At 46.5% G+C, this 55,000-nt stretch overlaps 1 protein-coding gene across 1 annotated transcript; it reads left to right on the forward strand.

Moving 5' to 3' along the window:
- The first annotated feature begins 31,207 nt into the window (after positions 1–31,207).
- Positions 31,208–42,605, forward strand: ube2f (ubiquitin-conjugating enzyme E2F (putative)). Its single transcript, XM_063010645.1, has 10 exons — positions 31,208–31,425; positions 32,688–32,858; positions 33,448–33,477; positions 34,966–35,031; positions 35,531–35,598; positions 37,017–37,087; positions 37,885–37,942; positions 38,510–38,542; positions 38,842–38,904; positions 42,022–42,605. Exons 2-10 carry the CDS (start codon positions 32,741–32,743, stop codon positions 42,070–42,072), a joined length of 558 nt encoding a protein of 185 aa, XP_062866715.1. The 5' UTR covers positions 31,208–31,425; positions 32,688–32,740; the 3' UTR covers positions 42,073–42,605.
- The last annotated feature ends 12,395 nt before the right edge of the window (positions 42,606–55,000 follow it).

Genomic DNA, 55,000 nt, shown 5'->3' on the forward strand with positions numbered 1-55,000 from the left:
AGCACACAGATTTCCCTGAGATGGATTCCTGCTCTGTTCCCAGTGTGACCCGATATTGATTTTATTCATCTACTGTAGATGTCGAAATTAGGAGGCGAAGGTACAAAACCAGCTCCTATTTGTAATTGAATGCTTAGGGCACGTTCCAAAAAAATGGGACAGGCCGGGAAGTCTGTGAGAGGATTAAAAACAGCCGGTTTGGTGCAGCCGACCGACCAGGCGCCTGCGCAGACGTTTACATTTCCGGCATTTAGCAGGCGACTTTATCCAGAGCGACTTAGAGCAATTGAGGGTTAAGGGCCTCACTCAAGAGTGGTGGGACTTGAACCAGCGACCTTTTGATTACTAGTACCTTAAGCGCTAGGCTACAGCTGCGCAGACGCAACTGTGTGTGTGTGTGTGTGTGAGGTGGGAGGGACGGTGGAAGCAATTCCTCATGGATGGGTACTTGAGTCCCGGTGACCTAGATTTGGACACGGTCCACGCTGCGAGCACTCTGGATTCCTTCCACCCTCCCAAAACATGCGAAAGGTGGATTGACCACTGTAAATAGTGACAGGCACCCTGTCCCACTGTCTTCTCGGGGTAGCACAGGACCCGCCGCGACCCTGACCACAATGGGGTCAGTCGAGATGCAGAAATGAAGAAATGAGCGAATGAACGAATGAGCTGGACAGGCGGGTGAATTCCGCACCTCTGATTATTCAGTAAACGCTCTACACATCCAACATTCGTGTCGTTTAGTGGACGCTTTCATACAAAGTGACCTCCGATTATGACTGTTGAGGGTTAGGGGCCTCGCTCAGGGGCCCAACGGTGAGAATTAGCAGTGGTGGGACCTTCTGATTACTTCTGATACCTTCTGATTACAAATCCAGCACCAGGATTGCTGAAGTTGCACACGCCTCCTCAGACACATACACTATCTTGTTGAAAAGGACCCACTGCGACCCTGACCACGACGGGGTCAGTCGAGATGCGGAAATGAAGGAATGACGGGATGAATTTCTCTCACTCTGGATGCGAACTGGACGAGCAGGTGATTATTCAGTCTCCTTCCTTCACCTTCTCACAAAGGTGAGAATGGTGTGTGTGTGTATGGGGGGGAGGGGCAGCGTTCATGTGTACAGCTGTTGCTTCAGTTAGCCATTAGCGGTGCGGTTATGCATCGGCCGATCGATTCACTGCTGCTAATGTAGACGTGAAGTACAGCGGCGCTACTGTAGCTATAAAGTACCGCCGTTTTACCTTACTGTACAATACGGTACAGCTACAGTAACACCGCTGTACGTCTCAGCTACAGTAACACCGCTGTAATTCTCAGCTACAGTAACACCGCTGTACCTCTCAGCTACAGTAACACCGCTGTACTTCTCAGCTACAGTAACACCGCTGTACTTCTCAGCTACAGTAACACCGCTGTACTTCTCAGCTACAGTAACACCGCTGTACTTCTCAGCTACAGTAACACCGCTGTACTTCTCAGCTACAGTAACACCGCTGTACGTCTCAGCTACAGTAACACCGCTGTACTTCTCAGCTACAGTAACACCGCTGTACTTCTCAGCTACAGTAACACCGCTGTACCTCTCAGCTACAGTAACACCGCTGTACTTCTCAGCTACAGTAACACCGCTGTACTTCTCAGCTACAGTAACACCACTGTACCTCTCAGCTACAGTAACACCGCTGTATTTCTCAGCTACAGTAACACCGCTGTACCTCACAGCTACAGTAACACCGCTGTACTTCTCAGCTACAGTAACACCGCTGTACCTCTCAGCTACAGTAACACCGCTGTACTTCTCAGCTACAGTAACACCGCTGTACTTCTCAGCTACAGTAACACCGCTGTACGTCTCAGCTACAGTAACACCGCTGTACTTCTCAGCTACAGTAACACCGCTGTACTTCTCAGCTACAGTAACACCGCTGTACTTCTCAGCTACAGTAACACCGCTGTACTTCTCAGCTACAGTAACACCGCTGTACTTCTCAGCTACAGTAACACCGCTGTACTTCTCAGCTACAGTAACACCGCTGTACCTCTCAGCTACAGTAACACCGCTGTACCTCACAGCTACAGTAACACCGCTGTACCTCTCAGCTACAGTAACACCGCTGTACCTCTCAGCTACAGTAACACCGCTGTACTTCTCAGCTACAGTAACACCGCTGTACTTCTCAGCTACAGTAACACCGCTGTACCTCTCAGCTACAGTAACACCGCTGTACTTCTCAGCTACAGTAACACCGCTGTACTTCTCAGCTACAGTAACACCGCTGTACCTCACAGCTACAGTAACACCGCTGTACCTCACAGCTACAGTAACACCGCTGTACTTCTCAGCTACATAACACCGCTACATAACACCACTGTACCGCTGCACCGCTGTACACCGCTGTACCTCTCAGCTACAGTAACACCGCTGTACTTCTCAGCTACAGTAACACCGCTGTACTTCACAGCTACAGTAACACCGCTGTACTTCTCAGTAGAGAGGATTCTAATGTGACATGGAACTCATAAGGCAGATTATTTAGACGCTCTATTAAGACAGAGATTACTAAGCTAACACAGTTAGCCTCAGGTCGCTCAGGTCGCTGGCATGCCGGCTAAAGTCTCCCTCCGTGTACCGAAAACGCTTAAACTGTCCCTGACGCCCCAATTTACAAATAAACTGGGATTGCCCTCGGCGCTGAGGTGGCGTCGGATGCTCCCTCGTTATTCAGTCAGATCATCACTCAGAATTACAGCGCCTGAGTAGGAGCATTTTAATTAGGGCTGGCTCGATACCACTTTTTTATGTCCGATACCGATACTGCAGATTGAATATCTGCCGATACCGATACCAATTCGATACCGTAATTTCTCCTCTCAAACAACTAAGCAGTAATAATACACGTCTCAATGCACCATGGGTAAACTAGCTATCTAAATAACAACGCTCAGACTGTGGAACAAATATTCTGAAGGAATAAATACAGAAGCTACAAGATCACACTTCTACACAACTGCTGTTTATATTTTCACTTTTACACACAGAACATTTAGCAGCATTTTTATCTTGTCTAACAAAAGTGTCCACAATTGGAAGATGTGGATGTCAATCAAACGCGATGGACCAATCAGAATTAACGCAGAGTTGAGATTTTTATCGTTAAAGTTCTGTCACGCTTTTAGCTTATTAAAAACCTGCTGGATTAGGAAGAGGAAAATGGGAAACTGTGTCGTTTGTTTTATTTCATAACACTAATGGATTCATCGTTGCGGATGTGAGAGATCTCCAAGCCAGGACAAGACCGATTTATCCAAGTCCGATTTATCATTTATAAAGTGATTTATAAAAGGGTTTTTATTGTGTATAAACAGTGTTTGGATGTGGCAGTAGTAGATGATTGGTATTGTGTATAAACAGTGTTTAGATGTGGCAGTAGTAGATGATTGTTTTTGTGTATAAACAGTGTTTAGATGTGGCAGTAGTAGATGATTGTTATTGTGTTTAAACAGTGTTTAGATGTGGTAGTATCCGATCCAGTGATTTGGGCCGATATCGGACCGATACCGACACTGAGTATCGAATCGGTGCCAGCCCTATTTTTAAGGGAGCTAAGAATTTAGACACGCCCTCTTCTCGGGAGTGTAGGATGATGGGAAATGTGTCTGTGTAGAGAGAGAGAGCTAGAACCTTAGACAGAAAATGATCCAGATAACTCTGTTTTGTGAGTAAATTATTTTGGTGTGTATTTTCGTGTGTGTATTTTTCAGGTGTGTATTTTTACCCCCCGGCTCCAGGAGAGGCACGGTGATGTTCTCTTTGTGCTGTCGGGACGAGCCAGCAGATCTTCTTTTCCTCCATCTTCTCTCTGATAAGCTACATAAACTCCTCACACCATTAAAAGATGCCGCTGGTCGATACAATCTCTCGTTCCATATTGCTCTGCCCTTAAGCGTGGGGGTGGAATCATGCCTCGTAAAACCTGGAGGTAAGAACGTTCTTGTGCATGTGTGTCTTCAGGATGGGTTCTCCGTGGTTCTTCGTGGTCCTGCTGTGGCCCCGTGCTGGTCCTGCCTCCAGGTTCTGCTGTGGCCCCTCAGTGGTCCTGCCTTCAGGTTCTGCTGTGGCCCCGTGGTGGTCCTGCCTTCAGGTTCTGCTGTGGCCCTGTGGTGGTCCTGCCTTCAGGTTCTGCTGTGGTCCCTCAGTTGTCCTGCCTTCAGGTTCTGCTGTGGCCCCGTGGTGGTCCTGCCTCCAGGTTCTGCTCTGCTTGAATGATACGAGACGGCTTGAGGTTTTGTGGGTCTTTTACACATCAGCTTACATTTAAATTTGTGTCATTTATTGGTCGCTTTTATCCAAAGTGACCCTTAATTATAAGGGTTAAGGGCCTTTCTCAGGGGCCCAACAGTGACAACTTGAACTGGCAACCTTCTGATTACAAGTCCAGCACCTTAATTGCAAAGGTCGCTGAAGTTGCCTTTTGTTTGTGACCTTGACCGCTTTTACTCTTCTGGAAAAGACTGGAAAGGATTTGCTCAAGATTTTGGAGTCTGTCTGTGGGAATTTGGATATATCCAACTCCTCTGTCCTCTGGGTTATTGCTGCTGAAACAGTGACTCCTGCTGTGCTGGCATGAGTAGTGGAGGAACACGTAGAGCGTAGCATGACTCTCCATGTACGCTTTTCGACCAACGTGGAACAGCAGAATATTTCACTGAACGGTCTGAGTTGGAATCTCTGCTCTGCTGTCGATCGGCTGGGCGCCCCCTAGGGCCTGCAGCAGACAAAAATCAGCCGCTAGTCTTCTGGGTGGGAAAAGACTGGGGTCTTCGATGCTGTGTAAGGACCTTGGTTAGTAGCCCGAGGCACCTGTACAGAAGTGGAAATCAGCGCATGACTCTCCGTGCGCAAGACTCTCACGCACCGATCCACCGAAGTACTGGTGAATAAGAAGGGGTCGCGATGGAGGGAGGGCGTGTCAGGAGAATATACCCTGCTTGTATACATCAGGCTCTCCAGCAGAGAAAGAGGAACCGGCTACGACTAAACTGGAAGACAAAAGAGAAAATGCAATTTTTGTGACGCTGTCGGCTGAGAGGATCGATACGAACCCCGGGGGGTTGAGGACGTCCTCCACTCAGCTCTATCGGTCAGCAAATGGCTCTAAAAAAATATTTATTCTCTATAAAAGACCGAATTTGCGCCGGATTCTTTCCACCGCATTAAGTGTTATAGCGTCCCCATCACCCCGCCGCCACGGAAACGTACGCCTCGTATCCTCCGCCGCAATCAGGAACCCTCCAGACGCCGCCGGAGCCGCCGGCCGCGCTCGGCTCATTCTGTCTGTGTTTTTTACGGTTCTTTCGGTGATAAACGAGCCGGAGGGATTCGATCCGCTGTAATTGAGGAAGCCTCTCAGCTGTCAGCCGGGAAAACACACACACACGCACACACGCGGTAAATCCACCTTCCGTCCTTGACTCCGTAAACCTGTCTCCGCTTCCCTTCGGCCGCCGCCCGTCCGGCTCGGCGCGTTCGGTCGTTCCGTGGATTTATCGGGTTCCTCCTGACGCCCTGAGCAAACACCGGCGCACTCTCGGCCGCTCACTCCGTCGTGAGGAGGTCTCGGGTTCCCCAGGCACGATGTCAAATAAAAGATGACGAAGAGCGGCGGCCGGTGGGGTGTGGACACGGTTCGAACCGTCATTTTTACTCAAATAAAGATTCATCCCTGTTTTCCGGGCTTATCTGTTTCAACACTGGACTAGTAATCAATCGAAAGGTTGCTGGCTTAAGAACCAAATCTGCCAGGTCACCACTGTTGGACCCTTGAGCAAGGACTGCTAACATCAAGGATTTCTAAAATCAGAAGTGCTGTCTGTATATTTTTGACCCGGAAGATTTTCACCACGTTTGTTTTGTGGGTGTCGGGGAACCCGCTCTATATGGTCGTCGGCTCTGTGTCTCACTGCTGTACGAATTTTTTGTAAAATTGTAAGTTTTTTTAAAAATTAAGTTTGTTTTAATTGTTTTTTTTAACGTTTTTTTAAAAAGTTTTTTATGGGCGTCGGTTCTGCATCTCGCTGCTGTACGAATAAAAAAATCTATTTCATGAACCTCAGACCTCATCTTATCAGCTCAGACGTTTGATGCTCTTTTTCTTTCTTTCTTCACTCAGGAACACCCACTCAGACGTGATGAAGACCTGCGGGAGCTCATTAGGGGTACAGAGTCGCCCCCTCGTCCCCCCTGTGCACGGCCACGCTCGTACCGAGGGTTCGGTTACCACGGTGAGCAGAGACGTGCTAAACAGTGACGCCTCCGTCCCGGCGGTTTTAAATCATGGCAGACCGTTTCAGATCTGAGCATCCTGATGAATCTGCTCTCGGTGGGAGGTGAGACCACTGTTCCACGTGCTCGCACTGATGAGCGCAGTCAAACTAACCCTATTAATGTGGACACCAGGACGTCACCAGCTGTGGTCAATCCTGATGAGTAATGAGGAATCAGGGGGCACAAAGGTAACGAAACTCCGGACTTATCCAAGGTGCCGCCGGTGTGATTCTGACCCCAAAGATTTTCAGGAAACCCAGAAACTTAAAAAAAAAAAAACTTTAAAAAACTTTAAAAGAAAACTAAAAAAAAAAAAAAAAAAAACTTCAAAAAACTAAGATTTTTTTTTTTCAAATGTAAAAGAAAAAAAACCTTAAAAAACAAACAAAAAAATAAAAAACGTAAAAAAAACGTAAAAAAGTAAAAAAACTCAAGATGTTCTAATCGCTCACAAACACAAAACAAACAAAAATCAAACTAAATAAATAAAAACAAAGGTCGCAGAAACGTTTCAATCTGAACAGTGACATACAGTTAGAGCCATGGTATGTGTGTTTTGTTTGTTTATTTGTTTGTTTATTTGTTTTGTTTGCTTGTTTATTTTGTTTGTTTTATGTTTTGTTTGTTTTGTTTATTTTTTGTTTTGTTTGTTTTGTTTCCATGATTCTATTTCTACTCTTCACATTAAAAGACAGACTAAGAAGAACAAAGCCTGAGACGTTTGATGCTCTTCTTTCTTTTCTCTTTCTTGACTCAGGAACACCCACTCAGACGTGCTGAAGACCTGCGGGAGCTCATTAGGGTTACAGCGGCGCCCCCTCGTTCCCCCGGCGCCCGGCCGCGCTCGCACCGAGGGTTCGGTTTCCACGGTGACGTGTGATCACAGGGGTGCGGGTGAGTGGGTTCAGTAGGTGGATTAGCAGGTGCAGGAGCAGGTGGGTTCAGGAGCTCAGCGGATCGTTATCAGAGATCTTCACGCCAACATGAGCAGAAGAGCCGAGTGAGGAACGTGTGAGGAACAGAGTGAGGAACTCCAGCTGAGAACCACCGAGCTACAGCACAGAGCCGGGAGCACCGCTGACATTCTGTAACAAGAAAGAGCCTTCCCTAAACTGTTTATCATTCCCGTTATATAACTGATTTATTTCACCTGTTAGTGATTGTCGTGGCTGAAACACGTGAATATAATAATTAGAAGGTTTTGATATGCAGCATTTCTGCCTGTTCCAGTGACGGTCATTCGTCCAGACTGAATCCCGCGGTGTGACCGGAGCGTTTACCCATCCTGAGCGTCTCCGTGGTAACCCGAACACGCCCGGTTCCTCCGGAGACGAGGCGTCCACAGACCCCCGTTTCTCTCCCGTATAGAGTCCGTTAGAACTCCGGCACGTGTGCAGATCTGCAGCCGCGCAGCTTCTATCGCTGCATCATTAGCCACGACGAAACGGCTGCGGCGCGTCAGCACTTTCTAATTAGCTGACGAGCAAACGAGCGAGCGCATTTGTCTCATGAATTAAACATGAGCGGAATGTTTGCTGTACGTCGGACGCATGTGCGCCGGAATAATTGAATAATTAGCGAACACGAACCCCGCCGCCCCGCCACGCCCCGCTCCCTCGCAGGAAAGCGCATTATTAAAAGCTGAACGTAATCAGTACGTACGGAACATCTCGCCCAGATCAGATCTGTTTCCTCCGGCTTCCGCTCAGACGTGCGTACTCAGCGCTAGCTAATGAGAAAGCTAATGAGATAGCTAATTAGCTTACATGTTAGCTTGTGTGCGCGATTATTTTAATAACGACTATGATTGAGTCGTTATTGAGGTTTTTTTCTCCCTCGCGCAGCATCGACCGGAGGCTCCGCGACTGAATTGGAACGTCGACGGCAAACCGGGGCTTAAAAATGCTGAACGGGCACAAATTCCTGCAGACACGGGGCTTCCAAAATCCTCTCGAAAGCCTCCCTGAAAGACTTGAACGGCTATGAGAAGAATGAACACTGGCTGAGATCTGGGTTCAAACCTTGCATAAGCTTACTGTCCATAAAAAAACGTGCAGAAGGTGGATTGGCAGCTCCGAGGGGAGAGTGAGACAGCATGTGGGTGAGTCTGTTATCACCAAGTAGCCAGTGTTCCACCTCAACCCTACTCAGGATGACATACAAGCATGGGTGGTGCATAGCAACATGGGCCTCAGGGATCTGGGTTCGATCCTTGCCTCCAGTCACTGTTTTGTTTTTCATGTCTCTGTGTGAGTTTACCAAAAAAGATGCCAGCAGGTGGATTGGCTGCTCTGTGGTGTGATTAATGAATGAGTGAATGATGGAGTGGCACCATGCCAGGGTGATTTCGAATTGGGATTCGAACACACCACTATATGGTCAAAAGTGAATACAAGAGGAGCCCGGGTAGCACCAGCGCTCAGCTCTGCTACCGGTTGGCTGGGCGCCCCCTAGCGGGCACTGTTGGTCTACTGGTTGGGAAAAGACGGGACTAAAAGTGGGCGGGGTCTTCGATGCCGTGTAAGGACCCAGGAACGTGGAGATCAGCGTGTGACTCTTCCTGTGCGAGACCGACCTCACGTACCGATCCACCAAAGTACAAGCGAGGGAGGGAGGGCGTGTCCGGAGAATATACCCTCCGTACGCCATCGGGGTCTCCAGCAGAGGAAGAGGAACTGGATATGACTAAACTGGGAGAAAGGTGTTTAGTTGCAACCACCCCTCAGTGCTTTTCTCCAGAGGTCTCATCTCCACTCCGCCGGGGGGTCTCGCCGGGGTCTCTTTAATAAACCCATCGACCTCTCACCCCTGCCCCGCCCTGCCCCGCCCCCCCCCGGTTCCCGGCTCTATTTTGTGTCTTATCTCGTCCTCTCCGGCTCGCCGTCGCCGCCGGCCGAACCCGGCGTGATGCCACCAATATTCCAGAGCTCTGGTTTGCTCTTTGTCTGTTTAATTCCCAGGAGCCTTTGCTGACTCGCTCCTAAATTGGCTCCCTGCCCCTCCCACAGGGACCCAGTGACAGGTGACGGGCACTTTCGGGACCGACCGAGCACCCACCCCCGCCCCGGCCCCCCGCGGCAGAAGCGTTTACCGTGATCTGGTGCCTCGGCTGCATTCGGACTGTGACTGCAGGCGCCTTGTGCTGTCAGGAGAATCGTCCGGAGCCTCCTTCTGTCTTCATTAAAAACGTCGTTGGCGTTTTTTTTTCGGAAGGCGCTTCGTGTTCAGCTCACGGACGGATGACACACTACGACGCTCCCTCCACCATGCTTTACAGCTCACATGAGATTTTGATGATGCATGAGCATTTTTTCTTCTCATATTAGACACGTGAGCACAGAATTCGGTGAGTTTAGGACGATCCTGGAGGTTTTGAGCTCGCACCCCTTTGTTTTAAGATACTCCGTGTTCACCCCTACGAGTTCTTCATGTTGTGCTCTGTGTGTGATCTTTGCGGAATGCTCGTGTCTAGGCAAAACAGCATCAGCACCAAATGTCATTTTCTTCATTTGTGGTCAGTTTGGTTTATTATAAATGAACTAAAACACACTGTGTTTCTAAACGCTTTTGTACACTAGAGCCAAAAGTATGTGGACGCCAGTCACGATGATTAAAATCAGGGCAGCAGTTTGGGGAAGGGCCTATCCTGGTCCATACAGTCAGGGTTTCGATCTGGGGAGTTTGCTTTGCTTTCGGAGGAACTTCGGTGGCCTGGTACGGTAGATAGATCCCTGACCGCTATCCATTTGACACCTTTGGGGAAGAATTGGAATGTAGACTGTGAGCTGAGCCTTCTCATTCAACTTTAGTACCCAACCAGACAAATGCTCTATAACTAAATGGACACAAATTCCCACAGAAACACTGGTCAACACTTTGACCATGTATCGTAGCTTACAGTGGAAGAGGCGACTGTGAGGAGGCGTTTCCAGCCTAGAGGTGCACAAACTTTTTCCCACACCCATCAGAGCTGGGAGAGAGGCAGGGTTAATGCACGGGGTCAGGCTGAGGGCCTCACTCAAGGGCCCCGCGCTGACAGCTTGTCACTAACAGGATGTGAACTCACAGCCTTGTGATCAATAGAGCAGAACCTTTAACCTCTGAGCCTCCGTGGTCCGTGTTCTAACGATCCTCCGGCGCTCCGGCTGTCAACCAATCACGTCGCCTCATTTTCACCAGAAAAACACAAGCATGGGTGGTGCAGAGCAGCATGAGCCTCGGGGATCTGGGTTTGATCCTTCAGTCGCTGAATGAATGAATAAGTGTATGAGTGAACAAATGAATGAATAAATGAGTAAATATGAATTAATGAATAAATAAATAAATAAATAAATTAATTAATTAATAAATTAATAAATTAATAAATTAATAAATTAATAAATTAATAAATTAATAAATAAGTGTATGAATGAATAAATGAATGAATAAATGAATTAATAAATGTATGAATAAGTGAATGAATGAAAAAGTGAATAAATGAATAAATGAATAAATAAGTGAATGAATGAATAAATAAATGAATAAATGAATGTATGGATGTATGAATAAATGTATGAATAAGATAATGAATGAATGAATACATGGATGAGTAAATTAATGAATTAGTAAATTATTAAATAAAGTAATTACTTAATGAATGAATGAATAAATGAATAAATGACTGAAGGGGTTTCCTGCCTCACAGCTACTAATTTAAATTGGGTCCCAGACCTACTGCAGACCTCAGTAATGAAGTAGCTGAATAAATATATGAATGAATGAATGAATAAGTGGATGAATGAATGAGTGAATGAATGAATAAGTGGATGAATGAATGAGTGAATGAATGAATAAGTGGATGAATGAATGAGTGAATGAATGAATAAGTGGATGAATGAATGAATAAGTGGATGAATGAATGAGTGAATGAATGAATAAGTGGATGAATGAATGAGTGAATGAATGAATAAGTGGATGAATGAATGAATAAGTGAATGAATGAGTGAATGAATGAATAAGTGGATGAATGAATGAATAAGTGAATGAATGAGTGAATGAATGAATAAGTGGATGAATGAATGAATAAGTGGATGAATGAATGAGTGAATGAATAAGTGGATGAATGAATGAATAAGTGAATGAATGAGTGAATGAATGAATAAGTGGATGAATGAATGAATAAGTGGATGAATGAATGAATAAGTGGATGAATGAGTGAATGAATGAATAAGTGGATGAATGAGTGAATGAATGAATAAGTGGATGAATGAATGAATAAGTGAATGAATGAATGAGCCTCTTTAATATAGTTACACAGTTTGACCATGAGCTTGTTAGACGTGGGCATTAATATGAAGAGGTCCTTATGATTCTGGAAAGGCTTTTTACAGGATTTCGGAGTGCGTCTGTGGGGATTTATACCCGTTCAGTTTAAAGCAGCATTTGTGAGGTCAGGAACATAAAACCAACGTTCCAGTCGAGGTCAGGGCCGCTGGAGTCTCGGTTTCGATCGCAGCTTCTCTCTCGGTGCAGCTCGGGCCCTGTTCTGACCCCCTGTTAGCGTGAAACCCATAACAGATGCATGATGGGAGGCATCTCCCTCGGCGTCCCCCCGGGATCAGGTCTGGACGTCCGTCTTTCTGAACAAATTGGCCGGTTTGCTCGGCCTGATGAATATTTGATAAGACGAGCGGCCGCTAAGGTTTGCTTATCTAATTTGGCCAGTTGGCGAAGCTCATGTCCTTCAGCGCCCCTCCCGGGAGACGCCGCCGAGAAAGGGGGTCAGGACAGCTGCAGTCCCTACCAGCCCCCCCCCCCCCCAATCGTCCATCGTCCATCACAGCTGGACGTCCGGAGCCGAGCGGTCAGCACCTGGACTACTGGCACCTCTGTCAGGGAGAATCATTAGTGTCTGATTAGCTTCATTCTGGATTCATGGATGAATCCATCATGGGGAGAAGCAAACAGCCGAGAGCCGCAAATCCACCTTCTGCACGTGGCTGGGAGATAAGGGACCACACAAAAGAACCTGCTGACCTCCTCACATTTATGGCATTTAGCAGACGCCTTTATCCAAACCGACTTACAGTACTATGACAGTGTACTATCTAAGCCATTCAAGGTTAAGGGCCTTGCTCAAGGGCCCAACAGTTACAACCTGGCAGAGGTGGGTTTGAACCGGCAACCTTCTGATTACTAGTCCAGTACCTTAACCACAGACTGTCACCTGGTCCGCAGCACTACGTCAATAACAGATGCTCTTAAAAAGATGCTCTGCGGTTAAGGTACTAGACTAATAATCAAAAGGTCACTGGTTCAAGCCCCACTTCTCCCAGGTTGTCACTGTTGGGCCCCTGAGCAAGGCCCTTAACCTTCAATTGCTTAGACAGTATACTGTCACAGTACTGTAAGTCACTTTAAATAGAAGTGTCCGCAAAATGCTGTGAATGTAAATGATTCCAGTGAACGAATTTGGGGTGAATTGGGATGCAGACTGCGTCTGCCCGGGTGTCCACGTACTTTTGGCCACATAGTGTATCGGGATGCCGCTTCTAATGTTTTTTATCAGTTGCTAACAGATGTAATAAATCACTTATATAAAGGAAGTCAAATGCTTCCAAGTTTGCAGCAACAGTTTAGGGAAGGTCCTTTACTGTTCCGACGTCAACACCGCCATGAAGGGGCACAAATTCCCACAGACGTACTCCAAAGTCTTGTGAGAAGCTTCTCAGAGGAGCGGCTGCTGTTCGAACTGAAACGATCCTAGAAATGTAGCTCTGTTTTAATCCGATGAGCGCACGATCGGGCGTCCACATACTTTTGGACACATAGTGTATCTGGACGCCTCTTCTAATGTTTTTAACAGTTGCTAAATCACTTATATAACAGAAGTTAAATGCTTCCAAGTTTGCACCGACAGTTCAACAGCTCTGGGATGAATCGGAACACAGACATCAGTGCCCGGCCATGAAGGGGCACAAATTCCCACAGACGTACTTCTCAGAGGAGCGGCTGCTGTTCTAGCTGAAACGATCCTATAAATGAAGCCCTATTATAATCAGAAGAGCTTATGATCAGGTGTCCACATACTTTTGGACACATAGTGTATCGGGACGCCTCTTCTAATTCTAACTCAAGTTTGGAGCAACAGTTTAGGGAAGGTCCTTCACTGTTCCAACATCAACACGGCCATGAAGAGGCACAAATTCCCACAGACGTACTCCAAAGTCTTGTGAGAAGCTTCTCAGAGGAGCGGCTGCTGTTCGAGCTGAAACGATCCTATAAATGTAGCTCTGTTTTAATCCGAAGAGCGCACAATCGGGCGTCCAGATACTTTTGGCAATACTTTCGGCGACTTGTCGTATTTTTGTAGACGCCCCTCCGTCGGCGTAATGCCTGTGTTCCAGCGATTCAGCCCCAGAATCTGTCCTCGTACCCGAGTGAAGAATTATTGGGCCGCCGAGGACGCGGCGGATATTAGACCGAGGCTACGATATTACCTCTGCAGCGACGGCTAATAATACGCCGGCCTCCGGATCGATCGCGCCGGCCCGGATTCAGGACGCGCTCCCTCTATAAAGGGATCGGCGGCGCATCGCGGTTCCTCCTCTCTCGTTTTGTTTTTTATGGACGCCGAAGAAAAACGAGCGGCCGGCGTCCGGGCGCGGCCGGCTCCCTCAGCACCCTCCGGGGAGCCGTGCTTCTGTATCATTTTTCGCCGGGGTTTATGGACGCCCCCGTGCAGGCTGTGTCTCTTCATTAGAGAGGCGCTCTCCACTCCCCTACACCCCCGCCCCGCCCGGGCCGTAATTCAGCTCGGCTTTGTGCTGAGTGGGCACCGAGGGACGAGGAGGCCGGAGAGAAGAGAAGCTGGAGAAGATCTGAGAGATCTACAAACACGCTCGATTAGGTTCCTGTCTGTTCCACTGCGACCGCGTCCCATCACCTACGATCCAAACCGATCGGATTCGGAGGGGCAGAGGGGCGGAGGTGGAGGCTAGGGGGGTATAAAAGTGGGGGTATCTTGCTTGCATGGTAGCCCAAGTTTTTCAGGAACCATTTAGAGCTGATTTGGTTCTGGTGGCACCAAAGACGACCGACCGACCGAGTTCTGGTGGGGGTCAAAAATTTGGGATCAAAATCTGAGCCAGCTCTGGATCCAGAACCGGTTCCGTTCAGGCTTCTTAAAACCTTGGTGTGCACCTTTATTTTGGAACCAAGGATGCATCAACAAAGGACATTGCAGCTACGTTCTCCTTCCTCTACAGCTCGACACGCCCATAGACGCACATGATGTTTTCTGGTTCCATCTGGGAACTAAGGTTCTCAATTTGAAACCTGTTTACTTTTGGTAAGAGTGCGCCAATTCGTGCAAAATTAGGTGCACAAACTGGAGCAGAACCCCTTCCACGTTGGTTGAAAGGGTCAGTAGTGACTCCTGCTACCAGGCTTCCTTGGTGGCACAGAGACTCCCTCTCTAACCCAGAGCCAACTAGTCTGGTGTCTCCAAAGACAAAAGACTCGCCCCACACGTCCCAGTTGAAGATTTGGGTCTTGGTGTTGGAACCGGCCTGGTCTGACTCTCGAGTAAAGCCTTGTTAATGGACCTCCCTTTCCAAAACCATGGTAGCACAAGCTCTTCAGGAACCATTCAGGGCTGATTTGGTTCTGGTGGCACCAAAGATGAACAACCGAGTTCTGACGGGGGTCAAAAATTTGGGATCAAAATCTCAGCCAGCTCGGGATCTGGAACCGGTTCTGTTTAAGCTTCTTAGAACCTTGGTGTGCACCTTTTTTGGAACCAAGGATGCGTCAACAAAGGGCATTGTAGCTATGTTCTCATTCTCGATACGCCCACTGATGGCGTCACGGTTCTTGTCGAGAAACATTTTTTTCTAAATCTATCTGGGATCTAAAGTTCTCAATTTGGAACCTGTTCAAAATTAGGTGCACAACCTGGAGCAGAACCCCTTCCACGTTGGTCAAAATGGTCAGGAGTGACTCCTGCTACCAGGCTCCATCAGAAACGGCCGATTGTGCCCGGTGGCACAGAGACTCCTGTCCTAATCAAGTGCCAGCTAGTCTGGTGCCTCCAAAGACAAAATTCAGGTCTTGGTGGTGGAACTGTTGAGTAAAGCCTCATATGTCCTCCATACAGGTTCCTCGCCTGCAGGCGCTCTTGTGGCCCCCCGCTGTGGGGGTCGAGAGGTGTGGAAGGAGACGTGATTAAATTGGGGGAGGGTGTAAGGTGGATGGGGGGGGCAGGGTTATCGAGTCCTCTACGTTCTCCTGAACCTAATATGAGAGCGAGAACATTAGATCCTCCGAGGCGGCGCAGGTACGAGCGCCACGTGCAGAAAGCCACGTCCGCCTTAAACGCAGATCGATTCCCATCATTGATCTTCATGTGAGCGTTTTCTGACACTTAGTCAAAGCGGGTGATGGATGGCGCGCCCCCGCCGAGGGTTTAAACGCTTTAATACCACGTTACTCCGAGCCTGGGTGCTCACAGGGACCCGCCGGTTACTTCCAAAAAACATCGACCTCATCAAACCTGTAAATCAGCCGGAAACGCTCAGACAGAGTGTGTGGACCACGAGTCCAGCACACACCTCCTGTTGGACCTCCCATTCCAAAACCGTGAGCTTGTTGGACCTCCCGTTCCAAAACCGTGAGCTTGTTGGTCCTCCCGTTCCAAAACCGTGAGCTTGTTGGACCTCCCGTTCCAAAACCGTGAGCTTGTTGGACCTCCCGTTCCAAAACCGTGAGCTTGTTGGTCCTCCCGTTCCAAAACCGTGAGCTTGTTGGACCTCCCGTTCCAAAACCGTGAGCTTGTTGGTCCTCCCGTTCCAAAACCGTGAGCTTGTTGGACCTCCCGTTCCAAAACCGTGAGCTTGTTGGACCTCCCGTTCCAAAACCGTGAGCTTGTTGGACCTCCCTTTCCAAAACCGTGAGCTTGTTGGACCTCCCGTTCCAAAACCGTGAGCTTGTTGGTCCTCCCGTTCCAAAACCGTGAGCTTGTTGGACCTCCCGTTCCAAAACCGTGAGCTTGTTGGACCTCCCGTTCCAAAACCGTGAGCTTGTTGGACCTCCCTTTCCAAAACCGTGAGCTTGTTGGACCTCCCTTTCCAAAACCGTGAGCTTGTTGGACCTCCCGTTCCAAAACCGTGAGCTTGTTGGACCTCCAGTTCCAAAACCGTGAGCTTGTTGGACCTCCCGTTCCAAAACCGTGAGCTTGTTGGACCTCCCGTTCCAAAACCGTGAGCTTGTTGGACCTCCCGTTCCAAAACCGTGAGCTTGTTGGTCCTCCCGTTCCAAAACCGTGAGCTTGTTGGACCTCCCGTTCCAAAACCGTGAGCTTGTTGGACCTCCCGTTCCAAAACCGTGAGCTTGTTGGACCTCCCGTTCCAAAACCGTGAGCTTGTTGGACCTCCCGTTCCAAAACCGTGAGCTTGTTGGACCTCCCGTTCCAAAACAGTGAACTTGTTGGACCTCCCGTTCCAAAACCGTGAGCTTGTTGGTCCTCCCGTTCAGGGAGGTGTTCCAAGGGTTTGAGGTCAGGGATCTTTGGAGGCCACTGGGTTCCCTCCCAAATAGATCTTGGGAGAAAGGGCACTCAAGGACACCCCTCCTAATTCCCAATTGACACCCATATTTACCCATCATTCCCTTCTTCCTTCCTTGATGAATCCTTGCACCAACATCATCTCCCCGACCTCCTCTTCCTTCCATAACAGTCTCATAATCGTCCGCTAAAGTCCAGGGCGTGGCCGGCACTCGTCCCAGTCCCAGTCTCGATGCAACAGAATGGGACCTTGATAATCTCCAGTAATCATTAATCCTGATCTCTTGGCATCGTGGTTCCTACAGCACCTCCAGACCGGCCGCCGTCCGTTTCCGGCGTTTCCCTCCCACCGTTCCCGCCGCTCGCGGTTCAGAACAGGCTAGCAGCGAGCCGCGAGTCTCGCCCGGTGCTAATCCGGTTTCAGCCTGATTTGATTTGGACTGATTGAATTTATTTGTTTTATTGGGTTACGGGCGGGGTCAGGGGGTCAGGGTGTTCCTCAGAAACACGACACGCTGCTAGCATGGGCTAACGGGGCTACAGCCGCCACACAGAGCGACTTTACCGCTATGTTTAGCGTTTTACAGCGTCACTGCGTTCGGTTTTAGCTCTGTGCAGAGGTGCAGCAGGTAGTGTAGGTGCTGCTCAGCTCCAGAGAGTTTTAGGAATGAAACAGGTTCCTAAAAGGAAACAAGTAGGTTCCAAATTTGCAGCAACAGTTTAGGGAAGGTCCTGTCCAGTTCGTGTAGAAAAGCCTTGAATTCTGCTTCAATTAACAGCTCTGGGATGAACCGGAACACCGACTGATCGATCTGTGCCTGGCTATACAAACGCTGTCATCTGTCGACTGAACGGGCACAAACTCCCACAGACATACTCCAAAGTCTTCTCAGGTAGAATGTCCAGCAAGCTCATGATCAGGCGTCCAAATACTTTTGGTCCTACAGTGAAGAACTGAGGCGCCCGTCCCCCCCTCCCCCCACGCGTCTCTGGTATTGATCACTGATCAGCCGGTGATCCGGGTTCGATCCTCTCGCTCGGATTGATGCTCACAGTGACACGGGAGTGACGCTCACTGAGCGATGAGTCTGCGCCACACCCACACCGCATGGATTTCCAATCATCTGCTCATCTGCTGCGCCGTCGCTAATGTAGGACGCCGCACCGCTACGCTCTTCAGATCGGCGCTAAACACACACACCAAAATATAGCAAATCATCTGTGTAGGCGCCCAGCCGGTCGATAGCACAGCTGAGGTTCAAACCGGGTCTGCATTTTCTCCCTTTCCCTCCAAGTTTAGTCATAGCCAGTTCCTCTTCCTCTGCTGGAGACCCCGATGGCGTACTGAGGAGGGTATACTCTCCTGACACGCCCTCTCTTGTACTTCGGTGTATCGGTGCGTGAGGTCGGTCTCGCGTAGGGAGAGTCACGCGCTGACCCCCACGTTCCTCCACTGCTATACTACCCAGGGTCCTTATACGGCGTCGAAAACCACGCCCACTTTTTTAGTCCCGTCTTTTCCCACCCAGCAGATCAATCGTGCCTGCTAGGGGCGCCCAACCGACCGGTAGCACAGCCGGTTGACAGTAGGTACAGTGTTGTTGGGTTTTCTCTCTCACATTTCAGTCAGACTTTCAGTCAGATGAGTGCACCGATAGCTCAGTGGTTTAGGTACTGGACTGGAAATCATAAGGTCGCGGGTTCACGCCCCACCACTGCCAGGTTGTCGCTGTTGGACCCCTGAGCGAGGCCCTTAACCCCCAAAGGCAGGTAGTGTAGGTGCTGTACAGCTCCAGAGAGCTGAGTCGGTTCTTTTAACCTCTGAATTTTGGACCCCCTGTTTGTTTAATGCTCTGGTTCAGTGCAAGCAGGTTCCAAATTTGCAGCAACAGTTTAGGGAAGGACCTAAAAAGACATAAAGAAAAGCCTTGACCTCTGCTCCCCTCAACAGCTCTGGGATGAACCGGAACACCGACTGATCGGTCAGCGCCTGGCTACACAAACGCTGTCATCTGTTGACTGAACGGGCACAAATTCCCACAGACATAGTCTTCTCAGAAGAACGTCCAACAAGCTCATGATCAGGCGTCCAAATACTTTTGGTCCTACAGTAAAGAACTGAGGCGCCCGTCCCCCCCACTCGACAGCTCTGGGATGAACCGGAACTCAGACTGATCGATCAGTGCCCGGCTACACAAACGCGTGCACCTGTTGACTGAACGGGCACAAATTCCCACACACACATTCCTAAACCTTCCCTGCGTGTACACGCGACCTCACAGCGGTGAAGCCACTCCAGATCGCTGTTTGGATCTTAAAGGTCGTCGTTTCCTGTAGGGACAGAAACTAATGGAATTAAACGCTCGCTCAGCATCTGGCACAGACATCTGGCACCAAAGTCAATCCTGCAGCCGTGACCAGACGTCTCGGAGAAACGCCGCTGGAAGCCACGCCCACGCCCGCGCCCACGCCCGCGCCCGAGACGTCTCCCGGTGTTATCAGGACAGAACAGCAGAATCACACCGGACTCGGAACGGTTTCTACTCCGGATGCCCGTCCTCACGCGACACCACTATTTCTGTCCGGGTTTGGGACCCGCACTGACAGGTGCACCTCCTGATGACTGGGCTGCTTTAGCCACCCGACTCAGACATTAACCGACTGTGTCCGTGCAGGAGCCTGACCGGCTGATAGCACCACTGAGATTCGAACCCAGCATTAGTGGGCAGGCGTACGTTATTGCTGCACCACCTGTCTTATGCAAGAGCTTTAATTTCATAAAATAAATGACAAAAATAAGGCAGTTAAAGCTTAGAGGTTAAGGTACCGGACTAGTAATCGAAAGGTCGCTGGTTCAAGGCCCACTACTGCCAAGTTGCTACTGTTGGGCCCCTGAGCAAGGCCCTTAATGCTCAATTGCTTTGACAGTACACTTTGGATGAAAGCGTCTGCTAAAATAAATACACCTGTCAGCAATGCAGTCGTAGCTCAGTGGTTTAGGTACTGGTAGAGTAATCAGAAGGTTGCTGGTTCTAACCGCACTTGGGCCTGTGCTGCTGTTGGGCCCCTGAACAAGGCCCTTAATGCTCAATTGCTCAGACAGTGTACTTTGAATAAAATTGTCTGCTAAATGCCATTTAGGTACTGGTAGAGTAATCAGAAGGTTGCTGGTTCAAGCCCCACTGCTGCCAAGTTTCTATTGTTTTGGGCCCCTGAGGAAGGCCCTTAATGCTCAATTGCTCTGACAGTAAATGCATTTGTAGCTCAGCCGTTAAGGTACTGGTATAGTAATCAGAAGGTCGCTGGTTCAAGCCCCACCACTGCCAGGTTGCCACTGTTGGGCCCCTGAGCAAGGCCCTTAACGCTCAATTGCTTAGACAGTAAATGCAGTCGTAGCTCATGGGTTTAGGTACTGGTATAGTAATCAGAAGGTTGCTGGTTCAAGTCCAACCCCGCCAAGTTGCCACTGTTGGGCCCTTAAACAAGGCCCTTAACCCTCAATTGCTTAGACAGTAAATGCAGTCGTAGCTCAGCCGTTTAGGTGCTGGTATAATAATCAGAAGGTTGTCAGTTTGAGCCCCACCACTGCCAAGTTTCCATTGTTTTGGGCCCCTGAGCAAGGCCCTTAATGCTCAATTGCTTAGACAGTAAATGCAGTCGTAGCTCAGCCGTTTAGGTACTGGTGTAGTAATCAGAAGGTTGTTGGTTCGAGCCCCAGTGCTCACTCTCTCTCTTTGTTTCTCTAGGTCTCTCGCCCCTCCCTCCCTCTGGTAACGACTGTAGTGAAACAGGTGAAGCTGGACCCGGCGAGTGTTTCTCCTCTGCTGACCGTCGGCGCCCATCTGCTTCTTCACGCTCAATTAACCGCCAATAGACGCCCGGATCAATTAATCTAGCCGCTAATCGCTCCGTTTCCTCGCTGCCTTTATTACAGCACAACATTTCTGACTTTATTGCGATTTTATTTCACTTTTTTATTGCGACGGAGGGCTGAAAAAAAATCCATTTTTTTTTTTTAATATGATTTTCTGCGTCTCTGTGCCGCTCGTCTCGGCCGCTCGTAACTCAGCCTCCGTAATTCCTCCCACGTCCATAAACACACGCAGCAAATAATGAAAAAAATGTCACGGCAGGACAAAGAGACCAACAACAAAACGATGCTTGACTTCATGTGAGAGCTCCATAAATCTACATCCAGTCAAAAGTATATAGACGCCCCTCTTAAAGACCTTGTCTTTATTACTAACAGCTTGTTACATTTGTGCCATTTAGCGTCCGCTTTTATTCAAAATGACTTACATTTATTACTCAATACAGTTTAAGTAATTGAGCATTAAGGGCCTTGCTCAGGGGCCCAACAGTGGAAAGTTGGCAGGGGCTCAAACCAGCAACCTTCTGATTTCTGTACTAGTACCTAAACTGCTGAGCTACGACTGCATGTTTGGCATTTAGCAGATGCTTTTATCCAAAGTATCTTGTCTAAGCAATTGAACATTAAGGGCCTTGTTTAAGGGCCCAACAGTGGCAACCTGGCAGAACTAAGGCTTAAACCGACAACCTTCTGATTACTATACCAGCACCTAAACCTCTGAGCTATGACTGCAGTTACTGTCTAAGCAATTGAGCATTAAGGGCCTTGCTCAGGGGCCCAACAGTGGCAACTTGGCAGGGGTTGGGCCTGAACCGACAACCTTCTGATTACTATACCAGTACCTTAACGTCTGAGCTATGACTGCATTTACTGTCTAAGTAATTGAGGGTTAAGGGCCTTGTTTAAGGGCCCAACAGTGACAACTTGGCAGTAGTGGGTCTCAAACTGACAACCTTCTGATTATTATACCAGCACCTAAACTTCTGAGCTACGACTGCATTTATGGTCTGAGCAGTTGAGGGTTAAGGGCCTTGCTCAGGGGCCCAACAGTGGCAACTTGGCGGGGGTGGGGCTTGAACCAGCAACCTTCTGATTACTATACCAGTACCTTAACGGCTGAGCTACGACTGCATTTACTGTCTAAGCAATTGAGCATTAAGGGCCTTGCTCAGGGGCCCAACAGTGGCAACTTGGCAGGGGTTGGGCTTGAACCGACAACCTTCTGATTACTATACCAGCACCTTAACGTCTGAGTTATGACTGCATGTTTGGCATTTAGCAGACGCTTTTATCCAAAGTATCTTGTCTAAGCAATTGAACATTAAGGGCCTTGTTTAAGGGCCTTGTTTAAGGGCCCAACAGTGGCAACCTGGCAGCACTGGGGCTCAAACCAACAACCTTCTGATTATTGCTCAGGGGCCCAACAGTGGCAACCTGGCGGGGATTGGGCTTGAACCGGCAACCTTCAGATTACTAGTACGGCATCTTAACCACTGAGCCACGACAACAAGAGCCATCTAGTGGTTCCAACCAGGTCGCAGGTGACCACACTTCTTATTTGCTCACTAATTCCTACTAGAGGCAGGCCAATCCACCTTCTGCATGTCCATCATGTTGCTTTGCATGGCCTGAACTCACAAATAAAGGGGCGTCTATAAACTTCTGATCACATGGTGTGTGTTTCATTCTGGATTTATCTCATTTGTTTCTCCGTTCGTTGCCCTGGGCAGGAGTGTGTGTGTGTGTGTGTGTATGAGTGTGTGTGTGTGTGTGTGTGTGTATGAGTGTGAGTGGAGAGTGTGTGTGTCGAGTGTTGACGAGCTGATGTCGCTCTTTGTGAACAAATGCTAATGTAATCAATCCCCGATAAATCCCCGTTAGCGCTGACTCATGGCTATCTGTCCACATGTGTCAGTGTTAAACACAGGCGCTAGCGCCGCGCGGCGTATGCTAAGTAGCGGCGGTTTCTCCGCTGCGTGAGGGAAACTGCTGAGATCTTCTCTTCTCCTGAGCCGCACCAGCCGAGAAATGCAACGTGGCGGCTATTAAATATTAAAAATTCACCCAGACCCCCTTCACCCCTCCGCCGCCCATCAGTCTCCTACTGAGTCTGATCCAGACACAGACGCCCCCGGGACAGAGCAACAAGAAACAGGATGGACGGGGGACGGAGGGACGCAGGATGGACGGGGACAGAGGGACAGAGAGACGGAGGGCCACCGGGGGGACAGAGGGACAAAAAGACAGACGAAGAGAGGGCCACAGGAAGCAAGAGAGATGGAGGAACGGAGAGACAGAGGGACGGAAGGACAGAAGAATAAAGGGACGGATGGACAGAGGGATAGAAAGATGGATAGAAGAGGGACAGGGGGACAGAGGCCTGCAGGAAGCAGGAGGGACAGAGAGACGGAGGGCCAGAGAGACAAAGGGACATAAGGACAGAGGAACAGAGGGCCACAGGAGGCAGGAGGGACGGAAGGACAGAGGAACAGAGGGATGGAGGGATGAAGAGATGGAGAAACAGAGGGACGGGCGGAGGGACAGAAAGATGGAGGGACAAAGACAAAAAACAGAGGGCCACAGAAAGCAGAAGGGACAGAGGAACAGAGGGACAGAGGGACAGAGGGACAGAGGGACAGAGGGTTAGAAAGATGTAGAGATGGAGGAACAGAAGGAGCGGAGGGACGGTGGGATGGAGGGACGAAGGGACAGAGACAAAGGAGCAGAGGGTCACAGAAAGCAGATGAGACAGAGGGACAGATTGAGGGACAAGGAACGGAGGGACAGAGAGACGGATGGACGGAGGGACAAACGGCCACAGAAAGCAGGATGGACTGAGGGACAGATTGAGGGACAGAGGAAGCAGGAGGGACATATTCATGTCTTTCTAATTTTGATTATCCAGCAGGGGTCACTGTTGCACTTCACTGGGAGTCTCCTGAACAGGACAGAGATTCAGACATGATTCTAAACCTAGGGTCTCACCAGTAAAGGTGACAGAAGAGGAAAAAATCCCTACTGTCATGATTTCGGTCGTCGTGGCCGCTCAGATTCTTTGAAGCTGTTAAAAAAGAGAGGACAGCAGCGCTAAGAGAAGCGAATCCAGCGAGTCCTGAAATATTGATGAAGCTTTGAAGCGGTGAACGCTGATCAAAGAAAGTACAAAGTGCCGACGTCCACATTTCACCGTCATCTCCACCAGCGCTGCAGAGCTCATGGAATATTAACCGCCGCTACGTCACGTCCAGAGCGCCGGTCAGCGCCGCGGATCACTGCTGAAGCGCCGGGACAGCTAGCGGCGCGCGGGTGGCGTTTCACGACGTTTAAACTGAACGAGGAACCGTGTCGGGTCGACACTCAGCACACGGGGCGACGTTAGCATGAGCGCACAGGTCATAATAACTTCATCCTGGTCAGGGTCCCTGAAACACTGGCACACTCCCACTCACATCTAGAGGCGGTAAACAGCAGCCAATCCACCTGCTGACTGTTTACGGAAGGCGAGAGGAAACCGGAACACCCGGAGTAAATACCAAACCTGCACTTACCAAAAATATATAGACACCCAACTGAACACACACACATAAAACACAACACACACACAACACACACAAACACATACACACACATACACACAACACACACACACACATACACACACATACACACACACACACAAATTACACACACATACACACACATACAAACAACACACACACTCAAACATACACACACATACACACACATACACACAACACACACACACATACACACACATACACACAACACACACACACACACAAACATACACACACATACACACACATACAAACAACACACACACACAAACATACACACACATACACACACATACACACAACACACACACACAAACATACACACACATACACACACATACACACAACACACACACACAAACATACACACACATATAAAACACACACACAACACACACACACAAACATACACACACATATAAAACACACACACACACACACACACACACAAACATACACAAACATACACACACACATAAAACACACACACACACAGCACACACATACACACACACACATACACACACAAACATACACAAACATAAAACACACACACATACACACAACACACACACACAAACATACACACACACATAAAACACACACACACACACACACACAAACAAACATACACACACATAAAACACACATACACACACACACACATAAAACACACATACACACACAAACATACACACACATAAAACACACACATAAAACACACACACACACAGCACACACATACACACACACACATACACACACACATACACACATACACACACAAACATACACAAACATAAAACACACACACATAAAACACACATGCACACACATACACACACATACACACACAAACATACACAAACATAAAACACACACACATAAAACACACATACACACACATACACACACAAACATACACAAACATAAAACACACATACACACAGTACACACACACACACACATACACACAGCACACACATACACACAAATTGAACCCAGGACCTTGTTGTTGTGAGGTGACCGTGCTCCCACCCAGCCGCCGTGTCGTGCTGTTATTATTATCCTGTTATTTCAAATTTGGGATGAAAAGATCTGAAAGAGAATTGAACTCAACCCCTCCTGATTTTCCTGTTTTTCATCATCGCTAAGGATGATGGGAGGTCACGGGACGGGTCGCCGCTGTTGGAAAACGTGTGTTTAACTCCCGTACACTCTCATTAAGCGCTAATCCAGAGAGACGCGCGGCGAGTGGGGGGTGGGGGGGGGGGGGGGGGGGGGGTTAGTTGTTGGGCGAGAAAACGCCGAATCGATTCTAAATCAATTCTGTTTATTTCACAGCAGCTGCACCGCGCTGTCCAGCGGAAACGGCTACGCTAATACTGCCACGCTAGCCTGGCTCACACACGCCAACGCTCATGTCTGCTTAGTGCTCTTAGCACTGACGTTACACGAGGAGCCGGGGTACAGGTGAAAGTGTTTCGGGTCAGAAGCCACGCCCGGTGTGAGAGAAGCACTCGATGCTCCACCGTGTTCTTCACATTAGCATCAGGATAAAACATGTAAACGCTGCTTCAGACACGTTAGCCAAGTTCCACAAAACGGATCCCTGAGCGTCGTGTACTTTATACCACACCAGAACACCAGAGACCCGATTCTCCTCCTCTACATCAAACCTGAACACTGATCATTAAATCAAATAAAAACATTCACGGGTGCTATCGGCTAAATGCTATCACACACACACACACACACACACACACACACACACACACAACACACATAACATACACACAATACACACTGATTCAGATACACACAACACACACACACACACACACACACCTAACATACACACACAGATTCAGATACTCTAAACCCACACACACAACATACACACAACACACACACATAACACACACAATACACACTGATTCAGATACACACAACACTCCCACACAGCACACACACACATACACTATGTACACACTCACACACATACATACACACAACACACTCACACACACACCTAACATACACAAACATACACACAAGTCACACATTCAGATAGACACAACACACTCACACACACTATGTACACACACATACACACACAACACACACATACACACACACACTGTACATACACACAAGACACACAGATTCAGATACACACAACACACTCACACACACACTATGTACACACACACATACACACACAACATACATACACACAACACACACATACACACACACAATGTACATACACACAAGACACACAGATTCAGATACACACAACACACACACATACACATACACACAACACACACATACACACAACATACATACACACAAGACACACAGATTCAGATACACACAACACACACACACACACAAACACACAAAGATTCAGATACACTAAACACACACACACACACACAAAATACACATACACACACACTACATACACACAAGACACACAGATTCAGATACACACAATACACACGACATACACACACAACACTCCCACACAGCACACAACCTAACACACACAAAGATTTAAATACAGACAACACACACACACACACACACATAACATACACACAATACACACAACACACACATACACACAGTACACACAACACACACATAACATACACAAAATACACACAACACACACAGTACACACAACACACACACACACACACTTTCAGATTCACATAACACACATACACAGCACACAACATACACTCATATATACACACAACACACACACACACACACACATTCACACAGTACATACACACACATTCACACAGATTCAGATACACTAAACACACCTTACACACCCATAACATACACACAACACAGATTCAGATACACACAATACACACATACATAACATACACACAACACACACACTACATACACACAACACAGATTCAGATACACACAATACACACATACATAACATACACACAACACACCCATAACATACACACAACATAGATTCAGATACACATAGCACATACTACAAGAACACACACATACAGTGTATCACAAAAGTGAGTACACCCCTCACATTTCTGCAGATATTTAAGTATATCTTTTCATGGGACAACACTGACAAAATGACACTTTGACACAATGAAAAGTAGTCTGTGTGCAGCTTATATAACAGTGTAAATTTAATCTTCCCTCAAAATAACTCAATATACAGCCATTAATGTCTAAACCACCGGCAACAAAAGTGAGTACACCCCTAAGAGACTACACCCCTAAATGTCCAAATTGAGCACTGCTTGTCATTTTCCCTCCAAAATGTCATGTGATTTGTTAGTGTTACTAGGTCTCAGGTGTGCATAGGGAGCAGGTGTGTTCAATTTAGTAGTACAGCTCTCACACTCTCTCATACTGGTCACTGAAAGTTCCAACATGGCACCTCATGGCAAAGAACTCTCTGAGGATCTTAAAAGACGAATTGTTGCGCTACATGAAGATGGCCAAGGCTACAAGAAGATTGCCAACACCCTGAAACTGAGCTGCAGCACAGTGGCCAAGATCATCCAGCGTTTTAAAAGAGCAGGGTCCACTCAGAACAGACCTCGCGTTGGTCGTCCAAAGAAGCTGAGTGCACGTGCTCAGCGTCACATCCAACTGCTGTCTTTGAAAGATAGGCGCAGGAGTGCTGTCAGCATTGCTGCAGAGATTGAAAAGGTGGGGGGTCAGCCTGTCAGTGCTCAGACCATACGCCGCACACTACATCAAATTGGTCTGCATGGCTGTCACCCCAGAAGGAAGCCTCTTCTGAAGTCTCTACACAAGAAAGCCCGCAAACAGTTTGCTGAAGACATGTCAACAAAGGACATGGAATACTGGAACCATGTCCTATGGTCTGATGAGACCAAGATTAATTTGTTTGGTTCAGATGGTCTCAAGCATGTGTGGCGGCAATCAGGTGAGGAGTACAAAGATAAGTGTGTCATGCCTACAGTCAAGCATGGTGGTGGGAATGCCATGGTCTGGGGCTGCATGAGTGCAGCAGGTGTTGGGGAGTTACATTTCATTGAGGGACACATGAACTCCAATATGTACTGTGAAATACTGAGCAGAGCATGATCCCCTCCCTCCGGAAACTGGGTCGCAGGGCAGTGTTCCAGCATGATAATGACCCCAAACACACCTCTAAGACGACCACTGCTTTATTGAAGAGGCTGAGGGTAAAGGTGATGGACTGGCCAAGCATGTCTCCAGACCTAAACCCAATAGAACATCTTTGGGGCATCCTCAAGCGGAAGGTGGAGGAGCGCAAAGTCTCGAATATCCGCCAGCTCCGTGATGTCGTCATGGAGGAGTGGAAAAGCATTCCAGTGGCAACCTGTGAAGCTCTGGTAAACTCCATGCCCAGGAGAGTTAAGGCAGTTCTGGGAAATAATGGTGGCCACACAAAATATTGACACTTCAGGAACTTTCACTAAGGGGTGTACTCACTTTTGTTGCCGGTGGTTTAGACATTAATGGCTGTATATTGAGTTATTTTGAGGGAAGAATAAATTTACACTGTTATATAAGCTGCACACAGACTACTTTTCATTGTGTCAAAGTGTCATTTTGTCAGTGTTGTCCCATGAAAAGATATACTTAAATATCTGCAGAAATGTGAGGGGTGTACTCACTTTTGTGATACACTGTATACCCACATACACACACAACATACACACACTACCTACACACACACAGTACATACACACAGCTTACACAACATACACATTTACACACATACACACACTTACACACAGCACACAACACCCACACACATACACAGACATATACACACACCTTACACAACACACTCACACTAACACACAAAAACACAAACACATACACACAGCACACAGCATACACACAACAAACCAACGTATTACACAACACACACACACACACTCACTTGCTTTGACATTGATTGATGTGTTTAATGTCACCTAATATTCTAATTAATTGGCTCAAACCAATAATTTCATCAACATGTCACACACACACACATACACACACACACACACACTGTCGTTCCTCACACCTTAAATCAGAACCTAATAGATTGGATGACACTTGAACAGCGAGCGCTGACGAACGACATCAATCAGAGCTGCACTCATCCACACACACACACACACACCCACACACACACACACACACACACATCCACACACACACACACACACACACACACACACACACACACCCACACACACACACACTCACACGCACAAACGTATGTGGACACCTGAGCATCACCTCCAAATCCATTCACTGCTGTAACAGCCTCCACTCTCCTCAGAGGCCTGTTCACTAGGTTTCGGAACACTCTACACTTAAACGGGGTCAACCGTGTGTTTAGGAAACAGACCTATAGAAATAGGAAGGGGCCTTCCCCAAACTGTTACAACACAGAAAATAGAACACATATCCAATAATTAATTGCCATGTATTGATAACTGAACACAGTAATCAAGTGTCCACATACTTTTGGTCATAAATTCCTATGCTGCCATCTACTGTTTAACTCATAGTGCGACATGCTGCGCAGCTGGCTTCAAAAGTGGGTGCCGCACAGCTGCAGGTTCGATCCCCGTGTTTCTCTATTATTTAGTACTGTATCTATCTGGTCGGGGTTTGGCATGTTCTCTATATGTCAATAAGGGTTTCTTTAGGGCATCCTTGGTTTGCTTTAGATTGCATTTAGGTGTCAGTGAGCGTACCATAGCTCACACCTGCCTGGCAAACAGCGATTCCAGGATATGGTTTGGACCCACAGCGACCCCGATCAGGGTGAAAGGGCGACTTATGATCGGATGAGTAAGAACTGAGCGGGAATGCAGGAGCAAAAATAGTCCAACACCGCCATCTGCTGCTTCAATAACGCGTTACAGCTCATTCGCTTTTAAATTGGCGTGGTCCTGATCAGAGTCGCGGTGGGTCCTGTGCCGCCCTGACACACAGAACAGGGCCAAAGTCAGTCACATGTCATTCAATCCTCAGACGTTTAGGCTCTAACCTACAGCAAGGGGCGATTTAGATAGAGCAGCCGATCCAGCTTGTGCATGATTCAAACACAGACGCACGGAGAACGTGCCAAACTCTTCACTTTAACAGCCCAGCCACCATGCTGCACATTGAATCGCACCCGGTAGAGCAGGACATGCACAGCGACATGGTTCCTAAATTTGTTTCTTACTCCTGGTCACATGAGTTTGTCATGTTCTCCGTCTTGGTGGATACTCCGGATTTCTTTTGCCTCTGTACCACAACGCCAGGAGGAACTTTATCCTAAACGAATCTTATTTGGGAGGGCGGCACTGGGTAGCACTGTCGCCCCACAGCAAGAAGGTCCTGGGTTCGATTCCCTGGTGCTTCCAACTTTGCAGCAACAGTTTAGGGAAGGTCATTTCCTTTTCCAGCTTGACTGTACCCCTGTGCACAACGTCAGGTCTATAAAGACGTGGTTTGATGGGTTTGGAGGGGAAGAACATCATCCTAATTGAACTCTTTTGGGATGAATAGGAATGTCGATTGTGAGCCAGGCCTTCTCGCCCAACATCAGTGCCTGAACTCGCAAAGTCCTCATCAGACTCATCATGGTTAAATCTTGTAATGTGTCCCAAAGACTCAGTTTGTGCCTCCTGTGTTCCTGTCCCTGTGAAGAGTTTGGAATGTGTCTGCATGTATCTCCCAAATACTTTGAGAAGGTCGAATGACCGCCCTCCCAGAGGAGTCTCGTACTGTGGGAGATGGTTATGTCAAATCCACATGGTCAGGTGTCCAGATACTTTTGGTCACGGAGTGTTTAAACGCGCTGACCGAGGCGGAACCTTTAGTTGGGCGTTTGTTTCCAGTCGGCTCGCTGTTATTGACATTTGCCGGAGGTGTTTAGCAAGTTAGCGCTTGTTTATGTTATAAATAAGGGATGTAATTACTGTTATTATAATGTTATGAGTGTTCTGGTGATGGTTTAGACTTTAGTGCAGGACTATGGTGTAAGATAAGAGGCTGTTAGTGCGGGGATAGTGGTGTTAGCGGCTGTACTGAACTCTACAGAAGGTAAGTGTTAGCATACACGGCTAACCGCTAATCACTTCTGTTAGAACCATCAGCTGTCATTCCGCACTCGGATCACGTGACTGATTGGTCGGATTTGATCGGATTAACTCGGATTGACAGCAGTCCGGAATATTTATGGATTAAACTGAAGTATAAATCAACCTGAAGCTGCTACAGTAGCTCCTCCAACAGGCTAGCGCAGCTGTCAAAGTATCTGCTGACACTGTGCACAGTCAAGTGAGCTTTAAATAGCCGTGGGAGCTTGTAAGGGGCTTCTTTCTCACATTGTTGCCCTTAGTCACATGGTAATATACAGCTTGCTTGACTGTGGACAGTTTAAGGGGCTTTCTTCTCACATTGCTGTCCCTAATCACATGGTAATATAAAGCTTGCTTGGCTGTGGTCAGTTTAAGGCTCTTCTTTCTTACACCGCAGCCCTTAGTCACATGGTAATATAAAGCTTGCTTGGCTGTAGTCAATTGAAGGGGCTTCCTTCTCACACTGCTGCCTCTAAACCCATTGTAGTGTAAAGCTTGCTTGACTGTGGACAGTTTACCCAACCCCACTTGAGCTATTTTGGAAAAGCAGCTTCCTTGCACTGAAGCCACTAATCACGCGGTAATATAAAGCTTGCTTGACTGTGGACAGTTTAACCAACCCCACTTGAGCTATTTTGGATAGGCAGCTTCCCTGCACTAAATCCTCTAATACCATGGTAATATAAAGCCTGCTTGACTGTGGACAGTTTAACAAACTCCACTTGAGCTATTTTGGAAAAGCAGCTTCCTACTTACACTGCAGCCCCTAATCTCATTACATATAAAGCTTGCTTGACTGTGGACAGTGTAAGAAGCTTTCTCACACTGCAGCCCTTAGTCACATGGTAATATAAAGCTTGCTTGACTGTGGACAGTGTAAGAAGCTTTCTCATACTGCAGTATCCTATCCCATGGTTATGAAAAGCTTGCTTGACTGTGGACAGTTTAAGAAGCTTTCTCACACCGCAGCCCTTAGTCACATGGTAATATAAAGCTTGCTTGACTGTGGACAGTGTAAGAAGCTTTCTCATACTGCAGTATCCTATCCCATGGTTATGAAAAGCTTGCTTGGCTGTGGACAGTTTAAGAAGCTTTCTCACACCGCAGCCCTTAGTCACATGGTAATATAAAGCTTGCTTGGCCGTGGACAGTCGAAGGGGCTTCTTTCTCACACTGCTGTCCCTGATCCCATGGTAACACACACTGATGTTGTTTCTTCTGCAGGTGTGTGTGTGTGTGTGTGTGTGTGTGTGTGTGTGTGTGTGTGTAGGTCAGCCATGCTGACGCTGACGAGAAAGCTGAAGAAGGAGGACGGGGTCCAGGCGAGCGGAGCGGCCTCGGGTTCCACCGACGCCTCACACAGAGTCTCGGTCCGGGACCGACTCCTCATTAAAGGTTCAACACACACACACACACACACACACACACACACACACACACGCACGTCCTAGTTCCTCGCGCCCCAGTTGGTGGTACCGTTCACATGTTCTCAGCAGGGTCCATGTCCAGCCCTTTTTTCTTCATTGCTGCGTCCGCTTTCTGCACAGTGCTACCACCAGCATGCTTCACAGTAGGCATAGTGACTCGCCTTTCCTCTTCCGACTGTGCACAGTGACACTCAGGTTCCAGCGTCATGTCATTCATTGCTGACCTGTATCCCGCTCAGTCTGAGTCAGTCTGTTGGTTTCTGTCCCAGCTTGATGAAGATACTACTTTGCAGAAACAGATTAGGGAAGGCCCTTTCCTTCTTTTTTTTTGCACAAAGTTCTGACCTTAGCACCACGCAACAGCTCTGGGATGAACCGGAACATCGACTGATCAATCACCACCCAGCCAAACAAATAGAAATTTATTTTTGGAACTGGACGTCCGACAAGCTTATGGCTGGGTGTCCAAATACTTTTGGCTGTATAGTGCATCTTTAATAAAATCTCATGTCTGTTGCAAAATGATTAAATATTATTATTATTATTATTGTGTGCAGAGGTTGCAGAGCTGGAGGCGAATCTTCCCAGTGAGTAAAACTCGCTCGTTCGCATTCGCACCTTTGTTTCATTTGTACAAGGTTTCTAAGTGGAAGATGAGCTGTATATGAGAGACAAGACTGAACGTAACAGGACTGAAAGTTTTAACATTAGATTAGTACATACATGAAATATAGCAGCGTGGAGAACATGCTAAAGCGCCAGAACACAGGGCACAGTCTAGTCTATTCATCACAAAATGTTCTTTTTTTAAATAAATAATAAATGGAAGTAACAGGGATGAACGTGGAGACGAATCTTCTGTCAGAGTTACAATCCAAGTGTTATTAAACATACAGGGGAAAAAGGGAGAACCTACTAATGCTCTTCCGTGACCTTCAGTAGATACAGATAATGAACATTTCTGTTCAAAACGTGACCTGATTGATGAGAATATTTCCATATTTGTATTATCAGAAGGATGGATATGTGAGATTAACAGCACTGAGGGACTAAAACATGGATTTTAACCACATTATTCTACATTTCTGATGGATCAATAAAGATTAAAAACACAGACGGGATCTGGAGTCACCAAACGATGCAGGAAAACAAGATTTCTGACAGATCTGACTGTTTTTCACTGTTATAGGGGTTTTTATTAATGTTTTAAATTAAATATCCTAAATTTGCAATTATATCAACGTGCATTATTATATAGAAGCACTTTGTAGTTCTACAATTACTGACTGTACTCCATCTGTTTCTCTGCATGCTTTGTTACCCCCTTTCATGCTGTTCTTCAATGGTCAGGACCCCCACAGGACCCCCACAGAGCAGGTATTATTTAGGTGGTGGATCATTCTCAGACCTGCAGTGACACTGACATGGTGGTGGTGTGTTAGTGTGTGTTGTGCTGGTATGAGTGGAGGTTCTAAATACCGTGTCCACTCACTGTCCACTCTATTAGACACTCCTACCTAGTCGGTCCACCTTGTAGATGTAAAGTCAGAGACGATCGCTCATCTATTGCTGCTGTTTGAGTCGGTCATCTTCTAGACCTTCATCAGAGGTCACAGGACGCCGCCCACGGGGCGCTGTTGGCTGGATATTTTTGGTTGGTGGACTATTCTCAGTCCAGCAGTGACAGTGAGGTGTTTAAAACCTCCAGCAGCGCTGCTGTGTCTGATCCACTCATACCAGCACAACACACACTAACACACCACCACCATGTCAGTGTCACTGCAGTGCTGAGAATCATCCACCACCTAAATAATACCTGCTCTGTGGGGGTCCTGTGGGGGTCCTGACCATTGAAGAACAGGGTGAAAGGAGCTAACAAAGCATGTAGAGAAACAGATGGACTACAGTCAGTGATTGTAGAACTACAAAGTGCTTCTATATGGTAAGTGGAGCTGATAAAATGGACAGTGAGCGTAGAAATAAGGAGGTGGTTTTAATGTTATGGCTGATCGGTGGATGTAGGAACATGACTGTGAGCCGTCGTGCTGAGATGTTTGTTTTGACTCTTGCTGCAGATACCTGTAAGGTCCTGTTTCCTGATGTCAACAAGCTCCATCACTTTCATCTGACCATTAGTCCAGGTGAGAACCCCTCCAACCCAAATATCCAGATGTGCGTAGTAGAAGAGTGTAGAATTTATTTTGGGGATCACCAGGGGTGGAATTATTACCCAGAGAACATGAGTGTCAGGGGCCGGGGTGGTGCTGGATGCTGCCGGCCTGGTCGGGCGCTCTACAGACACTACTGACCATGTCTAAGGACTTGATTGTCTGTTGGTGTAACAGCGACATCTACTGTCATGGGAATCATTAAAGGACAGAACACTTCTCACAGACACGCCCAAATCCCCTGTGTTTCTCAAACGCAAACATGGCAGACTCACACTCTACTTTCAGGTGTACTGTCTGAGTACCAGTGTTTCATGGTAATGTAGTGTGTGTGTGTGTGTGTGTGTGTGTGTGTTTGTGTGTGTGTGTTTGTGTGTGTGTTTGTGTGTGTGTTTGTGTGTGTGTGTGTGTGTGTGTGTGTGTGTGTGTGTGTGTGTGTGTGTGTGTGTGTGTGTGTGTGTGTTCTCTGTAGATGAAGGGTACTACCTGGGAGGGAAGTTCCAGTTTGAGATTAAAGTTCCTGAAGCCTACAACATGGTGGTAAGTGCCCGTCTGCAAACAGATCAAAGGAAACGCTGAATTCTGGGAGTGTGTTGTGTGGGTGGGTGGGTGGGTGGGTGGGTGGTGCAGCAGTCTGGATCCGAGTTCCAATCTTAGTCGTGCTATCAGCCGCCCGGGCCTCTACGCAGACGTGATCGACTGTCTGTGGGAATAGCTGACGCTCTGCTCAGGGTCCTCCTGCACTGTGCCTAGTGTTTCTCTGTGAAGCCACACTCACCACAACCCTGACCAGGATAAAGTGGTTGATGGCTTTATGGGTTTCTCTTTATGGGCTTTTTTGCCCGGTGACCCCTTTGACCCCTCAGTGAAAAGATTTTAATAATTGAATGCAGCTGATTTATAATTCAGATCTTTTCTGTCAGCTGATTCAGCCCAGAATTTATTATTAACATTTATTAAATTAATTAATGAATACAGTAAATTTTAATAAATGTATTTTATTTGTTCTTTTTTTTTTTTTTACTTTTTTTTTATTTAGTTGTTCATTTATTTTGTTTCATTATTTAAAATATTTATGTTTTATGTATTTTTATGTATTTATTTAATTTTTTTATTTATTTGTTCATTTATTATGTATTTTATTATGTATATGTATTTATTATTTATTTATGTATTTCGTTTATTATTTTATTTATTTATATATTTTATTTATTAATTTAATTAATTTATTATTTTTATTTTTTATTAATTAATTTTATTTAATTAAATTATTGAATAATCTTTTTTAAATTTTTTACTGTTTAATTAATTTAATTATTGTATTTTATTTATTCATTTTTTAAATTTTATTCAGTTGTTCATTTATTTTGTTTCATTATTTAAAGTATTTTTTATTTATGTATTCATTTAATTTGTATTTTATTTAAATTCATTACATTTCTTTAATAAATGTATTTATTTTATTATTTTATTTATTTATATATTTTATTAATTAATTAATTATTTTTATTTATAAATTTTATTTGATTAAAGTACTGGATTTAATACATTTTTTATTTAATATATATATATTTTTTATTTTTATTTATTGGATTTCTCCAATTTTTTTGTACCTGTAATACCGTAATACTCTTTTCCTGGCGGAGGAGAACCACTTCTTTTCACCTGCCAGGGCGGGGTCTTACAGAGAGCCATAACGGGAACGGAGAGCCAAGCTACGCTGCTCCATGTGACCCCCCACAACCCTCAATTTGTTTTAGTTAGACACCCGGCTGAATCCATAGCACGGATGAGAGCTGGCACGTCAGACCGCTGCACCACCCGAGCGGTGGGTGGATTCGGTGTCCCGACCCCCCAGGTTGAGAACCACTGACTCTCTACACTCGCTGATGAAAAGTTTATGAACCGCAGTGCATTAACGTCACCGACTCTGTGACTGATGTCTGTGTGATCCACAGCCTCCTAAAGTGAAGTGCTCCACCAGAATATGGCACCCAAACATCGCTGAGACAGGAGAAATCTGTCTGAGGTAAAAGATCCTCCTCACCACACCTCATTTATTATATTCATGTACTGACCAGTCTCAGTGTGTTCACCAGCCTGAACCTCTACAGTCCTGACTTCTTTTAAGTGGCACGTTGGGAATTAAAAGCATTAAATATTTCATTGTCTTCATTATGAAGTTGGGACGTAAACGGTGAAAACTGAAAACTGGTGGTGTTTTTATATTAATATATCTGTAAGAATTAAAAATGAACCCAATTTGCCAGATGCTTAACCAAGGTAGAACAAAACCAAAGGGTGGAAGGGGTGGCCAGAAGAATGGAAAACATCTGCAGCCCACAACAGAGAAAGTGGATAAAAAAGGGACCAGTGCAGCCTGCATTTACCAAAAACTGGTTCTGAAAATCTCCACTTCATTAATAGCTGAAAAAGCCGACACACCAGCAGAGCTCCCAAAGAAAAGAGAGAGTAAAGGCATGTGCGCCCGTGGAAAACCAGTCCGGGTCGATCCCAGTATTATGGTTTTTAAAGATAACAGGAGCCGGCGACACTGTGAGGAAGGAACCTGTGTGATTAAAGAGGCGGAGGCTCATCATCCGCGTCTCCGTGCCACCTGCCATAATGCACCAATGACGGGGCACATGGGCATGATTCTGTATACCCGGATTTCTGTAAGGTTTTTAACTATACCCGACATTTTGGGTCACATAAATTGGGTCTAGAAATGTAACCGGAGGCTCCTCAGACCCCCTGTAGATACCGACGGAGGAGCTTGATGTTTGTGATGGGTTTGTGATGAGAACGTCTGAATCTGTGTTGTAGTTTACTGCGCGAGCACTCGATCGATGGCACAGGGTGGGCACCCACACGCACGCTAAAGGTGAGACGCCTACTTTCACATCATGACCCGTCCACCCTTAACCAAACATACAGTATAGAAATAAACAAATGAGCCGGAACATTAGGACCACCCCTTTCAAACGTGCATGAGGCCGCAGCAGATCTGATCAGCATGAAGACCTGGAGGACTTTGATCAGGACCAGATCGTTAGACACAGGCCACCGTGGACCCGGACCAACAGAAGCTCTAGTGTGGATCAAACTGCAGATGATTTGAACCCTGGTGATGAGGTGAATGTGGCAGAACACAGTGAATCCAGCTCTTCTGTGCCAGTCAAAGTGCCCATGCTAACTCCACCCCATCGTCCTAAGCACCTATGATGGGCACCAGGTCTCTGAGGAAGGTGGACTGGTCCAAAAATTCCTGTAATTAAAGGAGATGCTGGTAACGTTTTGGTACCAGATACCACAGGACTCCTACAGACGTCTCGGCAGGGCGGGGCAGAGCTCCTTTGACTTTGTGTTAGGCGGGTGGTCCTAATGTTTTGGCCGATTGGTGTGTGTGTGTGTGCGTGCGCGCTCTCTAACCTGTGCTGTTCTTCCACAGGATGTAGTTTGGGGATTGAACTCACTCTTCACTGTAAGTGCCTGTTATTGTTGTTTATTGATCTGTTTTCTCTTTTATGTACAATAAATGGTCTAAAGTATGTGGACACCTGAGCATGAGCTTGTTGGACATCCCACTCAAAAGCCGTGATGTCTAATAAAATCTTCTGTGTGCATTCGTGCTCGTTCAGTCATCTGTAAGGTCAGGGTACGGCTTGCAAACGACATTCCAAAAACCTAAACTCCACGAGTTAGCACGAGCGTCCACATATTTTTGGTCACTTATTGCATATAACGTGTGGATTTACTGAATTCTGAATCTTTTCTGAACAGGATCTGCTGAACTTTGATGATCCACTGAACATAGACGCTGCTGAGCACCATCTACGGGACAGGGTACTGTACCTTTAAAAAAAATAAATCATCTTGTACTGAAGGGCCAGTGATAGTTCAGTGGTTAAGGTACTGAAGGGCCGGTGATAGTTCAGTGGTTAAGGTACTGAAGGGCCAGTGATAGTTCAGTGGTTAAGGTACTGAAGGGCCAGTGATAGCTCAGTGGTTAAGGTACTGAAGGGCCAGTGATAGCTCAGTGGTTAAGGTACTGAAGGGCCAGTGATAGCTCAGTGGTTAAGGTACTGAAGGGCCGGTGATAGTTCAGTGGTTAAGGTACTGAAGGGCCGGTGATAGTTCAGTGGTTAAGGTACTGAAGGGCCGGTGATAGTTCAGTGGTTAAGGTACTGAAGGGCCGGTGATAGTTCAGTGGTTAAGGTACTGAAGGGCCGGTGATAGCTCAGTGGTTAAGGTACTGAAGGGCCAGTGATAGCTCAGTGGTTAAGGTACTGAAGGGCCAGTGATAGTTCAGTGGTTAAGGTACTGAAGGGCCGGTGATAGTTCAGTGGTTAAGGTACTGAAGGGCCGGTGATAGTTCAGTGGTTAAGGTACTGAAGGGCCGGTGATAGTTCAGTGGTTAAGGTACTGAAGGGCCGGTGATAGCTCAGTGGTTAAGGTACTGAAGGGCCAGTGATAGTTCAGTGGTTAAGGTACTGAAGGGCCAGTGATAGTTCAGTGGTTAAGGTACTGAAGGGCCAGTGATAGTTCAGTGGTTAAGGTACTGAAGGGCCAGTGATAGTTCAGTGGTTAAGGTACTGAAGGGCCAGTGATAGCTCAGTGGTTAAGGTACTGAAGGGCCAGTGATAGCTCAGTGGTTAAGGTACTGAAGGGCCAGTGATAGTTCAGTGGTTAAGGTACTGAAGGGCCAGTGATAGTTCAGTGGTTAAGGTACTGAAGGGCCAGTGATAGCTCAGTGGTTAAGGTACTGAAGGGCCAGTGATAGCTCAGTGGTTAAGGTACTGAAGGGCCAGTGATAGTTCAGTGGTTAAGGTACTGAAGGGCCAGTGATAGTTCAGTGGTTAAGGTACTGAAGGGCCGGTGATAGCTCAGTGGTTAAGGTACTGAAGGGCCAGTGATAGCTCAGTGGTTAAGGTACTGAAGGGCCAGTGATAGCTCAGTGGTTAAGGTACTGAAGGGCCGGTGATAGTTCAGTGGTTAAGGTACTGAAGGGCCGGTGATAGTTCAGTGGTTAAGGTACTGAAGGGCCAGTGATAGCTCAGTGGTTAAGGTACTGAAGGGCCGGTGATAGTTCAGTGGTTAAGGTACTGAAGGGCCGGTGATAGCTCAGTGGTTAAGGTACTGAAGGGCCGGTGATAGCTCAGTGGTTAAGGTACTGAAGGGCCGGTGATAGTTCAGTGGTTAAGGTACTGAAGGGCCAGTGATAGCTCAGTGGTTAAGGTACTGAAGGGCCGGTGATAGTTCAGTGGTTAAGGTACTGAAGGGCCGGTGATAGTTCAGTGGTTAAGGTACTGAAGGGCCGGTGATAGTTCAGTGGTTAAGGTACTGAAGGGCCGGTGATAGTTCAGTGGTTAAGGTACTGAAGGGCCAGTGATAGCTCAGTGGTTAAGGTACTGAAGGGCCAGTGATAGTTCAGTGGTTAAGGTACTGAAGGGCCGGTGATAGTTCAGTGGTTAAGGTACTGAAGGGCCAGTGATAGCTCAGTGGTTAAGGTACTGAAGGGCCGGTGATAGCTCAGTGGTTAAGGTACTGAAGGGCCAGTGATAGCTCAGTGGTTAAGGTACTGAAGGGCCGGTGATAGCTCAGTGGTTAAGGTACTGAAGGGCCGGTGATAGCTCAGTGGTTAAGGTACTGAAGGGCCAGTGATAGCTCAGTGGTTAAGGTACTGAAGGGCCGGTGATAGCTCAGTGGTTAAGGTACTGAAGGGCCGGTGATAGCTCAGTGGTTAAGGTACTGAAGGGCCAGTGATAGCTCAGTGGTTAAGGTACTGAAGGGCCGGTGATAGCTCAGTGGTTAAGGTACTGGACTAGTAAACAGAAGGTTGCCGGTTCAAGCAAGTTGCCACTTTTGGGTCCCTAAGCAAGTCTCTTAACCCTCAATTGCTCATCGTGTTCAGCTCACTGTGTAAGTCGCTTTGGATAAAAGCGTCTGCTAAATGCTGAAAATTTAAAATGAAACCTCCACAAATTTTCGGGTTCCAGTTACATAGGACTTTGCCCCAAAATGGAGGTGGAACAGCAGAACCAGGCTTCTGCAGCAGAATACATGAGTAAGATGTGTAGTTCCACCGTTCTACCAGACGATGGCGCCAGGCATTAACGTTGTAAATCACGGGTCCGTTATTAAAGCGTTAGTATCGCATGTCTGGCATGAATGGGTCTGTGTCTCGGGGTCACGGTGAGTCTTGGGGTCATGGTGGGTCTCGGGGTCACAGTGGGTTTTGGGGTCACAGAGTTTCTCGGGATTATGGTGGGTCTGGGTCATGGTGGGACTCAGGGTCACAGTGAGTCTTGTGGGTCATGGTAGGTCTTGGGGTCATGGTGGGTCCTGGTTTCATGGTGGGTCTAAGGATCACAGTGAGTCTCTGGGTCTCGGGGTCAAGGTGGGTCTTAGTCATAGTGGGTCTGGGTCTCGGGGTCATTGTGGGTCTTGGAGTCATGGTGGGTCTCAGGATCACGGTGGGTCTCGGGTTCATGGTGGGTCTTAGTCATAGTGGGTCTGGGTCTCGGGGTCAAGGTGGGTCTCAGGGTCAAAGTGGGTCTCGGCTTCATGGTGGGTCTCAGGGTCACGGTCACGCTATATATCAGGGGCCACTAGAAACCTGAGGAAGGTCACAGTGACCTCTAGTGTCTGGTAAAGGCGCTGACATGAGGGTGGAGGAATATGTGGAGCATAGTGTGTTCCACTGTATGTGTTCAAACTGGCTGGGGTAAAGATGTGGCCGCTGGCTTCATTTGTCTCTGTGGGGGGGGTAGTGGATAGTTTTTGGAGTGTATCTGTGGGAACCTTTGTGGTTAGGCATGTACCTGTAGTCCTGGCTTTCAGTTGACATTCTAATTCATCTCAAAGACATTCAAAGAGAGTTTGTTTATTTAGGTGTGTCCACATACTTTTGGCTGTACGGTGTACTGTACTGATTGATGTACCTTCTCTTCGCTGTTGCAGGACGACTTCAGGAGTAAAGTCCAGGACTTCATTAAAAACTATGCAAGATGATGCGGCGGCGGCCGCCCGCGTGACTGAGCCGGCCGCTCGCGGTCACGCCCGACGCCCACCGAGACGAAACCCCGCCGAAAAAAAACCCGAAAGCGAGACGGACTCCGAGCCTGCTGAATCCTCCACACGAACTGAAGCGTGGGGGGGGGGGCGCGGCTTTTCTTTTCTTGGTTGTAATTATCGCTCGGGGCCGACTGCAGAAGCCGTCAATCGCTAGCACAGCTGGCTCGCCGTCGTCCGCGGCTAAACGCTAACTAAATAAAGAAAGTCATCTCGGGCGATCGGAAGAGCGGCGCCGTTACCCCTTCCCCCCCCGTCCCCCTCGTGTGCTAGTGCCTCTGTGATCTCACGCTCAAGCCTGCAAAGCTCCCGGTTCTTCGCGGTCACACAGACGTAAATGTCGCGCCCTGATGTTTTTTTGCTAGCGGATGAACACGCTGCTTGTTTTGAGCGTCTCATGTTCTGCACGTTGTGTGAAACCACACTCCTCATGTTGTGGTGCTTCTGATTGAGTAAAGTCACTTTTAAACTCCTCAGTGTGTGTGTGTGTGTGTGTGTGTTTTTCCTTCTGAGAACCTTTAAGGAACCAGTTTGGCCAGTTTAACCAGTGCTAATGTCCATCATGCTAGCTCTGAGGTCCGGGGTCCAGTCCAGACGGTGTCCAGAACGTGTCTGAGAGCGGGAAGGCTGAATGGGACATTTGTAATTCAGCGTGAAGATACTAGAATAGTAATTTGAAGGTTGCTGCTTTAAGCCCCATCATCGCCATGTCGACACAGTTGGGCCCTTGAGCAAGGCCCTTAAACCCCAGCGACTCCTGCCATGTGCCCACTTGTCCCGGACCCACCTTGACCCTGACCAGATACTGAAAGAACGAATGAATGCTTAAATGAATGAAAACAATCAGCACAGAACCGCGGTCTTGTGACTACAGCACCCAGAACTGACCGTGAGTGTGTGTGTGAGTCCAGGCTTGATGCAGAAACTAAACTGTGGTCAAAAGTATGTGGACACCTGAGTATAAGGCTTGTTGGACGTCCCATTCCGAAGCTATGTGCACTGTGTATGAATTCTGGTCAGGCTGAACCATTGATGCTGAACCAGTAGGCCTGGCTCACAGTCGAGGTTCTGATTCCTTCTAAAGATGTTAGACGGGGTTCACATTTACATTTTCGGCATTTAGCGGACGCTTTTATCCAAAGCGACTTACAGAACTGTGACAGTACATTGTCTAAGCAATTGAGGGTTAAGAGCCTTGCTCAAGGGCCCAACAGTGGCACCCTAGCAGTGGTGGGGCTTAAACCAGAGACCTTTCGATTACTAGTCCAGTACCTTAACCACTAGGCTACAACTGGGTTGAGGTCAAGGCTCTGCACAGGTCATCAAATTTCCTCCAGTCCGTCCTGTACACTGTTTTTTATGCTTACAGCTGCTATCCGTGAGCGAGTATGTGAGTCTCCTGGATTTAGTTTTGCACCCAGAAATATTTGGACACCCGATTATAACCTTAATGGATAGCCTATTTCCAACCAGTGTTCATTAATCTGCAGTGTGTCTGTGAGAATTTGTGCTCATTTAGTGGTTGTGTTGCAGGAGTCTGAAGTTACTGGTGAACACATGTCTGAATGGAGCACAGAACCGGACAGGGCCTTCCCCAAACTGGCTGAAACCCCTAAACTCAGGTCGCAAAAAAAAAGAACGGTTGCAGAAACGTACGACTTTTGATTTCAGCTTCTCCGTTTGTAACGTATAGAATTTACGGTTGGACGCTGTGGGGTGCAGACGTTCCTCGGTGTTTCTGTTTCGTGTGCATTTAGTCATTAGGGGTCCAAGCACCTGTCGTTAAAGCCCCTCGTGATACCTTCAGGATATTTCCTCCTATCGTTTTTCTTGATTTTTTTCCCTCCTCGTGCCCCCGAGGCTGCAGAGCATCTGTCTTATTGTTGTTGGCTTTTCCCAAAGGTCTGGAACTTCCAGCGAAACATCTGAAGCTCGATCAGATTCTTTAATCACGGCGAAATTTAATCTGTCCTTTATGTAACGTTGTTGTGAGGAGACGACAAATGGAATTTAGGATCTTCTGGTGTTTCAGCCACACCCATGTGAATCAAATCAGAGACGATGAGCCTCCAACGTTGGCATGAAATCCAGGCTTATAAACACATGGTTACTCAAGTTTGCTCTGGAGGAACATCTAGTGGTCTGCACGGAGCCGTCAATCTCCACCCTACTGAACATCTCTGGGATGAATCAAAACCTTGAACATTGAAGCATGGTCATTCATCTGAAGCACCAGTGTGACTACAGTCTCTAGAACTAACTGAATTAGAACCTTGAACATGAGCCAGGCCTCCTGGTGGCGGTCTTCAAGTGCGGTCTTTAGTAACTGTGTTACCCTGGTCAGGGTTACGGTGGGTCCAGGAGCGTGGCAAACTTCTTAGACAGTTACCAGAGTCATGGTTTGAACCCAGATGCTCAAAACCTGTGTTGTGCGGCATCTACGCCAAGTGCTGCTCCATCGAGCGTGTGCAGACCCGACAGCAGACAGTAGGTGGCAGTACAGAACCACAAACTCTCACAGCGGCGGATCCACGGGGGGCCGCGGGGCTGCAGGTCGCTTCATCCGAACAGAGCAGGAGCTTCACGGGACTCACTGCTTCATCAGCCGCTGTGGATCTCCTGGATCTTCTAGATCTCCTGGATCTTGATTTGTGGATTCAGATGAAGCTCCTGCACTCGGTGTAGAAGAACCTGCAACTTCTTTAGAGCAGATAAACATTTCATTTTTATTTTATTAAATTTTATATTTTACATTTTAATTATTATTTTACTTTAAATATGTTTTGCTGGAGAGTGTAAATATTTAATCATCTCTTAATTCTTTTCACTTCTTGAGTCAAAGCTTCTGTTTTCCTCTTCGCTCTTTTCTTCTCATCTCTTCTTACAGCTTCTTTTTTCTTCTTTTAGCTTCTCACCTTCTCTTTTCTTCTTTTAGCTTCTCTCACCTTCTAGTTTCTTCTTTCAGCTTCTTTTTTCTTCTTTTAGCTTCTCTCACCTTCTAGTTTCTTCTTTCAGCTTCTTTTTTCTTCTTTTAGCTTCTCTCACATTCTAGTTTCGTCTTTCAGCTTCTTTTTTCTTCTTTTAGCTTCTCTCACCTAGTTTTTCTTCTTTTAGCTTCTCTCACCTTCTAGTTTTTCTTCTTTTAGCTTCTCACATTCTAGTTTCGTCTTTCAGCTTCTTTTTTCTTCTTTTAGCTTCTCTCACCTTCTAGTTTTTCTCCTTTTAGCTTCTCTCACCTTGTATTTTTTCTTACCCTTTCGCTTTTCTTTTCTTCTCTCACGTTCTTGTGTTTTTCTTTCAGCTTCTCTCACCTCATTTTTTTTTAGCTTTTCTCACATTCTTGTGTTTTTCTATCAGCTTCTTTTAGCTTCTTTTTTTCTTCTTAGCTTCTCACCTTATTGTTTTTTATTCCTTTTAGCTTCTCTCACATTCTAGTTTTTCTTCTTTTAGCTTCTCTCACCTTCTAGTTTTTCTTCTTTTAGCTTCTCTCACCTTCTAGTTTTTCTTCTTTTAGCTTCTCACATTCTAGTTTCGTCTTTCAGCTTATTTTTTCTTCTTTTAGCTTCTCTCACCTTCTAGTTTTTCTTCTTTTAGCTTCTCACATTCTAGTTTCGTCTTTCAGCTTCTTTTTTCTTCTTTTAGCTTCTCTCACCTTCTAGTTTTTCTCCTTCGCTTTTCTTTTCTTCTCTCACGTTCTTGTGTTTTTCTTTCAGCTTCTTTTAGCTTCTTTTTTTCTTCTTAGCTTCTCACCTTATTGTTTTTTATTCCTTTTAGGTTCTCTTTACATCCTCGTTTCTTCTTTTAGCTTCTCTCGAGTTCTTGTGTTTTTCTTTTAGCTTCTCTTACTTACTTTTTTTCCTTTTAGGTTCTCTTACCTTTAAGTTTCTTTTTTCAGCTTTTCATCTTCTCTTTTTTTCCTTTCAGCTTCTCTCACCTTTTTGTTTCTTCTTTTAGCTTCTCTCACCTTCTTGTTTCTTTTTTCACCTTCTCTTTTCTTCTTTTAGCTTCTCTCACATTCTTATTTCTTTTCTCAGCTTCTCTTCTTTATGCGGGAACAGTGAGGGGCCTTCCCTAAACTCTTGTCCTTGATGATGAAAGTGTATTTCATATTAAACTAATATAATAATGATTGTGTGTGGGTGTCCACATACTTTCGATCAGCTGCTGTATCAGAAGCAACTTCACCAATTTAATAAATAAAGTGGCGCTGATAGCAGTGGGCGTGGCTTCCGCGGACCAATGACGGTTGGAGTGGGCGTGGTTGAGCGGGAGACAGTGTTGAGTCTGTAGCAGTGATGAAGATGAGCCGCTGATAGACGCGCAGCTCCGGCGAACCCGAGAGAGAACCGGACTGTTTCAGCCTCTTCAACCGACTTTTAACCGCAGAAAGTCGCTTTTACCGAACTCAAGAACTCGCGCGAACAGGATACGGCGCCGTGGAAGCGGTTCGTAGTCGATTTACTGCGGAATTTGACGGAGTTTGTGGGAGTATGTGAGCGGACGGACTGAGGGAGACTGACGGAGTGACGGTTGGACGTGAGGATGGAGCTCGCGCGCAGCCTCGCGCTCGTCCTCGCGCTGCTGGGGTTCCGCGCGTGCAGTGCGCACACAGGTAAGCTGCAGCTGTACTGAGTTACGCTCTGTTCTGGATATGTTTAAATGCATGTAAATAGGAACGCAGGGGAGTCATCAAGTTCAAATTCACGCCGAAATGTGCGCAGGAATCTGCGCAAACACACGCACAGGATGCGGAAGGATTACAGGATGCGTTTATGTGCTTTTAAGTACTGTGATCATAAGGCTGTCTGCATTAGACAGTCAATAAGGAGTTGAGAGAAACACTTATGCGCCGAAATATGCACACACACCGTGCAGAAGGGTTTGTTTGTTTAATAGGAACAGCTCATATCATGCTTTTATATGCATTAAGTTTAAGTGCATTAAGTTTAACCAAGTTCATCTGCATGCTCAAATATGCGCAAAAGAATCCGCTTTAGGAATCGAATTGTGCATGTGATAATCAGACGCTGCGCACAGTGAGTGACTTCATGCACCCAAATGTGCCCAAAAATATGCACACCGCGCAAAGAAAAGAATCTGGGTTCGGGGACAACTCACAGCATGCGTTAATATTTATTTTAACGCTGTGGTGCAGAAATGTGCACAAGATGCAAAGCAAAGATCAGTGACAGAATTCATGCAATAGGCTAATCAGTAATTCAACTGTCACGTGTTCGTGCATTTATTAATGTAATAATGCGACTCTGCATAAGTCAGTCCATTAAAAGTTTCTGTTCAAGCAGCACATGCACACACACCAGCGTCTGCACACACTTGTTTGTGTAAGTCTTGCAGGAATTCATCCAGCACATTTATCAGTCGGTCTCTGCGGAGTTTTAATACACACACAGCAAAAGCACGCACCGAAATATGCACCAAAAATGCACAGTCATGCAAAAGACTCGTAGTGTAGGATTATATCCTCTGTATGTACGTTTATTACTCTGGTATGACCTTTGGTGAGTCAGTGCACTTATGTGCATGTGCAAAAATCTGCGCAGAAGTCTGCACATACGTGCTGCAAGTCTGATGTAATTGATGCAAAAATTCATCCAGCACGTAAAGATGAATTTAATAAAGTGATAACAGGATGCTGCATGAATCAGTCAGAGAGGAGTTTGGATGAAAATATGCACAAACACGCACACGCACACACACACACACACACATAAAAAAAACTCGTACATGGATTGGAATGAGATGACACTGGACCCTTGCATTGCAGTTAATTCACAGTAAAGGAATTCATGCACAAAAACATGCGTCTATAAATATGTTGATCAGACCCGACATGTGTCACGGTAAAATCCACGCTGTGCACCGGCATGCACGAAATGCAACCAAGCAGCAACGATCCAAACAACGTTAACATGCATTTACTGTAATAACAGGACTGACTCAGTTTATCCAGCATGTTTGGGTGCATTTAAAGATTCGATTTGGACGTGTGTGCACAAACAGCCGATTTTTATTTTAGCAATAATTCATAATAATAATTCACTCAACACGAGTCTGAGTGTTAATCCACACACACAAAACCATGCTGATTTATTCCGTTAGTCGTTTCCACAGTAGATCCTGTTTATCCGGGCTTGGGACCAGCACTAAGGGTACAGTGACTAGTCTCATGTAACACCATTACAGGATTCGAACCCACAACTCAGGCCCTGCTGTCACAGTTACACCACACCAGCACAGAGTCATCACACAAATATGTGCACACGACCAACTGACACACTTATTTTAGCGTAAAAATAATCCGCATTTGATTTTGTGCTGTTCTGACTTATTAACATGCAACAGATGCGCAGAAACATGCGCGAAATAATAGCAGGTTGTTTGCGAATACACATGCAGTGTGTTTACAAACATCTGGACTCCACACATGATCTGCATGATGAGTGAGAACTAAATACTGAATACTGAATAATAAATCATCCAGTGACATGATGCGCATTTAATGGTGAGAGAACGCGAGTCTACACGAGTCCATCGGTCATTTAAAGTCCACAGACAGTGAGCGCATGCGCATAACATACGTACAATTAAAATATGGAATGTGTTTAGTGATACGATGAGGTAAAAATCCACACGGTTATTCAATAATCCATGTGAAGCATTTACAGCATTAATAAGGTCTTTTTACCCCGGAGGAGACGCGTAATGAGGAGCTACTGGACACTTGGTGGGACAATCAGCCATAACATTAAAACCACCTCCTTGTTACTACACTCACTGTCCATTTTATCAGCTCCACTTACCATATAGAAGCACTTTGTAGTTCTACAATTACTGACTGTAGTCCATCTGTTTCTCTGCATGCTTTGTTACCCCCTTTTATGCTGTTCTTCAATGGTCAGGACCCCCACAGGACCACCACAGAGCAGGTATTATTTAGGTGGTGGGTCATTCTCAGCACTGCAGTGACACTGACATGGTGGTGGTGTGTTAGTGTGTGTTGTGCTGGTATGAGTGGATCAGACACAGCAGCACTGCTGGAGTTTTTAAACACCTCACTGTCACTGCTGGACTGAGAATCGTCCACCAACCAAAAATATCCAGCCAACAGCGCCCCGTGGGCAGCGTCCTGTGACCACCGATGAAGGTCTAGAAGACGAACGACTCAAACAGCAGCAATAGATGAGCGATCGTCTCTGACTTTACATCTACAAGGTGGACCGACTAGGTAGGAGTGTCTAATAGAGTGGACAGTGAGTGGACACGGCTGTGTCTGATCCTCTCATACCAGCACAACACACACTAACACACCACCACCATGTCTGAGAATGATCCACCACCTAAATAATACCTGCTCTGTGGGGGTCTTGTGGGGGTCCTGACCATTAAAGAACCGGGTGAAAGGGGGTAACAAAGCATGTGGATAAACAGATGAAATACAGTCAGTAATTGTAGAGCTACAAAGTGCTTCTATGTGGTAAGTGAAGGTGATAAAATGGACAGTGAGTGTAGAAACAAGGAGGTGGTTTAGAACATCCAGCGACAGTGTGAGGCTTCATGTTCTGTCTTGAATACGAAAATACTTGTCCGTATTTTGACCCCCCACCTTAGTTACCCGAGTCGTGTTTTTAGCTGCTTTTACTTCGACATCTCAGATGTTTTGACTAAACGATTGCTAACTGAATTGCCGTAGGTTTGCTAAGACGCCTCATAGTGCAGATTAACCAGTAAAAGTGAGACAGAATTATGTTGGGCTTTAAACTCAACCAGAGACCAAACAATCATCATCAAACAACGATCCAAACCTTTCATCCGTCCAGAAAATATTCATCAGATTACATTCCTGACTTTAGACGCTTGAACAGGTTAAAGCTACACACACGGAGGGGAAAACCAACTCGATTATAGTTCAATTCTAAACATTTCATTCTAATATTAAGTGCCTATGTTGGATTTTGCAGTACTGAGGTGGCAGCATCGCTGTTTCTTTACTCAACACTTCTTTACTTTTACTAATTGTTTTCTGTACGTCCATAAAGCCAGTCACATACGTTCACACACACACACACACACACACACACACACACACACACACACACACTCTGTACGAGCCTCCAGCCCGTTTACACGCTGCAATAACGCGACTCGGCTGATTATCAGATTTCTTTCTATTCATTTAACCGCACTGTGGTTTATTTCCAGTAATGAGGTTGTAGCCTGATTTTAAAGTCATTATTTCATGAATGCTACAGGGTGTTTTCTTAACCCACACCGGTTACACTCGCGAGCGCTTCCGTACTACAGTAAAACCCCGAAACACTTCAGACGGAAAGGTCTAATTGTTTTACCCAATCAAGCAGTAAATGAATGCAGTTATTTACATCCACACACACGTTTTTATGAAGTTTATTCATGTGATACTGAGAGTGCTCGGGCGGAGCAGCGGTGAAGTATGTTAGCTCACTGCTGCTGAGATCTGGGGATCCAGGGTTCAAATCTCGGTGGTGCTATCAACCTGTCTGGCATCTATATAGACATGATTGGCTGATGTGTTTTTCTCCCAGTTTATCGTAGTCAATCTGTCCTCCGCTGCTGGGGGATCCCTGATTTTTTGCAGGTGAGGAGGGTATATCGCTGCTCTCGCCTCCTCCGACCCACACGCAGCCCTTCATGGAACCCTTTTCCACCCATGCACTATGCTTAGGCGGCTCTATCCGCCAAACAGAGTCCTTACACAGCGTCCACATATTCCGGTCATCCCTACCTGCAGACACTGCCAATTATTCCCGCTAGATGGCGCCCTGCCGACCTGTGGCAACGCCGAGTTTCAAACCGAGGAGTTCAGAATCTCGGCGCTTATAGAAGGCCTGGCTGTTAGGAGGTGCACTTCTCAGTGCAGGTCACAAGCTAAAAATAGGAGGGTTACATCAGGAAGGACATCCGAAGTCTGGTATGTGGACCAAATCCTCTTTGGCGACGCCTAAATACGGGGTCATGTAATACTGGGACTCAGCTAATGATAAAATTAATTTATATTATTTTATTTACATTGAAATTTACAGTCATGAGGTGGAAGAGTGTTTTAACAGTGCAGCAAGACGCATTTTTCAACTGGTGCAAAAATGTGGATCAGTAACAGCTAGTGCTGGGTGGTACGACCCAAAATTTGTATCAGGGTGTTTTTGATTCTGACGGTTTCACGGTATATCACGGTATGTTTTATTTATTGTATAACTGGGACGTTTTATGTGTCTGTGGCTGAATTTACTGTCATAAGTACGTAGAATATAAACAGTTTTAATTTCACCATGTACACCGATGAGGCATAACATTATGACCACCTTCCTAATATTGTGTTGGTCCCCCTTTTGCTGCCTCATACACGACAAACTGTGCTGCTCTGTGTGTTCCGACACCTTTCTATCAGAACCAGCATCGACTTCATCTGTTGGATCGGACCACACGGTCCAGCCTTCGTTCCTCACGTGCATCGATGAGCCTTGGCCGCCCATGACCCTGTCGCCTGTTTACCACTGTTCCTTCCTTGGACCACTTTTGATAGATACTGACCACTGCAAGAGCTGCAGTTTTGGAGATGCTCTGACCCAGTCCTCTAGCCATCACAATCCTCACGCTCATCCATTTTTCCTGCTTCTAACATCAACTTTGAGGATAAAATGTTCACTCGCTGCCTAATATATCCCCCCCACTAACAGGTGAAGAGATAATCAGCGTTATTCACTTCACCTGTTAGTGGTCATAATGTTATGCCTGGTCGGTGTATATAGTGAAGGTTTTGAGGACTATAAGCTTTGCTCTGCCCCACAAAACAAAATGACACAATATACGTATGATGGAATCAGTTCACGTGAAACAGGTGCAATATATATATATATATAATGTTTATTGTTTATTTAATATGTAAGTATTATATAATGACCATCAGCTCTCCCTTTAATGAATGAAACCACGTTTGAAAAGTGGACGACTTAAAATCTCTCTGCTTCACTCCAGTTTGCTTATAACGTTAAAATAGCGACTGACCTGAAGTAAGACAGACCTGAAATCCAGAGTTTTGATCATCGCTCTGGAAGCTTCTCTCTCGACGGTCTATAGAGGAATCGTGTCCCGTTCGTAATGCCGTTGTTTGTAACAGTCGTGGCTCGACAGGCCGTGCAGTCTCATTTCTTTGGCAGGTTCTTCCGGTGCATATTTGGTCTCCCTCTCTTCATCCTCCATCTGTTTTTGTTTATTTTTTTCATCATATTGAGGAAGCCTCTCTCATCTGTTAAAACTGTTATACTAACCCTAACTGGCTAACTACCTAATCTGCACGACCAGTGGCGTAACTAGGAGCTCATGGGCCAATAGTGGACCCTTGACATACAAATGTAATTGGTTCCGAAGTTCTGTTCTTAAGTCAAAATGTTCGTTAGTTTAACCTATTTTTCCCATAAGAAATAATGTAAATAGAATTAATCTGTGCCAGACCTCCCAAACCCCCCGCTTACCTCTTACCTAACCTCTCTAATGTCTTAAATGCTCTTTTTTCTTATAAATACACGTATATTTTCCCTTAATCTTAAATTATAGAATTGACATTCCTGTAATAAACAATAATAAACAATAATACACAGTAGTACTGTACATAAACACACATCACATTTCAGTACAGTACGTGTGCTGTACTATACACCATAATACATTTCCTTCTTCTTATATAAAATGTATCTACCAGAAACAACAATAACTCTCATATTTCTCTATTATTTCCTTCTTTATTTCAGTAGTGTTGTATTTTGTAGGTGTAATTTCATGAAAGAATAACTTCCTTCTTCTCTCTCACTCACTGTCCCCTCTGTCTGATACACAGTGATACCTACTGGCAGGAGTAAATTATACAACAACAAATGTAATAGATTTGTTCATTTTCTCACCACTGCGCTTTCTCTGCAGCTTCTTTGGGGACGTTTTATTATTGAATTTGACAAAATATAAAGAAAACACCGAAAAAACACACCGTCCACTGTCCGAAAGTTCTCGCACTGTATATACATACATACTGTATATATATATATATATATATAGAGAGAGAGAGAGAGAGAGAGAGAGAGAGACGGTCGGAGTCAATTTGTTCGTGACGTCACGTGTTTCGCAAATTGCGGTTCGTAATCCGAAATTGGTTCGTACGTTAAGTTGAAAAAGATCGTTCGTAACCCGAAATGTTCGTATGGTAAACGGTTCGTAACTCAAGGGTCGACTGTATATTGGTCTAGTAACGTTAAGCAGGTTACACAGATTCCCACAATCCCTTGCTGTGCACTCACTGTATATTTCGATTACATGTATTCTGATATTTCATTGTCTTTTAGTTATTTTAATAGTTTACTTAACGAAAATATTGTAATATAATAATAACGACCTGGCGAGTGCAGCCAATCAAGCCCCCCCCCCCCCCGGTAGTTACACCCCTGTGCACGGCGCTCCATAGCGCTTTTAGCAGCGAACATTATTATATGATTTGTGTCCTTTTGAAGCTACAGCTGTTGTATTAACTATGCTATGGTATGGTGGTATATGAAAAATCCATACTGTACCAGGAATCGAAGACAGTATACAGAATATACCGTCATACCGCCCAAGCGTAATGTTACTAATGTGGACGTGCTCGGGTCCAATTCCCCAGCAGAGTCTTCATACTGACAAGATTGGCGGTGTCTGGGGGAGGGAGGGTGTTGCTGCCTGGGCAGATGCCCCTCAATGATTTGAAATCCTTTTCGGGACCCAGTGATCCCAGGGAATCCTGACCCACTGCGTCCCGGTCCGGTACAGAGCGGCGGTAAGGATGAGAACGAGACGAATGAACCCGGGACCTCGTGACATTTTGCAGTAATGAGGCGGTAACATCAGTATTTTTGGAATCATGCTGGAACGTGATGAGGTGAATTATTCATCCACGCTACGTGCTTATGTCCCGATAAGGACACACCGAGAGCACAGAGTAACACACTCGTATAGTGGACTGAAGTATTTGGACACCTGAGCATGAGCTTGCTTGTTAACAGCTAAAACAACGGCCACTCTGTGTATGGGAATTTGTGCTCGTTCGGTCACAAGATGACAGCGCTTACTCGATCGGCTGGGTGTTCCGGTTCATCCCAAGACAGGTCAGGACTCTGTGCAGGACGCTGGAGTTTCTTTACAGCTGGTAAATTCAGACCTCAGTTTAATTTATGAAGGTTTGAATGGTTCTGACCTGGTGCTTTAATCTGGAGCGTTTTCACTCGTTTAAATTCAGCACCTGGAGCGCTCGGGGGAACCGAGCTCAGTGTGCATAATTAGCTACGGCTTTAGGAAAACAGTTCCACCCTTTCTTCCCTGCAGTCGATCGAATCGACCCGACTCCTGTGCAATTCCTGCAGTGGTCGAGGAGAGCCGCAGACTAGCACTCCGGTTATGCTCTGTCGTGCGGGCGACGAGGAGAAACGGCATCCACCGTCCATCCCTCAGGCACGGTCAGGACAGGTCAGTAACACCGCCGAGGTTCAGATCCGAGGGCCGGGGGCCCGGAGGCTGTTTGACGTGTTGTGCCAGGAGGCATCCGGACCTTCCTACCCGATCCCTCCACAGTGACGTCGTCTCTCGGACCCACGAGTCTTTTATTTTAAAGCCTCTATTGAAGGTTAGCCGAGCGTGACCGCGCCTGACCGAGTGTGACCGCGCCTGACCGCGCCTCTTTCATGCTCGTGGCTCCATGCTGAATGTTTTTGATTTGTCCAGAGGTGCAAGTACAAGTTTTAGGCTGACAGTTTAATTTACTAACCCCTCCACTTCCCGTTTCCCAACTGGT

Source organism: Trichomycterus rosablanca, chromosome 15, assembly GCF_030014385.1.
Source record: "Trichomycterus rosablanca isolate fTriRos1 chromosome 15, fTriRos1.hap1, whole genome shotgun sequence".
NCBI classification, from domain to species: Eukaryota; Metazoa; Chordata; class Actinopteri; order Siluriformes; family Trichomycteridae; genus Trichomycterus; species Trichomycterus rosablanca.

Excerpts from the sequence above, each read along its gene's own strand:
- ube2f (XM_063010645.1), top strand. The coding sequence starts at position 32,741 with ATGCTGACGCTGACGAGAAAGCTGAAGAAGGAGGACGGGGTCCAGGCG. Across the intron at positions 35,599-37,016 it reads CTGAAGCCTACAACATGGTG|CCTCCTAAAGTGAAGTGCTC; the intron begins GTAAGTGCCCGT and ends TGTGATCCACAG. Across the intron at positions 37,088-37,884 it reads ACAGGAGAAATCTGTCTGAG|TTTACTGCGCGAGCACTCGA; the intron begins GTAAAAGATCCT and ends TCTGTGTTGTAG.